General features: G+C 43.5%; 1 protein-coding gene across 17 annotated transcripts; it reads left to right on the forward strand.

The window, feature by feature from the left end:
- The first annotated feature begins 1,952 nt into the window (after positions 1–1,952).
- On the forward strand, positions 1,953–26,513 carry LOC127478806 (uncharacterized). 17 transcript variants are annotated; one of them, XR_007907351.1, is made up of 9 exons: positions 17,518–19,121; positions 19,591–19,853; positions 21,367–21,498; positions 22,013–22,124; positions 22,446–22,575; positions 24,353–24,490; positions 24,582–24,885; positions 25,387–25,511; positions 25,833–26,507. XR_007907351.1 is itself a non-coding variant. In XM_051804974.1 (7 exons), the coding sequence occupies exons 3-7, from the start codon at positions 21,435–21,437 to the stop codon at positions 24,624–24,626; spliced, it is 489 nt and encodes a 162-aa protein (XP_051660934.1). In that variant the 5' UTR covers positions 17,518–19,121; positions 19,591–19,869; positions 21,367–21,434; the 3' UTR covers positions 24,627–25,377. The 17 variants fall into 17 exon arrangements, 11 of the variants coding, with proteins under 11 accessions (XP_051660932.1, XP_051660934.1, XP_051660923.1 ...); XR_007907352.1 differs by having other exon boundaries at positions 25,400–25,511; XR_007907353.1 differs by lacking the exon at positions 24,353–24,490 and having other exon boundaries at positions 24,754–24,885; positions 25,833–26,513.
- The last annotated feature ends 42,037 nt before the right edge of the window (positions 26,514–68,550 follow it).

Genomic DNA, 68,550 nt, shown 5'->3' on the forward strand with positions numbered 1-68,550 from the left:
TAATTAAGGTGTCTTTTACTCCGTGTTCCCAGGCTGCCTCTTTCCCTTCGGTCGCCGTGGGTGTGCCGGACGCCTCTGGCAGGACTAACCCTGTGGCTTTTCTGTCCAGCGTGCTGTGCTGTGTGTGCCTGCAGGTAAGAAAAGCTGGGAGTGCAGTCCCTCTGCTTTGGTTGCTGTGTCTCTTTGGGAGTGATTTTGGAGGGGAATCCCAGAGCGATTTGGTTTGAAGGGGACCTTCAAAGGCCAGCCTGTCTTGCGTGGGCAGGGACACCTTCCACTGTCCCCGGTTGCTGCGAGTCCCGTCCAGCCTGGCCTGGAACACTTGCAGGGATGGGGCAGGCTCAGCTTCCCTGTGCAGTGTGCTCTGATAGCTCTCCACTGGCATCGTGAAAAATGTTGTCAGCGTGTTTTGTTGGACGACGGTAAGCAGGACCTGGGTGAAAAGGACATTCTCTGAGGTGCTGGGAGAAGGAGGACTCGTGCGGGCACCTCCAGAGACAGCGGGAACGGGAGCGTGCTGCGGAGGAGGGAAATTCCAGGGGGTGGGTGCCGAGAAATTTGTCCTTCCCTCGCCCTGTGCTCTGCACTTAGCAGTGGGTCAAGTGCAGAAGTTTCCTGGGGACCCTGGGAAATGATGCCGGGTCTGCCAAGAAAAGTGGGGCCAAAGGAGCAGGACCTGGGTCTGCCAGCGTGGGAGAAACAAGGGACGGGTCATCCTCTGCCTCCAGGAGGGAGGGCAGCAGGAAAGGCCACGGACTAAAGCACTGAAGTGCCGTTCCCCAGGGAGCCCCTGCCCAGACCTGAACTTGCTTCTGCACTTGCTGTCCCTTTCCCAGCGGAGCCGAAGCGTCGGGTGCGGCTGCCGGGGGGATGGAGCTGCCAAGGACAAGCTGGGAGGGTGTTTGCGAGGGAAGGGGGTAGAAGGAGCTCTTGATGTGCTTTGTTTACTTCTTCATCCCACAGAATTGCCACGAGAGGAAATACTTCAGAGGGGCTTCCCTCCAGATAAGGCCTGAAGATGCCAGGAGGTTTCAGCCGGGAGGAAAGGAGCTGTGGAAGAAAAGCAGCCTAAAAACAGCCAGTGGGGATCATCAGGTTTTCCAGCCAAGAAGAACAAGGAGAGAGATGAGGGAATCGGGTTCCAATTCCTAATGCTTTGGTGGGTGCAGGAATGATTTCTGTGTGTTTTCCAGTCCCTTTGGATTCCTGAGATGATTTTAAAATGATGGCTTTAGCAATCAACTAAATCGCAGATGTTGTTTTTGAGAGGAAATGATGCCAAAGAAATGCAGAGTTTTGGGTCAGTTTTGGGGATGATTTGGGTCAGTTTTTGGGGTCAGTTTGGGGTCATTGTTTGGGGTGATTTGGGTCAGCTTTTGGGATGATTGGGGTCAGTTTTGGGTCAGCTTTTGGGATGATTGGGGTCAGTTTTGGGTCAGCTTTTGGGATGATTGGGGTCAGGTTTTGGGGTCAGTTTTGGGTCAGCTTTTGGGGTGATTTGGGTCGGTTTTGGGTCAATTTTTGGGGAGCACTGGGTGTTACTGGGGGTTGTTGAGGAGCACTGGGTGTTACTGGGGTGTACTGGGGAGCACTGGGTGTTACTGAGGGTTGTTGGGGAGCACTGGGTGTTACTGGGGAGCACTGGGAGAGAAAATGAAAAATAAAGAGAATAAAAAATAAACGAAGTAAAGAAGGAAATATAAAAAAGAAAATTTAAAAAAAAAGGCAAAAAAACTAAAAAGGAAATAAAATGAAAATGAAATAAAAGAGAGAAAAAAAAAAAAGAAACCCCTTCTTGGGCACCCCGTTTCCTCTCCTCCCCCCCCCCGAACCGTAAATTGCGGGGTCATCACCCCTAAAATGTGAGAAGGGGACCCCGAAATGTGGGTGAGGGAACCCCAGGGAGCCGGAAAAGTGGAGGGGGAGCCGCAGTAAGAAAGCGAAGCCGGGCGGTCGGGCGGCGGGGTGGGGGGGTGGGGTGGGGGGGGCGCATGCGCAGTCGTTGGCAAGACGCCGGCGATCACGTGGTAAGTAAGGGCAGGCAGGAGAGGGACCGGCGACGCATGCGCAGTGGCTCTCGTGCCGGTGCAGCACTCCCTGCTCGAGTTAAGGGCCGGTTCCGGCGGCAGGGCGGGACTCGCGGCCTCCCGTCTGTCCCGGGGTGTGCGGGGGGGGAATAACGTGAATTTCTCCTGATTTTAATTCTCTTGGGCTCTTGTCCTCATTTTAATTTTTTTAAGGCTCTTGTCCTGATTTTAATTTTTTGAAGGCTCTTGTCCTGATTTTAATTTTTTGAAGGCTCTTCTCCTAAATTTAATTTTTTTAAGGCTCTTGTCCTGATTTTAATTCTCTTGGTTCAAACCATTTCCTAATAAGTCAGTTTTAATGAAGTGTTTTCCAGTCCCTTTGGATTCCTGAGATGATTTTAAAATGATGGCTTTAGCAATCAACTAAATCGCAGATGTTGTTTTTGAGAGGAAATGATGCCAAAGAAATGCAGAGAGAGAGCATGGAATCATCCTGGGATCCTGGAGTGGTTTGGGTTGGAAAGGATCTCAGGGATCATCTCCTTCCACCCCCTGCCACAGGCAGGGACACCTTCTAATAGACCTCCAGCCTGGCCTTGGCCACTTGCAGGGATGGGGCAGCCACAACTTCTCTGTGCCAGGCCACCTCCCCACCCTCCCAGGGAAGAATGTCTCCCTTCTGTGCAATCTTTCCCTTTCTTCTCTGCAGGAAGTGGGCTGGGACAAGGGAATTGGCTCCCACGAGGCCGAGGATCAGAGCGGGCTGTGCACAGGGGACAACTTCCACTTCCGAACGGGGAAGGGCCCCTTCGTGCCCACCCCTGGCAAACTGGGACAGAGTAACATCTGCCTGCAGCTGGCTGGAGTTCCCGTTGGCTCTGGGCTTTCAGCCCGCCGGGGCTGCGGCGGGAGCCGCGCGGAGGGAACGGGGGGCGGGGCCGCGCCGAGGGCCGGGGCCGGGCTGAGCGGGCGGGGCGGGGCCGCAGGGCCAGGCGGGCTGGGATTGGGCGGAGGCGCTCGAGTGCTGATTGGGCAGCGCTGCCGGCCCGCGGTATAAAGGGCCGGCGGGGCAGGTGGGGGCGGTTGTGTGTGGGGGCTGAGGGTGCGGCCCCGCTGCTGCCCGGGCTGCGGAGGGGAGAGCGCCTTGGCCGCTGGGTTTGTGCACCGGGGCAGCCGGGGGCGTTTAGGGGCGCCTTGTGCTGGGCGGCGGGGCCCGGGTAAGCCCCTTACCTGCCGGGTGCCCCCGGGGGGAGCCGTGGCATGGCTGTGGGTCCTGTGCTCTCTGGGTGTCTGAGGGTTTGCTTTGGGATCCCAAACCCTTTCCCCGTGCAGGGTTATGAGGCAAAGACTGCTTTAACTTGGTTTTTTGGTGCTGCGTTAATGCTTTTTGCTCGTTCTGTGTCCATTTGCAGCCTCGCTCGTGGTTTCCCCTGGTGTGGAGGCGAGTTGTGCTTCCTGCTGGGAGAGAGAACGGCCTTGGGAAGCTGCTCCATGAGCCACAGCTGTGCCGAGCCCGGCAGTCTGTCCAGGTAAGAGCAGGGCTTCTACTGCCCGTGAGGAGCTGGGTTTGCTGTTGGAAGATAGAATGTGCCTATGCCTTTAAATGCAAGGACAGGCAGAAGCTGGGAGGGACCCTGAGCAGGTTTGGTGGCACGACAGCAGTTTGAAAAGACCTTGACTGTGGGAGAAATGTCCAGGAAAACGATTCCTTTTTTGCAGGGAGGCAGTTTGTGAGGACAGGGGGGTTGCTGTGCTCTCTAGCAAAACTACTGACCTTGGGATGTCTAGGGTGGGAAGATGTTGGCCACGTGTGGGCTGGTGCAAAAGTGTGTGGGTGCCTGTGTGTGACAGCCGTGGGTGTGCAGGAAGGGGGGTTCTGGTGCCATTGGAGCTGCCAGGGAGCCAAAAGGGGCACGGTTGTCTGAAAAAGGCAAAAAGTCTCAGTCTCTGTTGACACGTGTACCAAAGGAGATGCAAATTTTCCCTTTCTCGTTGCAGACTTCGCAAAGCTCCCCAGGAAAGGAAGCTTTATATTCCTCCCCAGCTTTATGCTAAAGGTTTCCTTCCTCCTGTCTCAGCACCCTTTCTGCTGTTGGGAGAGCACGAGGTGGATGGAGAGGATCCCCAGGCATCTGCAGGCACAAGGGACTCATACAACTGCGATTTTCCTCCAGCCCTCGTGAAAGGGACTTCCAGGATACTCTTGGGAATGTACCAGCTCTCCTGCTGGAGCTTTTCTATGGAATATTTGAACACAAAGGGTAAAACTAAAGTCAGGTCTGTTCTGGAGTATGTTACACTTGTGCAAAACTCCGTTCTTCTGTTTATTTTCTGTTCTGGAAAGCACAGTCTGGGGTTCCTGGGCACTTCCTATTGAGTGATTCCATGAAAATAATTTTGTACTGAAAGGGGAAAGGAGCTGTCTGTGGGAGGTCAGGTGTCCATGATAAAAGCTTTATGCTTTTCAGTCAGATAAGCCTTAAAATATCTCACAGTGTATAGGAATGCCTGGCTTCTAAAAGTCACCAGCTGAGTCTTAGAGGCTCCTTTGAAGAGCTGTTTTCAGGCAGGCAAATTGCCCCCCAGGAGGGACTCTGTGCCTGCTCTCCCGTGGCTCCAAGGGATCTCTGGCCCTTCACGCCGGCACCGAGATTTTCTCGGGAAGGGCCTCAGATCCCCGGACCAGTCTGGGACACAGGCAAGATCCCCCTGCATTTTGGGACCAAATTGGCCCCCTGGAGGGACAGTGCTGTTGGTGCCCCCCGGGTTGGGGCACCCCGAGGACTCCAGCGCGCACCGAAAGGATTATTCGGGGAGATCCTCGGGGTGCCCGGCCCTGGGGAGCTCAAAGCAAGGTCCCTGCCATGGATTCAGGCATTGCTGAGAGTATCCCAGGGGTCCCTGTCCCTGCTAGACAGGGAGCTCTCTAATGGGCTGTAATTGGGTTCTAAAAGCGGTGCTCCAAGTGCCAAACAAGTGTGGGATTGGGATTAAGAAATGAGCAGTGAGGGTGCAATTGGCTGTTTTCTCTGGAATGTGACTGTGAGAGCTGCAGGAGTGCCAGGTGTGTGTTCCAGTCCCCAGCATTTGGTTTGCACATGTCCTGGTCAGACACAAGTACAATTTCCTCAGTCCTGAACACAGCAGAATGAGAATTATGGACTGGCAGTGTTAAGGTGATTGGTGTGACAGGGGTCAAACTGGGAAAACATTGGGGAATTCCTCAGTTTGTGTTTTTGCCAAACTCACCCAAACCTCTGCTAGGAAGTGATGGGCTGGAAAAGTTGAGGCAGAAATGGAATTGAAAACTGGGGCTCTTGACACTGTAATTGCTGAAACTAAATGTGTCCAAGCAGCAGCTCTTGTTGTGCAGGGAATAACTCCTGTCAGCAGCAAGGCCCTGACTGAAGTGGCAGCTGCAGTTGTTCCTGTGGTGTGGGCCAGTGGAGCTGCAGGAGAGTGGAAGAGGGCAGAACCTGTAGGTATTACCCCTGATGTGGGATCTCTATGGGTAAGGCCAACCCAGTATCCTTTAAAATCAGAATGCCAGACTGGATTGGTTGCAGGAACAGCTAAATTGGCTCCTCCTGGTTTGCTTGTAGGACGTGAACGCAAGAACCTGCCAAGAAAACCAGTGGACAAGATGATTGATTAGTGCAGGACCTGAGAGAAGCACCTTGAATGACAACCTGGAGGAGTTTCCAGTATTGGATTTAAAAGATGGCCTTTGCATCTCCTTGAGCAAGGAAAGCCAAGAAAGCTTTGCTTTTGCAGGAGAAAATGGGGCAAGCAGGCAGGAAGAAGAGAAGCCCCGTGACTCCTCCCTGAGCCCCAGACAGCCCATGAACTGCCTTGCTGGGAATGGTGGGACGGGCTGGACTCTGCATTGCTCCCTCGGGATGTGTGGTAAGACTGTTATGGCGACTTTTTGAATAGATGGTGCAAGGGCAGCCTTTAAGCAGCTGAAGCATTCCCTGAGGAGAGCTCTGGGTCTGCCAGATGTGTCAGAACTGTTGGAAGCATCTTTGGTGGGGAGGGCAAACAAAGGCCAAGGTGTGCAGTGACCCCCCTGAGAAGGGACTTTCAGTTAATGGCATCCCTGATGGTGAACTTTGTGGGCTGTTCCCCCTGTAGGGCAGGTGATAGTCCCAGCTCCAGTTATGGGAAAAATGGTTAAAAGGGAGCCCCAAAAGCTGGAAGTCCTCCTGGAGGCTCCTGGCAAAGAGAGTTTGCTGCGTTCCCCCTGACAGAAGGACAGTGATAGCTTTTGAGTGCTGGTAGATCCTTTTAATAGATAGCCTTGAGTGTGTCCTTGTTGCACCAGTAGGACTTATCAAAGTCCCCATATTCCAGGAGATAGACACATTAAAGTTTAAAATATTCTTCCTAATCCTTTGTTGGCTTGAGGCTCTCCCCTCAGGAACTGCAGGAACTCCTGGTGCCGCCTGGGCCGATGGATTGGACGCCCCAGCCCCTCCGTTCCTGCCCAGCCACTGGGGCCGTGTCCAGTGGTGGCACTGCCAGCCCTGCAGGTGAAGTGGGAAGGGCCTTTGCAGGTCTTGTGGGTCACATTTATAGCAGGTAAAGTTGCAGAAAAAGGACCTGGGGTCTGTTATTCTTGAGTTCAGAAAGCTCCTTTTGATTGGTGAGCAGGACAAAGTGGATCCTTAAGAGTTCCCATCCGTGTTTGTGTCTCAGCCTGTGTTAGGATTCAGGGCTGTAGCTGTTGTTGTCACTGAGGAGTCAAACTGTGCTTTAAATAATGAGACCCTGGCCTGATGGCCCAGTGTTAAGAAAAAAGGGGGAATGCTCTCTGAGTGTTGAGATGTAACAAGGGCTAATCCTTTTTGCAGTGGGATGGAGCCTGGAAAGTGCACAGAGCTGAGCCCAGGGATTGAAAGGGACCAAGCAAGGGAGGTGAAGAAAGAAGGAAGAAGGGAAGTGAGGCAGCAGGCAAGCAGCACCAAGTTGCTGTGTAAGCAGGTGAGTTGTGTTGAGGTTCCTCAGGCAGGCACTGAGGACTTGGAGGGCTCCAGACAGAGCAGACCTGGGAAGGCCCTCGGTGAAGCCCCTTGGAAACCTTCTAAGGGTAGTTGTGTATGGTGATAAGTGTTGGGAAATGTCCTGAATGTGGAACAGGAATGCAGGGAAGGAAAATGAGCCCTCCTGTAATGCTGACCCCTCCCATCAGCTGCAGTGGAGACACCTCCGTGTGCCCTTTGGGAGCGGATTGCCAGGACCCCCGTGGGGCTGGGATCATGGCAGGGTGTTGTAAGCAAGGAATGCCTGGCTTCTAAAAGTCACCAGCTGAGTCTTAGAGGCTCCTTTGAAGAGCTGTTTTCAGGCAGGCAAATTGCCCCCCAGGAGGGACTCTGTGCCTGCTCTCCCGTGGCTCCAAGGGATCTCTGGCCCTTCACGCCGGCACCGAGATTTTCTCGGGAAGGGCCTCAGATCTCCGGACCAGTCTGGGACACAGGCAAGATCCCCCTGCAGTTTAGGACCAAATTGGCCCCCTGGAGGGACAGTGCTGTTGGTGCCCCCCGGGTTGGGGCACCCCGAGGACTCCAGCGCGCACCGAAAGGATTATTCGGGGAGATCCTCGGGGTGCCCGGCCCTGGGGAGCTCAAAGCAAGGTCCCTGCCATGGATTCAGGCATTGCTGAGAGTATCCCAGGGGTCCCTGTCCCTGCTAGACAGGGAGCTCTCTAATGGGCTGTAATTGGGTTCTAAAAGCGGTGCTCCAAGTGCCAAACAAGTGTGGGATTGGGATTAAGAAATGAGCAGTGAGGGTGCAATTGGCTGTTTTCTCTGGAATGTGACTGTGAGAGCTGCAGGAGTGCCAGGTGTGTGTTCCAGTCCCCAGCATTTGGTTTGCACATGTCCTGCTCAGACACAGGTCCAACTTGCTCAGTCCTTAACCCAAGAGAGGGAGAATTATGGACTGGCAGTGTTAAGGTGATTGGTGTGACAGGGGTCAAACTGGGAAAACATTGGGGAATTCCTCAGTTGGTCTGCTTGCCAAACTAACCCAAACCTGTGCTAGGAAGAGATGGACTGGGGTCTCTGATCTCCTGGGCAGTTGTTTTGCATGACCCTGGGAGCCTCTGGGATTAGACTGGCCTGGGCAGACAGGGAGCAGTTTGTCCTGTGGAGCTGGGCTGGGTTTGTTGAGGATGCCTTGGGAGGCAGGGCTGGAGAGGCTCCTCTGTTGGCTGTAGTGGTGGAAGGTTTGTAGCAGCAGGGCTGGAGCCTTCGCCCTCCTGCTCCCCCCGTGAGCCCCGACGGGCCCGTGCCCTTGGCAATGGAGGGCCCCCCATTGCTGAGTCAGCGGTTCCGGGGGCCAGGAGGGATGGGATCAGGATGCCGAGCTCCGCCCAGGGCCAGGGCTGCCAGTGTTCAACCATGGAGGGAACTGAAAGCACAGTGAGATGGAGGCCAAGCTGCAGCACAGGGATGGGTGAGAAAAGACCCTAGTCCTCAGGTGGAGCTTTGAATTCCCTGGAAAAATGGATCCTGTCAGATGGATCAGGCCCTTGTGGGTGCTGGAGCAGAGGCCTCTCTCATTTTTGGTCACCCTGAAAGGTTGCAAGGACAGCAAGTTCTGACTGCAGGATGAGGTGGCAAACAAAGTGAAGTGGTCCAGAGAAAAGCTGAGGCTAAAATTGGCCCTGTGCCAGAGCAGCCTCGTGCAGTGCTTGTTGCTGTCCCTGAGTGTCCCATTGCAGTGGATATTTCCAAGGGTGCCTTGTGCTGGGGAGCACTGGGGCAGTTCCCTTTCCCTGGGCAGGGCAGGCAGGGCACGTTTCCCCCCTCGAGGGTGGCTCCACAGTCCCCCCCCTGTGCCCTGGGAGCGTGGCAGAACACCTGGACCCACTGTCCTTGCCAGAGAGGGCACAAGGGATGGTTGGATGGGGGAGGGAATGGCTCAGGGAGTACAAGCACCATTACAATGAGTAGGGCAGCACCTGGAAAGGAAGAAGGGGAGTTAATCCAGACAAAATCCAAGCACCTGCCCAACCTGTGATATTTTTAGGAACTCAGTGGTGCTGTGGTCCCCAGGAAGTATTGCCCAGGACTAGGCAGGAGACTTCAGGCTCTGTCACCCCCAGAGCAAGTGTCCAGGGGCAGGCAGTGGGGAGGCAGCTCTGTTGTTGAGGATGGGGTTATTTTCTCTGCTTTATTTTGTCTCCAGAGATGTTCTTCCCGTTAATCCAAACTGACTCCATCTCCTAACTCTCTGAAGAGGTTTTCTGCTTTTTGTAGGAGGGTAAGGTTTGGGTTCTAACTATAGAAGAGCCAACAAAATAAAGGCTTTGTGGCAAACAAATGGTGTCTCCCAAACTCTTTGTACTTCAAATAGATGCCTTTATTCTTAGTTTTTTCTTATTGGTATTCTCAAGGTACTTGATACCCTGTCTACAGTTATTTATTTTGGCTTCTCTTTTTTATTTGTTACAGAGTTGATGTGACTGACTTCTTTTTGAAATGCAGCAGTGCTCTCAAGGATATTTCCCCCCCACTCCTGGGCTTGTGCAGGGCTGTTGAGTCCGTGTGTGCCACTGTTCTTGTCCCAGGGGGACCGAGTGACATTTGGAACCAAACCTGGGGACTTGAACTCTAGGAATGTTTCTGTGTCTTTGAATTTTAAATTGCACATGAAGCAGAAATATGTTTGTGTTTTCCAGGTTATATTGTCATGAAAATAGAAATGCATCATTGGATCTTACTCCTCTGAGGGCAAACCACCAGACTGATCATTTCTTAGTCCATCAGACCCAGTGCCAGGAACTCAGAGGGGTGTTTGTGTGCAAATGTGCTGAGTGGTGGTGGCCCCCGTGAGACTGTGACCAGCTGGAAATGTGTGTGTGTGTGTGTGCAGAGCTGGGCTGGATCCCTTGGGATTTGGCTCCCAGATCCCCCCCAGCCTTCAGGAAAACCAGAGGCCACCGAACCCTGAGGGAAGGGAGTCCCATTTGCAGAAGGGTTTGTAGATTGGGGAAAAGCTCTCCAGCACAAAGCCTGTGTTCCAAACCCCTTCAGGCCAAAGTCAAGGAGCACAAACCCTGGAGTCATCAAGTTATGAAGTTTGGTTCAAACCATTTCCTAATAAGTCAGTTTTAATGAAGTGTTAAAAGGAGAACTTAAATAAGGGTAATTTCTGATGGAGAATAATGGGAAGAAGTGGTTTAAGTTCCCTAAACATGTTTTATATCAGTCCATGGTTATTTAATTGAGCATTGTTTGGAATTTTTCTTTTTGCATTCGTTCCTGGTGTGCTTTTCTCTATCTAAGGGATGTTTGGAGGCCTTTTTGATTGCTTGAAGGTTTTTAATGTCAGTGCTGGATTGGGGTGGACAGTCATTGTAACATGATTTAGAGTTGGATGCATTTTATTCTGTGTGCCCTGTTTGATGTCTCGTGTTCAGCGAGTGACTGGTCAGAGTTTGGCCCAAGCCTTTGTTTTTCAGGTGAAAAACCCGAAGGGGGAATTGTAGTTGCAGCTTTGCCCTTGAGCTGCAGCTGGAGCCTGGCCAAAGAACAAGGCAAAGCTCCCTGGGGAAGGAAGGGGGAGCCAGAGAAGAAAAGCAGCTGCAGCCAGAAAGGTGGGTTTGGACGGGAGAAGAGGGGCTGTGACCCAGCAAGGGGCTCTGGAGGGCTCTGGGGTCCCTGTAATGGCTCTGGGGTCCCTGTAATGGCTCTGGGGTCTCTATAGGGGCTCTGGGGTCTCTATAGGGGCTCTGGAGGGCTCTGGGGTCCCTATAATGGCTCTGGGGTCTCTGTAGGGACTCTGGGGTTTCTATCGTGGCTCTGGGGTCCCTATAATGGCTCTGGGGTCCCTGTAATGGCTCTGGGGTCCCTGTAATGGCTCTGGGGTCCCTCTCCTGGTTCTGGGGTCCCTCTCCTGGTTCTGGGGTCCCTCTCCTGGCTCGGGGTCCCTCTCCCTGCCGGCACAGGAGCTGCTGCCGCCCCAGCAAGAGGCAGAGGAGTCGCTGCCCAGAAGCAAGAACTCACTGAGAGCTGAACTGGGGCCGTGTGGGCAGGGCCAGAGGGGAGCAAAGGAAGGGATTTGTTGCTAAGAAAAGAAATAAAGTTTGGGTCATTTGTTGGGGAGATTTGTGTCAGTTTCTGATCATTTTTGGGGGTTATTTTTAGTGAGTTTCTGGTCATTTTTGGGGGAGATTTGGGTCAGTTTCTGGTCATTTTTCGGGATGATTTGGGCGAGTTTTGGGTTTATTTTTGTGGTAATTTTGGGTCAGTTTCTGGTCATTTTTTGGGGTGATTGGGCTGACTTTTGGGTCATTTTTTTGGGGAGATTTGGGTGAGTCTTGGTATCAGTGTTTTGGGATTTTGGGGTCAGTTTCTGGTCATATTTGGGGCTGATTTTGTATCATTTTGGGTCAGTTTTGGGGGGGGTTTTTTGCATTTTTAGGTCAGGTTTTGGGCCAATTTGGAGTTAGTTTTTGAGGTGATTTGGGCCAGTTTTGGGTCAGTTCTGGATCAATTTTTGGAGTGAATTGGATCAGTTTTTGTGTCACTTTTTGGGGAGATTTGGGTGAGTTCTGGGTCATTTTTGGGGAGATTTGAATCAGTTTCTGGTAGTTTTTTGGGGAGACTTGGGTGAGTTCTGGGTCTCTCCTGATTGTAATTCCTTCAGGCTCCTCTCCTGATTTTAATTTTTTTAGGCTCTTCTCCTCATTTTAATTTTTTAGACTCCTCTCCTGATTTTAATTTTTTTAGTCCCCTATCCTGATTTTAATTTTTTTAGTCCCCTCTCCTGATTGTTATTGTATTAGTCCCCTGTCCTGATTTTAATTTTTTCAGGCTCCTCTTCTGATTTTAATTTTTTTAGGCTCCTCTCCTGATTTTTATTGTATTAGTCCCGTGTCCTGATTTTAATTTTTTCAGGCTCCTCTCCTGTTTTTAATTTTTTTAGGCTCTTCTCCTGATTGTAATTTTTTTAGGCTCTTCTCTTGATTTTAATTCTCTTAGGTTCTTCTCCTGATTTTAATTCTCTTGGGCTCTCCTCCTGATTTTTATATTTTTAGACTCTTCTCCTGATTTTCATTTTTTTTAGGCTCTTCCCCTGATTTTCATTTTTTTTTTAGGCTCTTCTCCTGATTTTAATTCTCTTAGGAGAAGAGCCTAGAGAATTAAAACCAGGAGAAGAGCCTAATTACACAAGTAAATTTTCAAACCACCAGCAATCACAAGCCAATTATCCGATTTCCCAAAAGAACTACACGAACAAATACGGTTATAAAACAACAAAAAAAATGCCATAAGTAAAAAATCGCATAGCAACAGTGCCCCCTGGTGACAGAGAAAAGGAATTGCACATAAATTTGAGATGAAATACTGCCACCTGCTGACGGAAAACAGGAACTGCATTGAAAAAATTTTGAACAGCGCATGCGCAGTCGTTGGCAAAACGCCGGCGATCACGTGGTAAGTAAGGGCAGGCAGGAGAGGGACCGGCGACGCATGCGCAGTGGCTCTCGTGCCGGTGCAGCGCTCCCTGCTCGAGTTAAGGGCCGGTTTCGGCGGCAGGGCGGGACTCGCGGTCTCCCGTCTGTCCCGGGGTGTGTGTGGGGGGAATAACGTGAAGATTTCTTGGGGTGAAAGCGCAGAAATTAGCGAGGAGGGACGCTAATTTGGGTAAACTCGGTCACCGGAAGTAGTGAGCGACCGGAAGTCCTCCAAGGCCCCGGCCCGGAAGTCCGCCAAGCCCATAGCAAAGATGGCGCCGCCAGGACCGGAACGACCACACTAAAGATGGCGACCCCTGCCCGGAAGTTCGCCAAGCCCACAGTAAAGATGGCGCCGCCAGGACCGGAACGACCACACTAAAGATGGCGGCGAGAGGCTTCCGCCGCGACCCGGACCCCCACCCCGCGCCCGCAGCGCCGTCTCGCCGCGCTGCTTCCCGCTGCGGGGACAGGGCGGGCGCGGGCGGCAGGTTCGTGGGCGGCGGCAGGCACCGGCGCCGGCAGCCCCCGTCTCGGGGCCGCGGCGCGCGAGGACCGCATGGCGCGCACGTCGCGCCGCCCTCTCGCCCCGCTCCGCTCCCGCCCCTGCCCCCGCTTCTGCCCCCGCTTCTGCCCCGCTCGCTCCCGCCGTGCCCTGGAGATGCTATCGGGGCTGCGCCGCCGCCTTCCCCCCCCGGAAGCGACCCACGGCGGCAGATTCGACGGAGATCGACCCCGGGGTAAGCTGGGCGCGTCCAAAGGCGCCGCGGGTCTCGCCAAGGAGGGGAGGGGGGGGGGGAGGCGCGCGGCTGCAGTGCCGCTCCCGGCCGTGTCCGCCAGGCGGCGACTGTGAGGCAGGGCCCGGCGCTCGGCGGCGCTCTTGCAAGCGACGCCCCTGGCAAAGCGGCGCTGCTTGGGCACTGCCGGCCTTCCCCCGGAGTGCCCGGGCTGGCCCAGCACCTGGCCGAACCTCTTAGGGAAGAGGCAAGGAACAACTGCGCTTCTTCTGCCCTTTCTTTAGCCCGGGACTGGAACACAGACAAAATCAAGGGGCTCTTGGACCTGTGCAGGCTCCGAGCAGTTTTCAGCCTTCCTTAGCAGAGCATTCTCACCCTCCGAAAAGCTGAAAGGCTTTAACAGCTGGAGACGCGCCTGCAGCTGTGCAGATTAATGTAGTTTCTTTTAGGAAATGAAGGGGAAGTTTTCCTGTTGGGAGCCTAAATACCGAGTCTACTCTGCTTTTTCAATCAGGTGACGAAGCTTATGGAAGAAAAGAACAAAGGCCTCGAGGTGAGTACATTCTACCGAGTTCTGCTTTTCTGGCATCGGTTTGGGAAAATCACGTGAAATTCTAAAAAGCTTCTCTCCGTGTTTTCTAGTTGTTTTTTCAGCCTTGCTCTAAGTTTCATGTAGAAAAGGGCATAGAATTATTAGAACAGACAAACTAGACTTCCTCGGGAGAGATGGAAGAAAAGTCTGCTGATTCCAGTTCTGCTTTTCTTGTCTTCCCTTCGACTGTCGTTTTCTCTCCCCTGCTGTTCAAATAGGCTGCAGTTAATTGCTCTGCTGAAGAGTTTGCTGTCCTAAGTGTCTGTCAAATTGATGCCTTCAACTCAAGACAGCACCTGCTCCTTAGTTACAAAAAGTTCCTCACAGGAAATTTTCAGGCGTGCCCATAAATCTCCTCGCTGTTTGTTTGGGAGAACAGGCTTTTCTCGTCTGTAACAGAACAGTCGTGTCATCTGCTCTGGAATGCTGGTGGCAATCTAGTCAGAAGAGGACCCCGTGCTTCACTAATTTTCCCTTTTTGTTGTTGGGGGTGACTTCTTCCCAGGCATGTTATTCTTGACCCCCCGGGGCAAACGGAGGTGTCAGCGTCAGGAGCCATCCTAACTGAGGCCCTGGGAGGTCAGTGCTTTTTGTGTGACTGGACGGTGAAGCTGTCTGTGGGAATGACCTGGCTATGGCTCAGTGTAGTCCTAATTAAGGTGTCTTTTACTCCGTGTTCCCAGGCTGCCTCTTTCCCTTCGGTCGCCGTGGGTGTGCCGGACGCCTCTGGCAGGACTAACCCTGTGGCTTTTCTGTCCAACGTGCTGTGCTGTGTGTGCCTGCAGGTAAGAAAAGCTGGGAGTGCAGTCCCTCTGCTTTGGTTGCTGTGTCTCTTTGGGAGTGATTTTGGAGGGGAATGCCAGAGCGATTTGGTTTGAAGGGGACCTTCAAAGGCCAGCCTGTCTTCCGTGGGCAGGGACACCTTCCACTGTCCCCGGTTGCTGCGAGTCCCGTCCAGCCTGGCCTGGAACACTTGCAGGGATGGGGCAGGCTCAGCTTCCCTGTGCAGTGTGCTCTGATATCTCTCCACTGGCATCCTGAAAAATTTTGTCAGCACGTTTTGTGTGACAATGGTAAGCGGGACCTGGGTGAAAATTGGGGTTCTCTGAGGTGCAGAGGGAAAGAATTCTCCTTTGAAGTCCAATGTAATTCAGTTTTGCACGAGTCTTGTCTGACTTATGTTTGAATTGCTTTCTATTCTAGGCAGTTCTTTTAAATTAAACTTTTGTGTCTCCCCCCCAGTATCTTGTACAAGACAAAGCTACCTTTCCTCGTGGGAACGGACTGGCCGGGCTTTGGCAATCTGGCCCCTCGAAAGACTAAGTGACCTCTTCCAACAGGGGAAGACTTTCTGGCAAGCGGTGCCAGGAAGAACTGGAGTTTCTGGAGAATAAAAGCTGGAAGCGTGCCCCTGAAAATCCCCAGCCCTGGGTGGTCAGTGGTCTGACTTGCACGGACCGGTGGCCTTGGCCAGGAGCGGTCCTGCGGGAAGCGCCTTTGCCCAGGCTGTAATTTTAATTTCCCTTGGATGCTTGGCAAAGCCCCTCTGGGTGAGCCCCAGTGCCTGGCAGGAGCAGAGCGGGCTTCCAGGGAGGTATTCACCTGGTCAGCGTCAGGAACCATCCTACCTGAGGCCTCGGTGAGTGCTTTTTGGACGACTGGACGGTGAAGCTGTCTGTGGGAATGACCTGGCTATGGCTCAGTGTAGTCCTAATTAAGGTGTCTTTTACTCCGTGTTCCCAGGCTGCCTCTTTCCCTTCGGTCGCCGTGGGTGTGCCGGACGCCTCTGGCAGGACTAACCCTGTGGCTTTTCTGTCCAGCGTGCTGTGCTGTGTGTGCCTGCAGGTAAGAAAAGCTGGGAGTGCAGTCCCTCTGCTTTGGTTGCTGTGTCTCTTTGGGAGTGATTTTGGAGGGGAATCCCAGAGCGATTTGGTTTGAAGGGGACCTTCAAAGGCCAGCCTGTCTTGCGTGGGCAGGGACACCTTCCACTGTCCCCGGTTGCTGCGAGTCCCGTCCAGCCTGGCCTGGAACACTTGCAGGGATGGGGCAGGCTCAGCTTCCCTGTGCAGTGTGCTCTGATAGCTCTCCACTGGCATCGTGAAAAATGTTGTCAGCGTGTTTTGTTGGACGACGGTAAGCAGGACCTGGGTGAAAAGGACATTCTCTGAGGTGCTGGGAGAAGGAGGACTCGTGCGGGCACCTCCAGAGACAGCGGGAACGGGAGCGTGCTGCGGAGGAGGGAAATTCCAGGGGGTGGGTGCCGAGAAATTTGTCCTTCCCTCGCCCTGTGCTCTGCACTTAGCAGTGGGTCAAGTGCAGAAGTTTCCTGGGGACCCTGGGAAATGATGCCGGGTCTGCCAAGAAAAGTGGGGCCAAAGGAGCAGGACCTGGGTCTGCCAGCGTGGGAGAAACAAGGGACGGGTCATCCTCTGCCTCCAGGAGGGAGGGCAGCAGGAAAGGCCACGGACTAAAGCACTGAAGTGCCGTTCCCCAGGGAGCCCCTGCCCAGACCTGAACTTGCTTCTGCACTTGCTGTCCCTTTCCCAGCGGAGCCGAAGCGTCGGGTGCGGCTGCCGGGGGGATGGAGCTGCCAAGGACAAGCTGGGAGGGTGTTTGCGAGGGAAGGGGGTAGAAGGAGCTCTTGATGTGCTTTGTTTACTTCTTCATCCCACAGAATTGCCACGAGAGGAAATACTTCAGAGGGGCTTCCCTCCAGATAAGGCCTGAAGATGCCAGGAGGTTTCAGCCGGGAGGAAAGGAGCTGTGGAAGAAAAGCAGCCTAAAAACAGCCAGTGGGGATCATCAGGTTTTCCAGCCAAGAAGAACAAGGAGAGAGATGAGGGAATCGGGTTCCAATTCCTAATGCTTTGGTGGGTGCAGGAATGATTTCTGTGTGTTTTCCAGTCCCTTTGGATTCCTGAGATGATTTTAAAATGATGGCTTTAGCAATCAACTAAATCGCAGATGTTGTTTTTGAGAGGAAATGATGCCAAAGAAATGCAGAGTTTTGGGTCAGTTTTGGGGATGATTTGGGTCAGTTTTTGGGGTCAGTTTGGGGTCATTGTTTGGGGTGATTTGGGTCAGCTTTTGGGATGATTGGGGTCAGTTTTGGGTCAGCTTTTGGGATGATTGGGGTCAGTTTTGGGTCAGCTTTTGGGATGATTGGGGTCAGTTTTGGGTCAGCTTTTGGGATGATTGGGGTCAGGTTTTGGGGTCAGTTTTGGGTCAGCTTTTGGGGTGATTTGGGTCGGTTTTGGGTCAATTTTTGGGGAGCACTGGGTGTTACTGGGGGTTGTTGAGGAGCACTGGGTGTTACTGGGGTGTACTGGGGAGCACTGGGTGTTACTGAGGGTTGTTGGGGAGCACTGGGTGTTACTGGGGAGCACTGGGAGAGAAAATGAAAAATAAAGAGAATAAAAAATAAACGAAGTAAAGAAGGAAATATAAAAAAGAAAATTTAAAAAAAAAGGCAAAAAAACTAAAAAGGAAATAAAATGAAAATGAAATAAAAGAGAGAAAAAAAAAAAAGAAACCCCTTCTTGGGCACCCCGTTTCCTCTCCTCCCCCCCCCCGAACCGTAAATTGCGGGGTCATCACCCCTAAAATGTGAGAAGGGGACCCCGAAATGTGGGTGAGGGAACCCCAGGGAGCCGGAAAAGTGGAGGGGGAGCCGCAGTAAGAAAGCGAAGCCGGGCGGTCGGGCGGCGGGGTGGGGGGGTGGGGTGGGGGGGGCGCATGCGCAGTCGTTGGCAAGACGCCGGCGATCACGTGGTAAGTAAGGGCAGGCAGGAGAGGGACCGGCGACGCATGCGCAGTGGCTCTCGTGCCGGTGCAGCACTCCCTGCTCGAGTTAAGGGCCGGTTCCGGCGGCAGGGCGGGACTCGCGGCCTCCCGTCTGTCCCGGGGTGTGTGTGGGGGGAATAACGTGAATTTCTCCTGATTTTAATTCTCTTGGGCTCTTGTCCTCATTTTAATTTTTTTAAGGCTCTTGTCCTGATTTTAATTTTTTGAAGGCTCTTGTCCTGATTTTAATTTTTTGAAGGCTCTTCTCCTAAATTTAATTTTTTTAAGGCTCTTGTCCTGATTTTAATTCTCTTGGTTCAAACCATTTCCTAATAAGTCAGTTTTAATGAAGTGTTTTCCAGTCCCTTTGGATTCCTGAGATGATTTTAAAATGATGGCTTTAGCAATCAACTAAATCGCAGATGTTGTTTTTGAGAGGAAATGATGCCAAAGAAATGCAGAGAGAGAGCATGGAATCATCCTGGGATCCTGGAGTGGTTTGGGTTGGAAAGGATCTCAGGGATCATCTCCTTCCACCCCCTGCCACAGGCAGGGACACCTTCTAATAGACCTCCAGCCTGGCCTTGGCCACTTGCAGGGATGGGGCAGCCACAACTTCTCTGTGCCAGGCCACCTCCCCACCCTCCCAGGGAAGAATGTCTCCCTTCTGTGCAATCTTTCCCTTTCTTCTCTGCAGGAAGTGGGCTGGGACAAGGGAATTGGCTCCCACGAGGCCGAGGATCAGAGCGGGCTGTGCACAGGGGACAACTTCCACTTCCGAACGGGGAAGGGCCCCTTCGTGCCCACCCCTGGCAAACTGGGACAGAGTAACATCTGCCTGCAGCTGGCTGGAGTTCCCGTTGGCTCTGGGCTTTCAGCCCGCCGGGGCTGCGGCGGGAGCCGCGCGGAGGGAACGGGGGGCGGGGCCGCGCCGAGGGCCGGGGCCGGGCTGAGCGGGCGGGGCGGGGCCGCAGGGCCAGGCGGGCTGGGATTGGGCGGAGGCGCTCGAGTGCTGATTGGGCAGCGCTGCCGGCCCGCGGTATAAAGGGCCGGCGGGGCAGGTGGGGGCGGTTGTGTGTGGGGGCTGAGGGTGCGGCCCCGCTGCTGCCCGGGCTGCGGAGGGGAGAGCGCCTTGGCCGCTGGGTTTGTGCACCGGGGCAGCCGGGGGCGTTTAGGGGCGCCTTGTGCTGGGCGGCGGGGCCCGGGTAAGCCCCTTACCTGCCGGGTGCCCCCGGGGGGAGCCGTGGCATGGCTGTGGGTCCTGTGCTCTCTGGGTGTCTGAGGGTTTGCTTTGGGATCCCAAACCCTTTCCCCGTGCAGGGTTATGAGGCAAAGACTGCTTTAACTTGGTTTTTTGGTGCTGCGTTAATGCTTTTTGCTCGTTCTGTGTCCATTTGCAGCCTCGCTCGTGGTTTCCCCTGGTGTGGAGGCGAGTTGTGCTTCCTGCTGGGAGAGAGAACGGCCTTGGGAAGCTGCTCCATGAGCCACAGCTGTGCCGAGCCCGGCAGTCTGTCCAGGTAAGAGCAGGGCTTCTACTGCCCGTGAGGAGCTGGGTTTGCTGTTGGAAGATAGAATGTGCCTATGCCTTTAAATGCAAGGACAGGCAGAAGCTGGGAGGGACCCTGAGCAGGTTTGGTGGCACGACAGCAGTTTGAAAAGACCTTGACTGTGGGAGAAATGTCCAGGAAAACGATTCCTTTTTTGCAGGGAGGCAGTTTGTGAGGACAGGGGGGTTGCTGTGCTCTCTAGCAAAACTACTGACCTTGGGATGTCTAGGGTGGGAAGATGTTGGCCACGTGTGGGCTGGTGCAAAAGTGTGTGGGTGCCTGTGTGTGACAGCCGTGGGTGTGCAGGAAGGGGGGTTCTGGTGCCATTGGAGCTGCCAGGGAGCCAAAAGGGGCACGGTTGTCTGAAAAAGGCAAAAAGTCTCAGTCTCTGTTGACACGTGTACCAAAGGAGATGCAAATTTTCCCTTTCTCGTTGCAGACTTCGCAAAGCTCCCCAGGAAAGGAAGCTTTATATTCCTCCCCAGCTTTATGCTAAAGGTTTCCTTCCTCCTGTCTCAGCACCCTTTCTGCTGTTGGGAGAGCACGAGGTGGATGGAGAGGATCCCCAGGCATCTGCAGGCACAAGGGACTCATACAACTGCGATTTTCCTCCAGCCCTCGTGAAAGGGACTTCCAGGATACTCTTGGGAATGTACCAGCTCTCCTGCTGGAGCTTTTCTATGGAATATTTGAACACAAAGGGTAAAACTAAAGTCAGGTCTGTTCTGGAGTATGTTACACTTGTGCAAAACTCCGTTCTTCTGTTTATTTTCTGTTCTGGAAAGCACAGTCTGGGGTTCCTGGGCACTTCCTATTGAGTGATTCCATGAAAATAATTTTGTACTGAAAGGGGAAAGGAGCTGTCTGTGGGAGGTCAGGTGTCCATGATAAAAGCTTTATGCTTTTCAGTCAGATAAGCCTTAAAATATCTCACAGTGTATAGGAATGCCTGGCTTCTAAAAGTCACCAGCTGAGTCTTAGAGGCTCCTTTGAAGAGCTGTTTTCAGGCAGGCAAATTGCCCCCCAGGAGGGACTCTGTGCCTGCTCTCCCGTGGCTCCAAGGGATCTCTGGCCCTTCACGCCGGCACCGAGATTTTCTCGGGAAGGGCCTCAGATCCCCGGACCAGTCTGGGACACAGGCAAGATCCCCCTGCATTTTGGGACCAAATTGGCCCCCTGGAGGGACAGTGCTGTTGGTGCCCCCCGGGTTGGGGCACCCCGAGGACTCCAGCGCGCACCGAAAGGATTATTCGGGGAGATCCTCGGGGTACCCGGCCCTGGGGAGCTCAAAGCAAGGTCCCTGCCATGGATTCAGGCATTGCTGAGAGTATCCCAGGGGTCCCTGTCCCTGCTAGACAGGGAGCTCTCTAATGGGCTGTAATTGGGTTCTAAAAGCGGTGCTCCAAGTGCCAAAGAAGTGTGGGATTGGGATTAAGAAATGAGCAGTGAGGGTGCAATTGGCTGTTTTCTCTGGAATGTGACTGTGAGAGCTGCAGGAGTGCCAGGTGTGTGTTCCAGTCCCCAGCATTTGGTTTGCACATGTCCTGGTCAGACACAAGTACAATTTCCTCAGTCCTGAACACAGCAGAATGAGAATTATGGACTGGCAGTGTTAAGGTGATTGGTGTGACAGGGGTCAAACTGGGAAAACATTGGGGAATTTCTCAGTTTGTGTTTTTGCCAAACTCACCCAAACCTCTGCTAGGAAGTGATGGGCTGGAAAAGTTGAGGCAGAAATGGAATTGAAAATTGGGGCTCTTGACACTGTAATTGCTGAAACTAAATGTGTCCAAGCAGCAGCTCTTGTTGTGCAGGGAATAACTCCTGTCAGCAGCAAGGCCCTGACTGAAGTGGCAGCTGCAGTTGTTCCTGTGGTGTGGGCCAGTGGAGCTGCAGGAGAGTGGAAGAGGGCAGAACCTGTAGGTATTACCCCTGATGTGGGATCTCTATGGGTAAGGCCAACCCAGTATCCTTTAAAATCAGAATGCCAGACTGGATTGGTTGCAGGAACAGCTAAATTGGCTCCTCCTGGTTTGCTTGTAGGACGTGAACGCAAGAACCTGCCAAGAAAACCAGTGGACAAGATGATTGATTAGTGCAGGACCTGAGAGAAGCACCTTGAATGACAACCTGGAGGAGTTTCCAGTATTGGATTTAAAAGATGGCCTTTGCATCTCCTTGAGCAAGGAAAGCCAAGAAAGCTTTGCTTTTGCAGGAGAAAATGGGGCAAGCAGGCAGGAAGAAGAGAAGCCCCGTGACTCCTCCCTGAGCCCCAGACAGCCCATGAACTGCCTTGCTGGGAATGGTGGGACGGGCTGGACTCTGCATTGCTCCCTCGGGATGTGTGGTAAGACTGTTATGGCGACTTTTTGAATAGATGGTGCAAGGGCAGCCTTTAAGCAGCTGAAGCATTCCCTGAGGAGAGCTCTGGGTCTGCCAGATGTGTCAGAACTGTTGGAAGCATCTTTGGTGGGGAGGGCAAACAAAGGCCAAGGTGTGCAGTGACCCCCCTGAGAAGGGACATTCAGTTAATGGCATCCCTGATGGTGAACTTTGTGGGCTGTTCCCCCTGTAGGGCAGGTGATAGTCCCAGCTCCAGTTATGGGAAAAATGGTTAAAAGGGAGCCCCAAAAGCTGGAAGTCCTCCTGGAGGCTCCTGGCAAAGAGAGTTTGCTGCGTTCCCCCTGACAGAAGGACAGTGATAGCTTTTGAGTGCTGGTAGATCCTTTTAATAGATAGCCTTGAGCGTGTCCTTGTTGCACCAGTAGGACTTATCAAAGTCCCCATATTCCAGGAGATAGACACATTGAAGTTTAAAATATTCTTCCTAATCCTTTGTTGGCTTGAGGCTCTCCCCTCAGGAACTGCAGGAACTCCTGGTGCCGCCTGGGCCGATGGATTGGACGCCCCAGCCCCTCCGTTCCTGCCCAGCCACTGGGGCCGTGTCCAGTGGTGGCACTGCCAGCCCTGCAGGTGAAGTGGGAAGGGCCTTTGCAGGTCTTGTGGGTCACATTTATAGCAGGTAAAGTTGCAGTAAAAGGACCTGGGGTCTGTTATTCTTGAGTTCAGAAAGCTCCTTTTGATTGGTGAGCAGGACAAAGTGGATCCTTAAGAGTTCCCATCCGTGTTTGTGTCTCAGCCTGTGTTAGGATTCAGGGCTGTAGCTGTTGTTGTCACTGAGGAGTCAAACTGTGCTTTAAATAATGAGACCCTGGCCTGATGGCCCAGTGTCAAGGCAAAAGGTGGAATGCTCTCTGAGTGTTGAGATGTAACAAGGGCTAATCCTTTTTGCAGTGGGATGGAGCCTGGAAAGTGCACAGAGCTGAGCCCAGGGATTGAAAGGGACCAAGCAAGGGAGGTGAAGAAAGAAGGAAGAAGGGAAGTGAGGCAGCAGGCAAGCAGCACCAAGTTGCTGTGTAAGCAGGTGAGTTGTGTTGAGGTTCCTCAGGCAGGCACTGAGGACTTGGAGGGCTCCAGACAGAGCAGACCTGGGAAGGCCCTCGGTGAAGCCCCTCAGAAACCTGAAGCCCCTGGGCCTTTTGGGGAGCCTGAGCTATTGCAGCCCTGGGGATGGCTTTGGTTTCCTTCTCTCCTCAGAGTAAAACTCTGTGGGGGAATCTGTGATCTCCCTGACTTTTGTGTCATAACTGAAACTTGGAAGGAAGTTGACCTTGTGTAGTTTCCCAACTGACTTGGCCGGGTTGAACCAGCAGTGCCAGATTGTTGTAGTGTGCAGGGTGTTGTTTGTGTCTGAGCAGTTTGGGGTTGATTTGCCAAGGGGAGCCATGGAATGTTATGGTGTTTTTGTCCCAATATTTGGAGGCAGTGCCCTGGATGAGTTGATTTCTGCCTCACTCCCTGATATCTGAGTTAGGAGATGTACCAAGAACTGGTAGTTTTTGCAGTGGGATGTTCCCTAGAAAGTGCATGGAGCTGAGCCAAGGAACTTAAAGGGACTGAGCAAGCAAAGTCAAGAAAGAATGAAGAAGGGAACTGAGGCAGCAGCCAAGCAGCACCAAGCTCCTCTACAACCAGGTGAGTTGTCTTGAAGTTGATAAGGTGGTCACTGAGAACTTTGGGGTCTGCAGGCACAGGTGACCACCAGAGACCCCCAATGGAGCCCCTCAGAGAACTTATAAGGGTTTGTGTAGATGGGAACAGGTGTTGGGAGTGTCCTGAATGTGCAACAGGAATGCAGGGAAGGAAAATGAACCCTCCTGTCATGCTGACCCCTCCCATCAGCTGCAGTGGAGACCCCTCCGTGTGCCCTTTGGGAGCGGATTGCCAGGACCCCCGTGGGGCTGGGATCATGGCAGGGTGTTGTAAGCAAGGAATGCCTGGCTTCTAATAGTCACCAGCTGAGTCTTAGAGGCTCCTTTGAAGAGCTGAGTTCAGGCAGGCAAATTGCCCCCCAGGAGGGACTCTGTGCCTGCTCTCCCGTGGCTCCAAGGGATCTCTGGCCCTTCACGCCGGCACCGAGATTTTCTCGGGAAGGGCCTCAGATCTCCGGACCAGTCTGGGACACAGGCAAGATCCCCCTGCATTTTGGGACCAAATTGGCCCCTGGAGGGACAGTGCTGTTGGTGCCCCCCGGGTTGGGGCACCCCGAGGACTCCAGCGCGCACCGAAAGGATTATTCGGGGAGATCCTCGGGGTGCCCGGCCCTGGGGAGCTCAAAGCAAGGTCCCTGCCATGGATTCAGGCATTGCTGAGAGTATCCCAGGGGTCCCTGTCCCTGCTAGACAGGGAGCTCTCTAATGGGCTGTAATTGGGTTCTAAAAGTGGTGCTCCAAGTGCCAAAGAAGTGTGGGATTGGGATTAAGAAATGAGCAGTGAGGGTGCAATTGGCTGTTTTCTCTGGAATGTGACTGTGAGAGCTGCAGGAGTGCCAGGTGTGTGTTCCAGTCCCCAGCATTTGGTTTGCACATGTCCTGGTCAGACACAAGTACAATTTCCTCAGTCCTGAACACAGCAGAATGAGAATTATGGACTGGCAGTGTTAAGGTGATTGGTGTGACAGGGGTCAAACTGGGAAAACATTGGGGAATTCCTCAGTTTGTGTTTTTGCCAAACTCACCCAAACCTCTGCTAGGAAGTGATGGGCTGGAAAAGTTGAGGCAGAAATGGAATTGAAAACTGGGGCTCTTGACACTGTAATTGCTGAAACTAAATGTGTCCAAGCAGCAGCTCTTGTTGTGCAGGGAATAACTCCTGTCAGCAGCAAGGCCCTGACTGAAGTGGCAGCTGCAGTTGTTCCTGTGGTGTGGGCCAGTGGAGCTGCAGGAGAGTGGAAGAGGGCAGAACCTGTAGGTATTACCCCTGATGTGGGATCTCTATGGGTAAGGCCAACCCAGTATCCTTTAAAATCAGAATGCCAGACTGGATTGGTTGCAGGAACAGCTAAATTGGCTCCTCCTGGTTTGCTTGTAGGACGTGAATGCAAGAACCTGCCAAGAAAACCAGTGGACAAGATGATTGATTAGTGCAGGACCTGAGAGAAGCACCTTGAATGACAACCTGGAGGAGTTTCCAGTATTGGATTTAAAAGATGGCCTTTGCATCTCCTTGAGCAAGGAAAGCCAAGAAAGCTTTGCTTTTGCAGGAGAAAATGGGGCAAGCAGGCAGGAAGAAGAGAAGCCCCGTGACTCCTCCCTGAGCCCCAGACAGCCCATGAACTGCCTTGCTGGGAATGGTGGGACGGGCTGGACTCTGCATTGCTCCCTCGGGATGTGTGGTAAGACTGTTATGGCGACTTTTTGAATAGATGGTGCAAGGGCAGCCTTTAAGCAGCTGAAGCATTCCCTGAGGAGAGCTCTGGGTCTGCCAGATGTGTCAGAACTGTTGGAAGCATCTTTGGTGGGGAGGGCAAACAAAGGCCAAGGTGTGCAGTGACCCCCCTGAGAAGGGACTTTCAGTTAATGGCATCCCTGATGGTGAACTTTGTGGGCTGTTCCCCCTGTAGGGCAGGTGATAGTCCCAGCTCCAGTTATGGGAAAAATGGTTAAAAGGGAGCCCCAAAAGCTGGAAGTCCTCCTGGAGGCTCCTGGCAAAGAGAGTTTGCTGCGTTCCCCCTGACAGAAGGACAGTGATAGCTTTTGAGTGCTGGTAGATCCTTTTAATAGATAGCCTTGAGTGTGTCCTTGTTGCACCAGTAGGACTTATCAAAGTCCCCATATTCCAGGAGATAGACACATTGAAGTTTAAAATATTCTTCCTAATCCTTTGTTGGCTTGAGGCTCTCCCCTCAGGAACTGCAGGAACTCCTGGTGCCGCCTGGGCCGATGGATTGGACGCCCCAGCCCCTCCGTTCCTGCCCAGCCACTGGGGCCGTGTCCAGTGGTGGCACTGCCAGCCCTGCAGGTGAAGTGGGAAGGGCCTTTGCAGGTCTTGTGGGTCACATTTATAGCAGGTAAAGTTGCAGAAAAAGGACCTGGGGTCTGTTATTCTTGAGTTCAGAAAGCTCCTTTTGATTGGTGAGCAGGACAAAGTGGATCCTTAAGAGTTCCCATCCGTGTTTGTGTCTCAGCCTGTGTTAGGATTCAGGGCTGTAGCTGTTGTTGTCACTGAGGAGTCAAACTGTGCTTTAAATAATGAGACCCTGGCCTGATGGCCCAGTGTTAAGAAAAAAGGGGGAATGCTCTCTGAGTGTTGAGATGTAACAAGGGCTAATCCTTTTTGCAGTGGGATGGAGCCTGGAAAGTGCACAGAGCTGAGCCCAGGGATTGAAAGGGACCAAGCAAGGGAGGTGAAGAAAGAAGGAAGAAGGGAAGTGAGGCAGCAGGCAAGCAGCACCAAGTTGCTGTGTAAGCAGGTGAGTTGTGTTGAGGTTCCTCAGGCAGGCACTGAGGACTTGGAGGGCTCCAGACAGAGCAGACCTGGGAAGGCCCTCGGTGAAGCCCCTTGGAAACCTTCTAAGGGTAGTTGTGTATGGTGATAAGTGTTGGGAAATGTCCTGAATGTGGAACAGGAATGCAGGGAAGGAAAATGAGCCCTCCTGTAATGCTGACCCCTCCCATCAGCTGCAGTGGAGACCCCTCCGTGTGCCCTTTGGGAGCGGATTGCCAGGACCCCCGTGGGGCTGGGATCATGGCAGGGTGTTGTAAGCAAGGAATGCCTGGCTTCTAAAAGTCACCAGCTGAGTCTTAGAGGCTCCTTTGAAGAGCTGTTTTCAGGCAGGCAAATTGCCCCCCAGGAGGGACTCTGTGCCTGCTCTCCCGTGGCTCCAAGGGATCTCTGGCCCTTCACGCCGGCACCGAGATTTTCTCGGGAAGGGCCTCAGATCTCCGGACCAGTCTGGGACACAGGCAAGATCCCCCTGCAGTTTAGGACCAAATTGGCCCCCTGGAGGGACAGTGCTGTTGGTGCCCCCCGGGTTGGGGCACCCCGAGGACTCCAGCGCGCACCGAAAGGATTATTCGGGGAGATCCTCGGGGTGCCCGGCCCTGGGGAGCTCAAAGCAAGGTCCCTGCCATGGATTCAGGCATTGCTGAGAGTATCCCAGGGGTCCCTGTCCCTGCTAGACAGGGAGCTCTCTAATGGGCTGTAATTGGGTTCTAAAAGCGGTGCTCCAAGTGCCAAACAAGTGTGGGATTGGGATTAAGAAATGAGCAGTGAGGGTGCAATTGGCTGTTTTCTCTGGAATGTGACTGTGAGAGCTGCAGGAGTGCCAGGTGTGTGTTCCAGTCCCCAGTATTTGGTTTGCACATGTCCTGCTCAGACACAGGTCCAACTTGCTCAGTCCTTAACCCAAGAGAGGGAGAATTATGGACTGGCAGTGTTAAGGTGATTGGTGTGACAGGGGTCAAACTGGGAAAACATTGGGGAATTCCTCAGTTGGTCTGCTTGCCAAACTAACCCAAACCTGTGCTAGGAAGAGATGGACTGGGGTCTCTGATCTCCTGGGCAGTTGTTTTGCATGACCCTGGGAGCCTCTGGGATTAGACTGGCCTGGGCAGACAGGGAGCAGTTTGTCCTGTGGAGCTGGGCTGGGTTTGTTGAGGATGCCTTGGGAGGCAGGGCTGGAGAGGCTCCTCTGTTGGCTGTAGTGGTGGAAGGTTGTAGCAGCAGGGCTGGAGCCTTCGCCCTCCTGCTCCCCCCGTGAGCCCCGACGGGCCCGTGCCCTTGGCAATGGAGGGCCCCCCATTGCTGAGTCAGCGGTTCCGGGGGCCAGGAGGGATGGGATCAGGATGCCGAGCTCCGCCCAGGGCCAGGGCTGCCAGTGTTCAACCATGGAGGGAACTGAAAGCACAGTGAGATGGAGGCCAAGCTGCAGCACAGGGATGGGTGAGAAAAGACCCTAGTCCTCAGGTGGAGCTTTGAATTCCCTGGAAAAATGGATCCTGTCAGATGGATCAGGCCCTTGTGGGTGCTGGAGCAGAGGCCTCTCTCATTTTTGGTCACCCTGAAAGGTTGCAAGGACAGCAAGTTCTGACTGCAGGATGAGGTGGCAAACAAAGTGAAGTGGTCCAGAGAAAAGCTGAGGCTAAAATTGGCCCTGTGCCAGAGCAGCCTCGTGCAGTGCTTGTTGCTGTCCCTGAGTGTCCCATTGCAGTGGATATTTCCAAGGGTGCCTTGTGCTGGGGAGCACTGGGGCAGTTCCCTTTCCCTGGGCAGGGCAGGCAGGGCACGTTTCCCCCCTCGAGGGTGGCTCCACAGTCCCCCCCTGTGCCCTGGGAGCGTGGCAGAACACCTGGACCCACTGTCCTTGTCAGAGAGGGCACAAGGGATGGTTGGATGGGGGAGGGAATGGCTCAGGGAGTACAAGCACCATTACAATGAGTAGGGCAGCACCTGGAAAGGAAGAAGGGGAGTTAATCCAGACAAAATCCAAGCACCTGCCCAACCTGTGATATTTTTAGGAACTCAGTGGTGCTGTGGTCCCCAGGAAGTATTGCCCAGGACTAGGCAGGAGACTTCAGGCTCTGTCACCCCCAGAGCAAGTGTCCAGGGGCAGGCAGTGGGGAGGCAGCTCTGTTGTTGAGGATGGGGTTATTTTCTCTGCTTTATTTTGTCTCCAGAGATGTTCTTCCCGTTAATCCAAACTGACTCCATCTCCTAACTCTCTGAAGAGGTTTTCTGCTTTTTGTGGGAGGGTAAGGTTTGGGTTCTAACTATAGAAGAGCCAACAAAATAAAGGCTTTGTGGCAAACAAATGGTGTCTCCCAAACTCTTTGTACTTCAAATAGATGCCTTTATTCTTAGTTTTTTCTTATTGGTATTCTCAAGGTACTTGATACCCTGTCTACAGTTATTTATTTTGGCTTCTCTTTTTTATTTGTTACAGAGTTGATGTGACTGACTTTTTGAAATGCAGCAGTGCTCTCAAGGATATTTCCCCCCCACTCCTGAGCTTGTGCAGGGCTGTTGAGTCCGTGTGTGCCACTGTTCTTGTCCCAGGGGGACCGAGTGACATTTGGAACCAAACCTGGGGACTTGAACTCTAGGAATGTTTCTGTGTCTTTGAATTTTAAATTGCACATGAAGCAGAAATATGTTTGTGTTTTCCAGGTTATATTGTCATGAAAATAGAAATGCATCATTGGATCTTACTCCTCTGAGGGCAAACCACCAGACTGATCATTTCTTAGTCCATCAGACCCAGTGCCAGGAACTCAGAGGGGTGTTTGTGTGCAAATGTGCTGAGTGGTGGTGGCCCCCGTGAGACTGTGACCAGCTGGAAATGTGTGTGTGTGTGTGTGTGCAGAGCTGGGCTGGATCCCTTGGGATTTGGCTCCCAGATCCCCCCCAGCCTTCAGGAAAACCAGAGGCCACCGAACCCTGAGGGAAGGGAGTCCCATTTGCAGAAGGGTTTGTAGATTGGGGAAAAGCTCTCCAGCACAAAGCCTGTGTTCCAAACCCCTTCAGGCCAAAGTCAAGGAGCACAAACCCTGGAGTCATCAAGTTATGAAGTTTGGTTCAAACCATTTCCTAATAAGTCAGTTTTAATGAAGTGTTAAAAGGAGAACTTAAATAAGGGTAATTTCTGATGGAGAATAATGGGAAGAAGTGGTTTAAGTTCCCTAAACATGTTTTATATCAGTCCATGGTTATTTAATTGAGCATTGTTTGGAATTTTTCTTTTTGCATTGTTCCTGGTGTGCTTTTCTCTATCTAAGGGATGTTTGGAGGCCTTTTTGATTGCTTGAAGGTTTTTAATGTCAGTGCTGGATTGGGGTGGACAGTCATTGTAACATGATTTAGAGTTCGATGCATTTTATTCTGTGTGCCCTGTTTGATGTCTCGTGTTCAGCGAGTGACTGGTCAGAGTTTGGCCCAAGCCTTTGTTTTTCAGGTGAAAAACCCGAAGGGGGAATTGTAGTTGCAGCTTTGCCCTTGAGCTGTAGCTGGAGCCTGGCCAAAGAACAAGGCAAAGCTCCCTGGGGAAGGAAGGGGGAGCCAGAGAAGAAAAGCAGCTGCAGCCAGAAAGGTGGGTTTGGGTGGGAGAAGAGCTGCTGTGACCCAGCAAGGGGCTCTGGAGGGCTCTGGGGTCCCTATAATGGCTCTGGGGTCCCTATAATGGCTCTGGGGTCCCTGTAGGGGCTCTGGGGTTCCTATAATGGCTCTGGGGTCTCTATGGGAGCTCTGGGGTCCCTCTCCTGGCTCTGGGGTCCCTCTCCTGGCTCTGGGGTCCCTCTCCTGGCTCTGGGGTCTCTGTAGGGGCTCTGGGGTCCCTCTCCTGGCTCGGGGTCCCTCTCCTGGCTCGGGGTCCCTCTCCTGGCTCGGGGTCCCTCTCCCTGCCGGCACAGGAGCTGCTGCCGCCCCAGCAAGAGGCAGAGGAGTCGCTGCCCAGAAGCAAGAACTCACTGAGAGCTGAACTGGGGCCGTGTGGGCAGGGCCAGAGGGGAGCAAAGGAAGGGATTTGTTGCTAAGAAAAGAAATAAAGTTTGGGTCATTTGTTGGGGAGATTTGTGTCAGTTTCTGATCATTTTTGGGGGTTATTTTTTGTGAGTTTCTGGTCATTTTTGGGGGAGATTTGGGTCAGTTTCTGGTCATTTTTTGGGGAGATTTGGGTGACGGATCATTTTTTAGGGGAGATTTGGGTCAGTTTTGGGTCATTTATTGGGGTTTTTTTTGCTAAGTTTCTGGTCATTCTTTGGGGAGATTTGGGTGAGTTCTGGGTCATTTTGGGGGGTGATTTGGGTCAGTTTCTGGTAATTTTATGGGGTGATTTGGCTGACTTGTGGGTGATTTTTTGGGGAGATTTGGGTGAGTTCTGGGTCATTTTATGGGGTGATTTGGCTGACTTTCTGGTCGCTTTTTGGGGTGATTTGGGTGAGTTTTGGGTCTATTTTTGCGGTAATTTTGGGTCAATTTCTGGTCATTTTTTGGGGTGATTGGGCTGACTTTTGTGTTATTTTTTGGGGAGATTTGGGTGAGTCTTGGTATCAGTGTTTTGGGGTTTTGGGGTCAGTTTCTGGTCATATTTGGGGCTGATTTTGTATCATTTTGGGTCAGTTTTGGGGGGGGGTTTTTGCATTTTTAGGTCAGGTTTTGGGCCAATTTGGAGTTAGTTTTTGAGGTGATTTGGGCCAGTTTTGTGTCAGTTCTGGATCAATTTTAGGGGTGAATTGGATCAATTTTTGTGTCTTTTTTGGGGAGATTTGAATCAGTTTCTGGTCATTTTTTAGGGAGATTTGGGTGAGCTCTGGGTCATTTTTGGTGAGATTTAAATCAGTTTCTGGTAGTTTTCTGGGGAGACTTGGGTGAGTTCTGGGTCTCTCCTGATAGTAATTTTTTCAGGCTCCTCTCCTGATTTTAAATTTCTCAGGCTCCTCTCCTGATTTTTATTGTATTAGTCCTCTGTCCTGATTTTACTGTTTTCAGGCTCCTCTCCTCATTTTAATTTTTTCAGGCTCCTCTCCTCATTTTAATTTTTTCAGGCTCCTCTCCTCATTTTAATTTTTTCAGGCTCCTCTCTTGATTTTAATTTTTTTAGGCTGCTCCCCTGATTTTTATTGTATTAGTCTCCTGTCCTGATTTTAATTTTTTCAGGCTCCTCTCCTGATTTTAAGGTTTTTAGTCTCCTCTCCTGATTTTTATTTTCTTAGGCTCCTCTCCTGATTTTAGATTTTTTTAGGTTCCTCTCCTGATATTAATTTTTTAAGGCTCCTCTCCTGATTTTTAGATTTTTAGTCTCCTCTCCTGATTTTTATTCTCTTAGGCTCCTCTCCTGCTTGTAATTTTTTTAGGCTCCTCTGCTGGTTTTAATTTTTTTAGGCTCCTCTCATGATTCTAGTTTTTGTAGGCTCCTGTCCTGATTTTAATTTTTGTAAGCGCCTGTCCTGATTTTAATTTTTTTAGGCTCCTCTCCTGATTTTTGTTTTTTTTAGGCTCGTCTCCTGATTTTTAGATTTTTAGGCTCTTCTCCTGATTTTAAGATTTTTATACTCCTCTCCTGATTTTAATTTTTTTAGGCTCCTCTCCTGATTTTAATTTTTTTAGGCTCCTCTCCTGATTTTTGTTTTTTTTAGGCTCCTGTCCTGATTTTTAGATTTTTAGGCTCGTCTCCTGATTTTAAGATTTTTATACTCCTCTCCTGATTTTAATTTTTTTAGGCTCCTCTCCTGATTTTAATTTTTTTAGGCTGCTCTCCTTATTTTTATTCTCTTAGGCTCTTCTCCTGATTTTAAGATTATTAGGCTCATTTCCTGATTTGAAATTTTTAAGGCTCCTCTCCTGATTTTAATTTCTTTAGGCTCCTCTCCTGATTTTTAGGATTTTAGGCTCGTCTCCTGATTTTAAGATTTTTAGGCTCGTCTTCTGATTTTAAGATTTTTAGGCTCATCTCCTGATTTTTCTTTTTTTAGGCTCCTCTCCTGATTTTCAGATTTTTAGGCTCCTCTCCTGATTTTAGTTTTTTCAGGCTTCTCTCCTGATTTTAGTTTTTTCAGGCTCCTCTCCGGATTTTAATTTTTTTAGACTCTTCTCCTGATTTTAAGATTTTTAGGCTACTCTCCTGGTTTTAATTTTTTTAGACTCCTCTCCTGATTTTAATTTGTTTAGTGTCCTCTCCTGATTTTAATTTTTTTGGGCTCCTCGTCTGATTTTGATTATTTTAGGCTCCTCTCCTGATTTTAATTTTTTTAGGCTGCTCTCTTGATTTTTATTCTCTTAGGCTCTTCTCCTGATTTTAATATTTTTAAGCTCCTTTCCTGATTTAAAGTTTTTTTGGGCTCCTGTCCTGATTTTAAATTTTTTAAGCTCCTCTCCTGATTTTTAGGACTTTAGGCTCCTCTCCTGATTTTCAGATTTTTAGGCTCCTCTCCTGATTTTAGTTTTTTCAGGCTCCTCTCCTGATTATAATTTTTTAAGGCTCCTCTCCTGATTTTAATTTTTTTAGACTCTTCTCCTGATTTTATTTTATTAGGCCCCTCTCCTGTTTTTTAGATTTTTAGGCTCCTCTCCTGATTTTAATTTTTTTAGGCTCCTCTCCTGATTTTAATTTTTTTACGCTCCTCTCCTGATTTTTAAATTTTCAGTCTCCTCTCCAGATTTTGATTCTCTTAGCCTCCTCTGCTGATTTTAATTTTTTTAGGCTCCTCTCCTGATTTTTAGATATTTGGCTTCTCTCCTGATTTTAATTTTTTTAGGCTCGTCTCCTGATATTAATTTTTTTAGGCTCCTCTCCTGATTTTTAGATTTTTAGTCTCCTCTCCTGATTTTTATTCTCTTAGGCTCCCCTCCTGATTTTAATTTTTTTAGGCTCCTCTCCTGATTTTTATTTTCTTAGGCTCCTCTCCTGATTTTAATTTTTTTAGACTCCTCTCCTGATTTTAATTTGTTTAGTCTCCTCTCCAGATTTTAATTTTTTTAGTCTCCTCTCCTGATTTTAATTTTTTTAGGCTCCTCTCCTGATTTTTAGTGTTTTAGGCTCGTCTCCAGATTTTAAGATTTTTATACTCCTTTCCTGATTTTAATTTTTTTAGGCTCCTCTCCTGATTTTAGTTTTTATAGTTTCCTCTCCTGATATTAATTTTTTTAGGCTCCTCTCATGATTCTAGTTTTTTTAGGCTCCTGTCCTGATTTTAATTTTTGTAGGCTCCTCTCTTGATTTTAATTTTTTTGGGCTCCTCGTCTGATTTTAATTTTTTTGGGCTCCTCGTCTGATTTTAATTTTTTTAGGCTCCTCTCCTGGTTTTAATTTTTTTAGTCTCCTCTCCTGATTTTATATTTTTTTTGGCTGCTCTCTTGATTTTTATTCTCTTAGGCTCTTCTCCTGATTTTAATATTTTTAGGCTCCTTTCCTGATTTAAAATTTTTTTGGGCTCCTCTCCTGATTTTTATTTTTTTAGGCTCCTCTCCTGATTTTAGTTTTTTTAGTTTCCTCTCCTGATATTAATTTTTTTTTGGCTCCTCTCATGATTCTAGTTTTTGTAGGCTCCTCTCCTGATTTTAATTTTTTTAGGCTCCTCTCCTGATTTTAATTTTTTTAGGCTCCTCTCCTGATTTTAATTTTTTTAGGCTCCTCTCCTGATTTTAATTTTTTTAGGCTCCTCTCCTGATTTTAATTTTTTTAGGCTCCTCTCCTGATTTTAATTTTTTTAGGCTCCTCTCCTGATTTTAATTTTTTTAGGCTCCTCTCCTGATTTTAATTTTTTTAGGCTCCTCTCCTGATTTTAATTTTTTTAGGCTCCTCTCCTGATTTTAATTTTTTTAGGCTCCTCTCCTGATTTTAATTTTTTTAGGCTCCTCTCCTGATTTTAAGTTTTTTAGGCTCTTCTCCTGATTTTAATTTTTTTAGGTTCCTCTCCTGATTTTAATTTTTTTAGGCTGCTCTCCTGATTCTTATTCTCTTATGCTCTTCTCCTGATTTTAATTTTTTTAGGCTCCTCTCCTGATTTTTAGGATTTTAGGCTCGTCTCCTGATTTTAAGATTTTTAGGCTCCTCTCCTGGTTTTCACATTTTTACGCTCCTCTCCTGGTTTTCAGATTTTTAGGCTCCTCTCCTGATTTTAATTTTTTTAGGCTCCTCTCCAGATTTTTGTTTTTTTTTGGCTCCTCTCCCGATTTTCAGATTTTTAGGCTCCTCTCATGATTTTTGGATTTTTATGCTCTTCTCCTGATTTTAAGATTTTTAGGTTCCTCTCCTGATTTTAATTTTTTTAGGCTGCTCTCTTGATTTTTATTCTCTTAGGCTCCTCTCCTGATTTCAATATTTTTAGGCTCCTATCCTGATTTAAAATTTATTTGGGCTTCTGTCCTGATTTTTATTTTTTTAGGCTCCTCTGCTGGTTTTAATTTTTTTTGGCTCCTCTCCCGATTTTTAGATTTTTAGGCTCCTCTCCTGATTTTTCTTTTTTTAGGCTCCTCTGCTGGTTTTAATTTTTTTTGGCTCCTCTCCCGATTTTTAGATTTTTAGGCTCCTCTCCTGATTTTTCTTTTTTTAGGCTCCTCTCCTGATTTTTAGATTTTTAGATTTTTAGACTCCTCTCCTGATTTTTCTTTTTTTAGGCTCCTCTCCTGATTTTAGTTTCTTTAGTTTCCTCTCCTGATATAAATTTTTTTAGGCTCCTCTCATGATTCTAGTTTTTGTAGGCTCCTCTCCTGATTTTATTTTTTTAGGCTCCTCTCCTGATTTTAATTTTCTTAGGCTCCTCTCCTGATTTTAATTTTTTTAGACTCCTCTCCTGATTTTAATTTGTTTAGTCTCCTCTCCTGATTTTAATTTGTTTAGTCTCCTCTCCTGATTTTAATTTTTTTAGGCTCCTCTCCTGATTTTTAGGATTTTAGGCTCGTCTCCAGAGTTTAAGATTTTTATACTCCTTTCCTGATTTTAATTTTTTTAGGCTCCTCTCCTGATTTTAATTTTTTTAGGCTGCTCTCCTTATTTTTATTCTCTTAGGCTCTTCTCCTGATATTAAGATTTTTAGGCTCATTTCGTGATTTAAAATTTTTTTAGGCTCTTCTCCTGATTTTTAATTTTTTTAGGCTCCTCTCCGGATTTTAATTTTTTTAGGCTCCTTTCCTGATTTAAAATTTTTTTCGGCTCCTCTCCTGGTTTTAATTTTTTTAGGCTCCTCTCCTGATTTTGGTTTTTTTAGGCTCCTCTCCTGGTTTTTAGATATTTGTCTTCTCTCCTGATTTTAATTTTCTTAGGCTCCTCTCCGGATTTAAATTTTTTTTAGGCCCCTCTCCTGATTTTAGTTTTTTTTAGGTTCCTCTCCTGATATTAATTTTTTTAGGCTCCTCTCCTGATTTTAGTTTTTTTTAGGTTCCTCTCCTGATATTAATTTTTTTAGGCTCCTCTCCTGATTTTTAGATGTTTGGCTTCTCTCCTGATTTTAATTTTTGTAGGCTCCTCTCCTGATTTTAATTTTTTTAGGCTCCTCTCCTGATTTTAATTTTTTTAGGCTCCTCTCCTGATTTTAATTTTTTTAGGCTCCTCTCCTGATTTTAGTTTTTTTAGGTTCCTCTCCTGATTTTAATTTTTTTAGGCTCCTCTCCTGATTTTAGTTTTTTTAGGTTCCTCTCCTGATTTTAATTTTTTTAGGCTCCTCTCCTGATTTTAGTTTTTTTAGGCTCCTCTCCGGATTTTAATTTTTTTAGGCTCCTCTCCTGATTTTTAGATTTTTAGTCTCGTCTCCTGATTTTTATTCTCTTAAGCTCCTCTCCTGATTTTAATTTTTTTAGGCTCCTCTGCTGGTTTTAATTTTTTTAGGCTCCTCTCCTGATTTTAATTTTTTTAGGCTCCTCTCCTCATTTTAGTTTTTTTAGGCTCCTCTCCTGATTTTCATTTTTTTAGGCACCTCTTCTGATTTTAATTTTTTTAGGCTCCTCTCCTGATTTTAATTTTTTTAGGCTGCTCTCCTTATTTTTATTCTCTTAGGCTCTTCTCCTGATTTTAAGATTTTTAGGCTCCTCTCCTGATTTTTAGATTTTTAGGCTCCTCTCCTGATTTTTAGATTTTTAGGCTCCTCTCCTGATTTTTAGATTTTAATGCTCTTCTCCTGATTTTAAGATTTTTAGGCTCCTCTCCTGATTTTAATTTTTTTAGACTCCTCTCCTGATTTTAATTTGTTTAGTGTCCTCTCCTGATTTTAATTTTTTTAGGCTCCTCTCCTGATTTTAATTTGTTTAGTGTCCTCTCCTGATTTTAATTTTTTTAGGCTCCTCTCCTGATTTTAATTTTTTTAGGCTGCTCTCTTGATTTTTATTCTCTTAGGCTCTTCTCCTGCTTTTAATATTTTTAGGCTCCTATCCTGATTTAAAATTTTTTTGGGCTCCTGTCCTGATTTTAATTTTTTTAGGCTCCTCTGCTGGTTTTAATTTTTTTTTGGCTCCTCTCCTTATTTTTAAATTTTTAGGCTCCTCTCCTGATTTTTCTTTTTTTAGGCTCCTCTGCTGCTTTTAATTTTTTTAGGCTCCTCTGCTGGTTTTAATTTTTTTAGGCTCCTCTCCTGATATTAATTCTTTTAGGCTCCTCTCATGATTCTAGTTTTTGTAGGCTCCTGTCCTGATTTTAATTTTTGTATGCTCTTGTCCTGATTTTAATTTTTTTAAGCTCTTCTCCTGATTTTATGATTTTTAGGCTCCTCTCCTGATTTTAGTTTTTTTAGGCTCCTCTCCTGATTTTTGTTTTTTTTTAGGCTCTTCTCCTGATTTTTAGATTTTTAGGCTCGTCTCCAGATTTTAAGATTTTTATACTCCTTTCCTGATTTTAATTTTTTTTGGCTCCTCTCCTGATTTTAATTTTTTTAGGCTGCTCTCCTTATTTTTATTCTCTTAGGCTCTTCTCCTGATTTTAAGATTTTTAGGCTCATTTCCTAATTTAAAATTTTTTTGGCTTTTCTCCTGATTTTAATTTTTTTAGGCTCCTCTCCTGATTTTTAAGATTTTAGGCTCGTCTCCTGATTTTTAGATTTTTAGGCTCCTCTCCTGATTTTCAGATTTTTAGGCTCCTCTCCTGATTTTCAGATTTTTAGGCTCCTCTCCTGATTTTCAGATTTTTAGGCTCCTCTTCTGATTTTCAGATTTTTCAGGCTCCTCTCCTGATTATAATTTTTTAAGGCTCCTCTCCTGATTATAATTTTTTAAGGCTCCTCTCCTGATTATAATTTTTTAAGGCTCCTCTCCTGATTTCAATTTTTTTAGACTCTTCTCCTGATTTTTAATTTTTTTTAGGCTCCTCTCTTGATTTTCAGATTTTTATACTCCTCTCCTGATTTTAGTTTTTCAGGCTCCTCTCCTGCTTTTAATATTTTTAGACTCCTCTCCTGATTATAATTTTTGTAGGCTCCTCTCCTGATTTTAATTTTTTTAGGCTCCTCTCCTTAATTTTGTTTTTTTTTAGGCTCCTCTCCTGATTTTTAGATTTTTAGGCTCGTCTCCTGATTTTAAGATTTTTATACTCCTCTCCTTATTTTAATTTTTTTAGGCTCCTCTCCTGATTTTAATTTTTTTAGGCTCCTCTCCTTATTTTTATTCTCTTAGGCTCTTCTCCTGATTTTAAGATTTTTAGGCTCCTCTCCTGATTTAATTTTTTCAGGCTCCTCTCCTGATTATAATTTTTTTAGTCTCCTCTCCTGATTTTTAGACTTTTAGACTCTTCTCCTGATTTTATTTTATTAAGCCCCTCTCCTGATTTTTAGATTTTTAGGCTCCTCTCCTGATTTTAATTTTTTTAGGCACCTTTCCTGATTTAAAATTTTTTTGGGCTCCTCTCCTGATTTTAATTGTTTTAGGCTCCTCTCCTGATTTTAATTGTTTTAGGCTCCTCTCCTGATTTTAATTTTATTTGGGCTCCTCTCCTGATTTTAATTTTTTTAGGCTCCTTTCCTGATTTTTAAATTTTCGGTCTCCTCTCCTTATTTTTATTCTCTTAGGCTCCTCTCCTGATTTTAATTGTTTTAGGCTCCTCTCCTGATTTTAATTGTTTTAGGCTCCTCTCCTGATTTTAATTTTTTTAGGCTGCTTTCCTGATTTTAATTTTTTTGTGCTCCTCTCCTGGTTTTAATTTTTTTAGACTCCTCTCCTGATTTTAATTTTTTTAGTCTCCTCTCCTAATTTGATATTTTTTTTGGCATCTCTCTTGATTTTTATTCTCTTAGGCTCTTCTTCTGATTTTAATATTTTTAGGCTCCTTTCCTGATTTAAAATTTTTTTGAGCTCCTCTCCTGATTTTAATTTTTTTTAGGCTCCTCTCCTGATTTTAATTTTTTTAGGCTGCTCTCTTGATTTTTATTCTCTTAGGCTCTTCTCCTGCTTTTAATATTTTTAGGCTCCTTTCCTGATTTAAAATTTTTCTGGGCTCCTGTCCTGATTTTTGTTTTTTTATGCTCCTCTCCTGATTTTAGTTTTTTTAGTTTCCTCTCCTGATATTAATTTTTTTAGACTTATCTCATGATTCTAGTTTTTGTAGGCTCCTGTCCTGATTTTAATTTTTTTAGGCTCCTCTCCTGATTTTAATTTTTTTAGGCTCCTCTCCTGATTTTAATTTTTTTAGGCTCCTCTCCTGATTTTAATTTTTTTAGGCTCCTCTCCTGATTTTAATTTTTTTAGGCTCCTCTCCTGATTTTTGTTTTTTTAGGCTCCTCTCCTGATTTTTGTTTTTTTAGGCTCCTCTCCTGATTTTTAGATTTTTAGGCTCCTCTCCTGATTTTTAGATTTTTATGCTCTTCTCCTGATTTTAAGATTTTTAGGCTCCTCTCCTGATTTTATATTTTTTAGACTCCTCTCCTGATTTTAATTTGTTTAGTGTCCTCTCCTGATTTTAATTTTTTTAGGCTGCTCTCTTCATTTTTATTCTCTTAGGATCTTCTCCTGATTTTAATTTTTTTATGCTCCTCTCCTGATTTTTTTTTTTAGGCTCCTCTCCTGATTTTTAGATTTTTAGGCTCGTCTCCAGATTTTAAGATTTTTATACTCCTTTCCTGATTTTAATTTTTTTAGGCTCCTCTCCTGATTTTAATTTTTTTTAGGCTGCTCTCCTTATTTTTATTCTCTTTAGCTCTTCTCCTGATTTTAAGATTTTTAGGCTCATTTCCTGATTTAAAATTTTTTTGGCTCCTCTCCTGATTTTAATTTTTTTAGACTCCCCTCCTGATTTTTAGGATTTTAGGCTCGTCTCCTGATTTTTAGATTTTTAGGCTCCTCTCCTGATTTTTAGATTTTTAGGCTCCTCTCCTGATTTTCAGATTTTTAGGCTCCTCTCCTGATTTTCAGATTTTTAGGCTCCTCTCCTGATTTTCAGATTTTTAGGCTCCTCTCCTGATTTTCAGATTTTTAGGCTCCTCTCCTGATTTTCAGATTTTTCAGGCTCCTCTCCTGATTATAATTTTTTAAGGCTCCTCTTCTGATTTCAATTTTTTTAGACTCTTCTCTTGATTTTTAATTTTTTTAGGCTCCTGTCCTGATTTTAATTTTTTTAGGCTCCTCTCCTGATTTTTTTTTTTTTAGGCTCCTCTCCTGCTTTTTTTTTTTTTTAGGCTCCTCTCCTGCTTTTGGTTTTTTTTAGGCTCCTCTCCTGATTTTGGTTTTTTTTAGGCTCCTCTCCTGATTTTTAGATTTTTATACTCCCCTCCTGATTTTAATTTTTTTATGCTCCTCTCCTGATTTTAATTTTTTTAGGCTCCTCTCCTGATTTTAATTTTTTTAGGCTCCTTTCCTTATTTTTATTCTCTTAGGCTCTTCTCCTGATTTTAAGGTTTTTAGGCTCATTTCTTGATTTAAATTTTTTTGGCTACTCTCCTGATTTTAATTGTTCAGGCTCCTCTCCTGATTATAATTTTTTAAGGCTCCTCTCCTGATTTGAATTTTTTTAGACCCTTCTCCGGATTTTAATTTTTTTAAACTCCTCTCCTGATTTTAATTTTTTTAGGCTGCTATCTTGATTTTTATTCTCCTAGGCTCTTCTCCTGATTTTAATATTTTTAGGCTCCTTTCCTGATTTTTATTTTTTTAGGCTCCTCTGCTGGTTTTAATTTTTCTTTGGCTCCTCTCCTGATTTTTAGATTTTTAGGCTCCTCTCCTGATTTCAATTTTTTTAGGCTCCTCTCCTGATTTTTGTTTTTTTATGCTCCTCTCCTGATTTTAGTTTTTTTAGTTTCCTCTCCTGATATTAATTTTTTTAGGCTCCTCTCATGATTCTAGTTTTTGTAGGCTCCTGTCCTGATTTTAATTTTTGTAGGCTCCTGTCCTGATTTTAATTTTTGTAGGCTCCTGTCCTGATTTTAATTTTTTTAAGCTTTTCTCCTTTTTTTAATTTTTTTAGGCTCCTCTCCTGATTTTAATTTTTTTAGGCTCTTCTCCTGATTTTTGTTTTTTTTAGGCTCCTCTCCTGATTTTTAGATTTTTAGGCTCCTGATTTTTAGATTTTTATGCTCTTCTCCTGATTTTAATTTTTTTAGGCTCCTCTCCTGATTTTATTTTTTTTAGACTCCTCTCCTGATTTTAATTTGTTTAGTGTCCTCTTCTGATTTTAATTTTTTTTAGGCTGCTCTCTTGATTATTATTCTCTTAGGATCTTCTCCTGATTTTAATTTTTTTAGGCTCCTCTCCTGATTTTTGTTTTTTTTTTAGGCTCCTCTCCTGATTCTTAGATTTTTAGGCTCGTCTCCAGATTTTTAGATTTTTATACTCCTTTCCTGATTTTAATTTTTTTTGGCTCCTCTCCTGATTTTAATTTTTTTAGGCTGCTCTTCTTATTTTAATTCTCTTAGGCTCTTCTCCTGATTTTAAGATTTTTAGGCTCATTTCCTGATTTAAAATTTTTTTGGCTCCTCTCCTGATTTTAATTTTTTTAGACTCCTCTCCTGATTTTTAGGATTTTATGCTCGTCTCCTGATTTTTAGATTTTTAGGCTCCTCTCCTGATTTTCAGATTTTTAGGCTCCTCTCCTGATTTTCAGATTTTTCAGGCTCCTCTCCTGATTACAATTATTTAAGGCTCCTCTCCTGATTGCAATTTTTTTAGACTCTTCTCCTGATTTTTAATTTTTTTAGGCTCCTCTCCTGATTTTTGTTTTTTCTAGGCTCCTCTCCTGATTTTGGTTTTTTTTTAGGCTCCTCTCCTGATTTTGTTTTTTTTTTAGGCTCCTCTCCTGATTTTTAGATTTTTAGGCTCCTCTCCTGATTTTTAGATTTTTAGGCTCCTCTCCTGATTTTCATTTTTTTATACTCCTCTCCTGATTTTAATTTTTTTTGACTCCTCTCCTGATTTTAATTTATTAGCCCCCTCTCCTGATTTTAAGATTTTTAGGCTCCTCTCCTGATTTTCAGATTTTTATACTCCTCTCCTGATTTTAGTTTTTCAGGCTCCTCTCCTGATTTTAATTTTTTTAGGCTCCTCTCCTGATTTTAATTTTTTTAGGCTCCTCTCCTTTTTTTTTATTCTCTTAGGCTCTTCTCCTGATTTTAAGATTTTTAGGCTCATTTCCTGATTTAAAATTTTTTTGGCTCCTCTCCTGATTTTAATTTTTTCAGGCTCCTCTCCTGATTATAATTTTTTAAGGCTCCTCTCCTGATTTTAAGATTTTTAGGTTCCTCTCCTGATTTTCAGATTTTTATACTCCTCTCCTGATTTTAGTTTTTCAGGCTCCTCTCCTGCTTTTAATATTTTTAGACTCCTCTCCTGATTATAATTTTTGTAGGCTCCTCTCCTGATTTTAATTTTTTTAGGCTCCTCTCCTTATTTTTGTTTTTTTTTAGGCTCCTCTCCTGATTTTTAGATTTTTAGGCTCGTCTCCTGATTTTAAGATTTTTATAGTCCTCTCCTTATTTTAATTTTTTTAGGCTCCTCTCCTGATTTTAATTTTTTTAGGCTCCTCTCCTTATTTTTATTCTCTTAGGCTCTTCTCCTGATTTTAAGATTTTTAGGCTCCTCTCCTGATTTAATTTTTTCAGGCTCCTCTCCTGATTATAATTTTTTTAGTCTCCTCTCCTGATTTTTAGACTTTTAGACTCTTCTCTTGATTTTATTTTATTAAGCCCCTCTCCTGATTTTTAGATTTTTAGGCTCCTCTCCTGATTTTAATTTTTTTAGGCACCTTTCCTGATTTAAAATTTTTTTGGGCTCCTCTCCTGATTTTAATTGTTTTAGGCTCCTCTCCTGATTTTAATTGTTTTAGGCTCCTCTCCTGATTTTAATTGTTTTAGGCTCCTCTCCTGATTTTAATTGTTTTAGGCTCCTCTCCTGATTTTAATTTTATTTGGGCTCCTCTCCTGATTTTAATTTTTTTAGGCTCCTTTCCTGATTTTTAAATTTTCGGTCTCCTCTCCTTATTTTTATTCTCTTAGGCTCCTCTCCTGATTTTAATTGTTTTAGGCTCCTCTCCTGATTTTAATTGTTTTAGGCTCCTCTCCTGATTTTAATTGTTTTAGGCTCCTCTCCTGATTTTAATTTTTTTAGGCTGCTTTCCTGATTTTAATTTTTTTGTGCTCCTCTCCTGGTTTTAATTTTTTTAGACTCCTCTCCTGATTTTAATTTTTTTAGGCTCCTCTCCTGATTTTAATTTTTTTAGGCTCCTTTCCTTATTTTTATTCTCTTAGGCTCTTCTCCTGATTTTAATTTTTTTAGGCTCATTTCTTGATTTAAATTTTTTTGGCTACTCTCCTGATTTTAATTTTTCAGGCTCCTCTCCTGATTATAATTTTTTAAGGCTCCTCTCCTGATTTTAATTTTTTTAGACCCTTCTCCTGATTTTAATTTTTTTAAACTCCTCTCCTGATTTTAATTTTTTTAGGCTGCTATCTTGATTTTTATTCTCCTAGGCTCTTCTCCTGATTTTAATATTTTTAGGCTCCTTTCCTGATTTTTATTTTTTTAGGCTCCTCTGCTGGTTTTAATTTTTCTTTGGCTCCTCTCCTGATTTTTAGATTTTTAGGCTCCTCTCCTGATTTCAATTTTTTTAGGCTCCTCTCCTGATTTTTGTTTTTTTATGCTCCTCTCCTGATTTTAGTTTTTTTAGTTTCCTCTCCTGATATTAATTTTTTTAGGCTCCTCTCATGATTCTAGTTTTTGTAGTCTCCTGTCCTGATTTTAATTTTTGTAGGCTCCTGTCCTGATTTTAATTTTTGTAGGCTCCTGTCCTGATTTTAATTTTTTTAAGCTTTTCTCCTTTTTTTAATTTTTTTAGGCTCCTCTCCTGATTTTAATTTTTTTAGGCTCTTCTCCTGATTTTTGTTTTTTTTAGGCTCCTCTCCTGATTTTTAGATTTTTAGGCTCCTCTCCTGATTTTTAGATTTTTATGCTCTTCTCCTGATTTTAATTTTTTTAGGCTCCTCTCCTGATTTTATTTTTTTTAGACTCCTCTCCTGATTTTAATTTGTTTAGTGTCCTCTTCTGATTTTAATTTTTTTTAGGCTGCTCTCTTGATTATTATTCTCTTAGGATCTTCTCCTGATTTTAATTTTTTTAGGCTCCTCTCCTGATTTTTGTTTTTTTTTTAGGCTCCTCTCCTGATTCTTAGATTTTTAGGCTCGTCTCCAGATTTTTAGATTTTTATACTCCTTTCCTGATTTTAATTTTTTTAGGCTGCTCTTCTTATTTTAATTCTCTTAGGCTCTTCTCCTGATTTTAAGATTTTTAGGCTCATTTCCTGATTTAAAATTTTTTTGGCTCCTCTCCTGATTTTAATTTTTTTAGACTCCTCTCCTGATTTTTAGGATTTTATGCTCGTCTCCTGATTTTTAGATTTTTAGGCTCCTCTCCTGATTTTCAGATTTTTAGGCTCCTCTCCTGATTTTCAGATTTTTCAGGCTCCTCTCCTGATTATAATTTTTTAAGGCTCCTCTCCTGATTGCAATTTTTTTAGACTCTTCTCCTGATTTTAAATTTTTTTAGGCTCCTCTCCTGATTTTGGTTTTTTTTAGGCTCCTCTCCTGATTTTGGTTTTTTTTTAGGCTCCTCTCCTGATTTTGGTTTTTTTTTAGGCTCCTCTCCTGATTTTTAGATTTTTAGGCTCCTCTCCTGATTTTCATTTTTTTATACTCCTCTCCTGATTTTAATTTTTTTAGACTCCTCTCCTGATTTTAATTTATTAGCCCCCTCTCCTGATTTTAAGATTTTTAGGCTCCTCTCCTGATTTTCAGATTTTTATACTCCTCTCCTGATTTTAGTTTTTCAGGCTCCTCTCCTGATTTTAATTTTTTTAGGCTCCTCTCCTGATTTTAATTTTTTTAGGCTCCTCTCCTTTTTTTTTATTCTCTTAGGCTCTTCTCCTGATTTTAAGATTTTTAGGCTCATTTCCTGATTTAAAATTTTTTTGGCTCCTCTCCTGATTTTAATTTTTTCAGGCTCCTCTCCTGATTATAATTTTTTCAGGCTCCTCTCCTGATTATAATTTTTTAAGGCTCCTCTCCTGATTTTAAGATTTTTAGGTTCCTCTCCTGATTTTCAGATTTTTATACTCCTCTCCTGATTTTAGTTTTTCAGGCTCCTCTCCTGCTTTTAATATTTTTAGGCTCCTCTCCTGATTTTGGTTTTTTTTAGGCTCCTCTCCTGATTTTTGTTTTTTTTTTTAGGCTCCTCTCCTGATTTTTAGATTTTTATACTCCTCCCCTGATTTTAATTTTTTTATGCTCCTTTCCTGATTTTAATTTTTTTAGGCTCCTCTCCTGATTTTAATTTTTTTAGGCTCCTCTCCTGATTTTTGTTTTTTTTAGGCTCCTGTCCTGATTTTTAGATTTTTAGGCTCGTCTCCTGATTTTAAGATTTTTATACTCCTCTCCTGATTTTAATTTTTTTAGGCTCCTCTCCTGATTTTAATTTTTTTAGGCTGCTCTCCTTATTTTTATTCTCTTAGGCTCTTCTCCTGATTTTAAGATTATTAGGCTCATTTCCTGATTTGAAATTTTTAAGGCTCCTCTCCTGATTTTAATTTCTTTAGGCTCCTCTCCTGATTTTTAGGATTTTAGGCTCGTCTCCTGATTTTAAGATTTTTAGGCTCGTCTTCTGATTTTAAGATTTTTAGGCTCATCTCCTGATTTTTCTTTTTTTAGGCTCCTCTCCTGATTTTCAGATTTTTAGGCTCCTCTCCTGATTTTAGTTTTTTCAGGCTTCTCTCCTGATTTTAGTTTTTTCAGGCTCCTCTCCGGATTTTAATTTTTTTAGACTCTTCTCCTGATTTTAAGATTTTTAGGCTACTCTCCTGGTTTTAATTTTTTTAGACTCCTCTCCTGATTTTAATTTGTTTAGTGTCCTCTCCTGATTTTAATTTTTTTGGGCTCCTCGTCTGATTTTGATTATTTTAGGCTCCTCTCCTGATTTTAATTTTTTTAGGCTGCTCTCTTGATTTTTATTCTCTTAGGCTCTTCTCCTGATTTTAATATTTTTAAGCTCCTTTCCTGATTTAAAGTTTTTTTGGGCTCCTGTCCTGATTTTAAATTTTTTAAGCTCCTCTCCTGATTTTTAGGACTTTAGGCTCCTCTCCTGATTTTCAGATTTTTAGGCTCCTCTCCTGATTTTAGTTTTTTCAGGCTCCTCTCCTGATTATAATTTTTTAAGGCTCCTCTCCTGATTTTAATTTTTTTAGACTCTTCTCCTGATTTTATTTTATTAGGCCCCTCTCCTGTTTTTTAGATTTTTAGGCTCCTCTCCTGATTTTAATTTTTTTAGGCTCCTCTCCTGATTTTAATTTTTTTACGCTCCTCTCCTGATTTTTAAATTTTCAGTCTCCTCTCCAGATTTTGATTCTCTTAGCCTCCTCTGCTGATTTTAATTTTTTTAGGCTCCTCTCCTGATTTTTAGATATTTGGCTTCTCTCCTGATTTTAATTTTTTTAGGCTCGTCTCCTGATATTAATTTTTTTAGGCTCCTCTCCTGATTTTTAGATTTTTAGTCTCCTCTCCTGATTTTTATTCTCTTAGGCTCCCCTCCTGATTTTAATTTTTTTAGGCTCCTCTCCTGATTTTTATTTTCTTAGGCTCCTCTCCTGATTTTAATTTTTTTAGACTCCTCTCCTGATTTTAATTTGTTTAGTCTCCTCTCCAGATTTTAATTTTTTTAGTCTCCTCTCCTGATTTTAATTTTTTTAGGCTCCTCTCCTGATTTTTAGTGTTTTAGGCTCGTCTCCAGATTTTAAGATTTTTATACTCCTTTCCTGATTTTAATTTTTTTAGGCTCCTCTCCTGATTTTAGTTTTTATAGTTTCCTCTCCTGATATTAATTTTTTTAGGCTCCTCTCATGATTCTAGTTTTTTTAGGCTCCTGTCCTGATTTTAATTTTTGTAGGCTCCTCTCTTGATTTTAATTTTTTTGGGCTCCTCGTCTGATTTTAATTTTTTTGGGCTCCTCGTCTGATTTTAATTTTTTTAGGCTCCTCTCCTGGTTTTAATTTTTTTAGTCTCCTCTCCTGATTTTATATTTTTTTTGGCTGCTCTCTTGATTTTTATTCTCTTAGGCTCTTCTCCTGATTTTAATATTTTTAGGCTCCTTTCCTGATTTAAAATTTTTTTGGGCTCCTCTCCTGATTTTTATTTTTTTAGGCTCCTCTCCTGATTTTAGTTTTTTTAGTTTCCTCTCCTGATATTAATTTTTTTTTGGCTCCTCTCATGATTCTAGTTTTTGTAGGCTCCTCTCCTGATTTTAATTTTTTTAGGCTCCTCTCCTGATTTTAATTTTTTTAGGCTCCTCTCCTGATTTTAATTTTTTTAGGCTCCTCTCCTGATTTTAATTTTTTTAGGCTCCTCTCCTGATTTTAATTTTTTTAGGCTCCTCTCCTGATTTTAATTTTTTTAGGCTCCTCTCCTGATTTTAATTTTTTTAGGCTCCTCTCCTGATTTTAATTTTTTTAGGCTCCTCTCCTGATTTTAATTTTTTTAGGCTCCTCTCCTGATTTTAAGTTTTTTAGGCTCTTCTCCTGATTTTAATTTTTTTAGGTTCCTCTCCTGATTTTAATTTTTTTAGGCTGCTCTCCTGATTCTTATTCTCTTATGCTCTTCTCCTGATTTTAATTTTTTTAGGCTCCTCTCCTGATTTTTAGGATTTTAGGCTCGTCTCCTGATTTTAAGATTTTTAGGCTCCTCTCCTGGTTTTCACATTTTTACGCTCCTCTCCTGGTTTTCAGATTTTTAGGCTCCTCTCCTGATTTTAATTTTTTTAGGCTCCTCTCCAGATTTTTGGTTTTTTTTGGCTCCTCTCCCGATTTTCAGATTTTTAGGCTCCTCTCATGATTTTTGGATTTTTATGCTCTTCTCCTGATTTTAAGATTTTTAGGTTCCTCTCCTGATTTTAATTTTTTTAGGCTGCTCTCTTGATTTTTATTCTCTTAGGCTCCTCTCCTGATTTCAATATTTTTAGGCTCCTATCCTGATTTAAAATTTATTTGGGCTTCTGTCCTGATTTTTATTTTTTTAGGCTCCTCTGCTGGTTTTAATTTTTTTTGGCTCCTCTCCCGATTTTTAGATTTTTAGGCTCCTCTCCTGATTTTTCTTTTTTTAGGCTCCTCTGCTGGTTTTAATTTTTTTTGGCTCCTCTCCCGATTTTTAGATTTTTAGGCTCCTCTCCTGATTTTTCTTTTTTTAGGCTCCTCTCCTGATTTTTAGATTTTTAGATTTTTAGACTCCTCTCCTGATTTTTCTTTTTTTAGGCTCCTCTCCTGATTTTAGTTTCTTTAGTTTCCTCTCCTGATATAAATTTTTTTAGGCTCCTCTCATGATTCTAGTTTTTGTAGGCTCCTCTCCTGATTTTATTTTTTTAGGCTCCTCTCCTGATTTTAATTTTCTTAGGCTCCTCTCCTGATTTTAATTTTTTTAGACTCCTCTCCTGATTTTAATTTGTTTAGTCTCCTCTCCTGATTTTAATTTGTTTAGTCTCCTCTCCTGATTTTAATTTTTTTAGGCTCCTCTCCTGATTTTTAGGATTTTAGGCTCGTCTCCAGAGTTTAAGATTTTTATACTCCTTTCCTGATTTTAATTTTTTTAGGCTCCTCTCCTGATTTTAATTTTTTTAGGCTGCTCTCCTTATTTTTATTCTCTTAGGCTCTTCTCCTGATATTAAGATTTTTAGGCTCATTTCGTGATTTAAAATTTTTTTAGGCTCTTCTCCTGATTTTTAATTTTTTTAGGCTCCTCTCCGGATTTTAATTTTTTTAGGCTCCTTTCCTGATTTAAAATTTTTTTCGGCTCCTCTCCTGGTTTTAATTTTTTTAGGCTCCTCTCCTGATTTTGGTTTTTTTAGGCTCCTCTCCTGGTTTTTAGATATTTGTCTTCTCTCCTGATTTTAATTTTCTTAGGCTCCTCTCCGGATTTAAATTTTTTTTAGGCCCCTCTCCTGATTTTAGTTTTTTTTAGGTTCCTCTCCTGATATTAATTTTTTTAGGCTCCTCTCCTGATTTTAGTTTTTTTTAGGTTCCTCTCCTGATATTAATTTTTTTAGGCTCCTCTCCTGATTTTTAGATGTTTGGCTTCTCTCCTGATTTTAATTTTTGTAGGCTCCTCTCCTGATTTTAATTTTTTTAGGCTCCTCTCCTGATTTTAATTTTTTTAGGCTCCTCTCCTGATTTTAATTTTTTTAGGCTCCTCTCCTGATTTTAGTTTTTTTAGGTTCCTCTCCTGATTTTAATTTTTTTAGGCTCCTCTCCTGATTTTAGTTTTTTTAGGTTCCTCTCCTGATTTTAATTTTTTTAGGCTCCTCTCCTGATTTTAGTTTTTTTAGGCTCCTCTCCGGATTTTAATTTTTTTAGGCTCCTCTCCTGATTTTTAGATTTTTAGTCTCGTCTCCTGATTTTTATTCTCTTAAGCTCCTCTCCTGATTTTAATTTTTTTAGGCTCCTCTGCTGGTTTTAATTTTTTTAGGCTCCTCTCCTGATTTTAATTTTTTTAGGCTCCTCTCCTCATTTTAGTTTTTTTAGGCTCCTCTCCTGATTTTCATTTTTTTAGGCACCTCTTCTGATTTTAATTTTTTTAGGCTCCTCTCCTGATTTTAATTTTTTTAGGCTGCTCTCCTTATTTTTATTCTCTTAGGCTCTTCTCCTGATTTTAAGATTTTTAGGCTCCTCTCCTGATTTTTAGATTTTTAGGCTCCTCTCCTGATTTTTAGATTTTTAGGCTCCTCTCCTGATTTTTAGATTTTAATGCTCTTCTCCTGATTTTAAGATTTTTAGGCTCCTCTCCTGATTTTAATTTTTTTAGACTCCTCTCCTGATTTTAATTTGTTTAGTGTCCTCTCCTGATTTTAATTTTTTTAGGCTCCTCTCCTGATTTTAATTTGTTTAGTGTCCTCTCCTGATTTTAATTTTTTTAGGCTCCTCTCCTGATTTTAATTTTTTTAGGCTGCTCTCTTGATTTTTATTCTCTTAGGCTCTTCTCCTGCTTTTAATATTTTTAGGCTCCTATCCTGATTTAAAATTTTTTTGGGCTCCTGTCCTGATTTTAATTTTTTTAGGCTCCTCTGCTGGTTTTAATTTTTTTTTGGCTCCTCTCCTTATTTTTAAATTTTTAGGCTCCTCTCCTGATTTTTCTTTTTTTAGGCTCCTCTGCTGCTTTTAATTTTTTTAGGCTCCTCTGCTGGTTTTAATTTTTTTAGGCTCCTCTCCTGATATTAATTCTTTTAGGCTCCTCTCATGATTCTAGTTTTTGTAGGCTCCTGTCCTGATTTTAATTTTTGTATGCTCTTGTCCTGATTTTAATTTTTTTAAGCTCTTCTCCTGATTTTATGATTTTTAGGCTCCTCTCCTGATTTTAGTTTTTTTAGGCTCCTCTCCTGATTTTTGTTTTTTTTTAGGCTCTTCTCCTGATTTTTAGATTTTTAGGCTCGTCTCCAGATTTTAAGATTTTTATACTCCTTTCCTGATTTTAATTTTTTTTGGCTCCTCTCCTGATTTTAATTTTTTTAGGCTGCTCTCCTTATTTTTATTCTCTTAGGCTCTTCTCCTGATTTTAAGATTTTTAGGCTCATTTCCTAATTTAAAATTTTTTTGGCTTTTCTCCTGATTTTAATTTTTTTAGGCTCCTCTCCTGATTTTTAAGATTTTAGGCTCGTCTCCTGATTTTTAGATTTTTAGGCTCCTCTCCTGATTTTCAGATTTTTAGGCTCCTCTCCTGATTTTCAGATTTTTAGGCTCCTCTCCTGATTTTCAGATTTTTAGGCTCCTCTTCTGATTTTCAGATTTTTCAGGCTCCTCTCCTGATTATAATTTTTTAAGGCTCCTCTCCTGATTATAATTTTTTAAGGCTCCTCTCCTGATTATAATTTTTTAAGGCTCCTCTCCTGATTTCAATTTTTTTAGACTCTTCTCCTGATTTTTAATTTTTTTTAGGCTCCTCTCTTGATTTTCAGATTTTTATACTCCTCTCCTGATTTTAGTTTTTCAGGCTCCTCTCCTGCTTTTAATATTTTTAGACTCCTCTCCTGATTATAATTTTTGTAGGCTCCTCTCCTGATTTTAATTTTTTTAGGCTCCTCTCCTTAATTTTGTTTTTTTTTAGGCTCCTCTCCTGATTTTTAGATTTTTAGGCTCGTCTCCTGATTTTAAGATTTTTATACTCCTCTCCTTATTTTAATTTTTTTAGGCTCCTCTCCTGATTTTAATTTTTTTAGGCTCCTCTCCTTATTTTTATTCTCTTAGGCTCTTCTCCTGATTTTAAGATTTTTAGGCTCCTCTCCTGATTTAATTTTTTCAGGCTCCTCTCCTGATTATAATTTTTTTAGTCTCCTCTCCTGATTTTTAGACTTTTAGACTCTTCTCCTGATTTTATTTTATTAAGCCCCTCTCCTGATTTTTAGATTTTTAGGCTCCTCTCCTGATTTTAATTTTTTTAGGCACCTTTCCTGATTTAAAATTTTTTTGGGCTCCTCTCCTGATTTTAATTGTTTTAGGCTCCTCTCCTGATTTTAATTGTTTTAGGCTCCTCTCCTGATTTTAATTTTATTTGGGCTCCTCTCCTGATTTTAATTTTTTTAGGCTCCTTTCCTGATTTTTAAATTTTCGGTCTCCTCTCCTTATTTTTATTCTCTTAGGCTCCTCTCCTGATTTTAATTGTTTTAGGCTCCTCTCCTGATTTTAATTGTTTTAGGCTCCTCTCCTGATTTTAATTTTTTTAGGCTGCTTTCCTGATTTTAATTTTTTTGTGCTCCTCTCCTGGTTTTAATTTTTTTAGACTCCTCTCCTGATTTTAATTTTTTTAGTCTCCTCTCCTAATTTGATATTTTTTTTGGCATCTCTCTTGATTTTTATTCTCTTAGGCTCTTCTCCTGATTTTAATATTTTTAGGCTCCTTTCCTGATTTAAAATTTTTTTGAGCTCCTCTCCTGATTTTAATTTTTTTTAGGCTCCTCTCCTGATTTTAATTTTTTTAGGCTGCTCTCTTGATTTTTATTCTCTTAGGCTCTTCTCCTGCTTTTAATATTTTTAGGCTCCTTTCCTGATTTAAAATTTTTCTGGGCTCCTGTCCTGATTTTTGTTTTTTTATGCTCCTCTCCTGATTTTAGTTTTTTTAGTTTCCTCTCCTGATATTAATTTTTTTAGACTTATCTCATGATTCTAGTTTTTGTAGGCTCCTGTCCTGATTTTAATTTTTTTAGGCTCCTCTCCTGATTTTAATTTTTTTAGGCTCCTCTCCTGATTTTAATTTTTTTAGGCTCCTCTCCTGATTTTAATTTTTTTAGGCTCCTCTCCTGATTTTAATTTTTTTAGGCTCCTCTCCTGATTTTAATTTTTTTAGGCTCCTCTCCTGATTTTAATTTTTTTAGGCTCCTCTCCTGATTTTTGTTTTTTTAGGCTCCTCTCCTGATTTTTGTTTTTTTAGGCTCCTCTCCTGATTTTTAGATTTTTAGGCTCCTCTCCTGATTTTTAGATTTTTATGCTCTTCTCCTGATTTTAAGATTTTTAGGCTCCTCTCCTGATTTTATATTTTTTAGACTCCTCTCCTGATTTTAATTTGTTTAGTGTCCTCTCCTGATTTTAATTTTTTTAGGCTGCTCTCTTCATTTTTATTCTCTTAGGATCTTCTCCTGATTTTAATTTTTTTATGCTCCTCTCCTGATTTTTTTTTTTAGGCTCCTCTCCTGATTTTTAGATTTTTAGGCTCGTCTCCAGATTTTAAGATTTTTATACTCCTTTCCTGATTTTAATTTTTTTAGGCTCCTCTCCTGATTTTAATTTTTTTTAGGCTGCTCTCCTTATTTTTATTCTCTTTAGCTCTTCTCCTGATTTTAAGATTTTTAGGCTCATTTCCTGATTTAAAATTTTTTTGGCTCCTCTCCTGATTTTAATTTTTTTAGACTCCCCTCCTGATTTTTAGGATTTTAGGCTCGTCTCCTGATTTTTAGATTTTTAGGCTCCTCTCCTGATTTTTAGATTTTTAGGCTCCTCTCCTGATTTTCAGATTTTTAGGCTCCTCTCCTGATTTTCAGATTTTTAGGCTCCTCTCCTGATTTTCAGATTTTTAGGCTCCTCTCCTGATTTTCAGATTTTTAGGCTCCTCTCCTGATTTTCAGATTTTTCAGGCTCCTCTCCTGATTATAATTTTTTAAGGCTCCTCTTCTGATTTCAATTTTTTTAGACTCCTCTCTTGATTTTTAATTTTTTTAGGCTCCTGTCCTGATTTTAATTTTTTTAGGCTCCTCTCCTGATTTTTTTTTTTTTAGGCTCCTCTCCTGCTTTTTTTTTTTTTTAGGCTCCTCTCCTGCTTTTGGTTTTTTTTAGGCTCCTCTCCTGATTTTGGTTTTTTTTAGGCTCCTCTCCTGATTTTTAGATTTTTATACTCCCCTCCTGATTTTAATTTTTTTATGCTCCTCTCCTGATTTTAATTTTTTTAGGCTCCTCTCCTGATTTTAATTTTTTTAGGCTCCTTTCCTTATTTTTATTCTCTTAGGCTCTTCTCCTGATTTTAAGGTTTTTAGGCTCATTTCTTGATTTAAATTTTTTTGGCTACTCTCCTGATTTTAATTGTTCAGGCTCCTCTCCTGATTATAATTTTTTAAGGCTCCTCTCCTGATTTGAATTTTTTTAGACCCTTCTCCGGATTTTAATTTTTTTAAACTCCTCTCCTGATTTTAATTTTTTTAGGCTGCTATCTTGATTTTTATTCTCCTAGGCTCTTCTCCTGATTTTAATATTTTTAGGCTCCTTTCCTGATTTTTATTTTTTTAGGCTCCTCTGCTGGTTTTAATTTTTCTTTGGCTCCTCTCCTGATTTTTAGATTTTTAGGCTCCTCTCCTGATTTCAATTTTTTTAGGCTCCTCTCCTGATTTTTGTTTTTTTAAGCTCCTCTCCTGATTTTAGTTTTTTTAGTTTCCTCTCCTGATATTAATTTTTTTAGGCTCCTCTCATGATTCTAGTTTTTGTAGGCTCCTGTCCTGATTTTAATTTTTGTAGGCTCCTGTCCTGATTTTAATTTTTGTAGGCTCCTGTCCTGATTTTAATTTTTTTAAGCTTTTCTCCTTTTTTTAATTTTTTTAGGCTCCTCTCCTGATTTTAATTTTTTTAGGCTCTTCTCCTGATTTTTGTTTTTTTTAGGCTCCTCTCCTGATTTTTAGATTTTTAGGCTCCTCTCCTGATTTTTAGATTTTTATGCTCTTCTCCTGATTTTAATTTTTTTAGGCTCCTCTCCTGATTTTATTTTTTTTAGACTCCTCTCCTGATTTTAATTTGTTTAGTGTCCTCTTCTGATTTTAATTTTTTTTAGGCTGCTCTCTTGATTATTATTCTCTTAGGATCTTCTCCTGATTTTAATTTTTTTAGGCTCCTCTCCTGATTTTTGTTTTTTTTTTAGGCTCCTCTCCTGATTCTTAGATTTTTAGGCTCGTCTCCAGATTTTTAGATTTTTATACTCCTTTCCTGATTTTAATTTTTTTTGGCTCCTCTCCTGATTTTAATTTTTTTAGGCTGCTCTTCTTATTTTAATTCTCTTAGGCTCTTCTCCTGATTTTAAGATTTTTAGGCTCATTTCCTGATTTAAAATTTTTTTGGCTCCTCTCCTGATTTTAATTTTTTTAGACTCCTCTCCTGATTTTTAGGATTTTATGCTCGTCTCCTGATTTTTAGATTTTTAGGCTCCTCTCCTGATTTTCAGATTTTTAGGCTCCTCTCCTGATTTTCAGATTTTTCAGGCTCCTCTCCTGATTACAATTATTTAAGGCTCCTCTCCTGATTGCAATTTTTTTAGACTCTTCTCCTGATTTTTAATTTTTTTAGGCTCCTCTCCTGATTTTTGTTTTTTCTAGGCTCCTCTCCTGATTTTGGTTTTTTTTTAGGCTCCTCTCCTGATTTTGTTTTTTTTTTAGGCTCCTCTCCTGATTTTTAGATTTTTAGGCTCCTCTCCTGATTTTTAGATTTTTAGGCTCCTCTCCTGATTTTCATTTTTTTATACTCCTCTCCTGATTTTAATTTTTTTTGACTCCTCTCCTGATTTTAATTTATTAGCCCCCTCTCCTGATTTTAAGATTTTTAGGCTCCTCTCCTGATTTTCAGATTTTTATACTCCTCTCCTGATTTTAGTTTTTCAGGCTCCTCTCCTGATTTTAATTTTTTTAGGCTCCTCTCCTGATTTTAATTTTTTTAGGCTCCTCTCCTTTTTTTTTATTCTCTTAGGCTCTTCTCCTGATTTTAAGATTTTTAGGCTCATTTCCTGATTTAAAATTTTTTTGGCTCCTCTCCTGATTTTAATTTTTTCAGGCTCCTCTCCTGATTATAATTTTTTAAGGCTCCTCTCCTGATTTTAAGATTTTTAGGTTCCTCTCCTGATTTTCAGATTTTTATACTCCTCTCCTGATTTTAGTTTTTCAGGCTCCTCTCCTGCTTTTAATATTTTTAGACTCCTCTCCTGATTATAATTTTTGTAGGCTCCTCTCCTGATTTTAATTTTTTTAGGCTCCTCTCCTTATTTTTGTTTTTTTTTAGGCTCCTCTCCTGATTTTTAGATTTTTAGGCTCGTCTCCTGATTTTAAGATTTTTATAGTCCTCTCCTTATTTTAATTTTTTTAGGCTCCTCTCCTGATTTTAATTTTTTTAGGCTCCTCTCCTTATTTTTATTCTCTTAGGCTCTTCTCCTGATTTTAAGATTTTTAGGCTCCTCTCCTGATTTAATTTTTTCAGGCTCCTCTCCTGATTATAATTTTTTTAGTCTCCTCTCCTGATTTTTAGACTTTTAGACTCTTCTCTTGATTTTATTTTATTAAGCCCCTCTCCTGATTTTTAGATTTTTAGGCTCCTCTCCTGATTTTAATTTTTTTAGGCACCTTTCCTGATTTAAAATTTTTTTGGGCTCCTCTCCTGATTTTAATTGTTTTAGGCTCCTCTCCTGATTTTAATTGTTTTAGGCTCCTCTCCTGATTTTAATTGTTTTAGGCTCCTCTCCTGATTTTAATTGTTTTAGGCTCCTCTCCTGATTTTAATTTTATTTGGGCTCCTCTCCTGATTTTAATTTTTTTAGGCTCCTTTCCTGATTTTTAAATTTTCGGTCTCCTCTCCTTATTTTTATTCTCTTAGGCTCCTCTCCTGATTTTAATTGTTTTAGGCTCCTCTCCTGATTTTAATTGTTTTAGGCTCCTCTCCTGATTTTAATTGTTTTAGGCTCCTCTCCTGATTTTAATTTTTTTAGGCTGCTTTCCTGATTTTAATTTTTTTGTGCTCCTCTCCTGGTTTTAATTTTTTTAGACTCCTCTCCTGATTTTAATTTTTTTAGGCTCCTCTCCTGATTTTAATTTTTTTAGGCTCCTTTCCTTATTTTTATTCTCTTAGGCTCTTCTCCTGATTTTAAGGTTTTTAGGCTCATTTCTTGATTTAAATTTTTTTGGCTACTCTCCTGATTTTAATTTTTCAGGCTCCTCTCCTGATTATAATTTTTTAAGGCTCCTCTCCTGATTTTAATTTTTTTAGACCCTTCTCCTGATTTTAATTTTTTTAAACTCCTCTCCTGATTTTAATTTTTTTAGGCTGCTATCTTGATTTTTATTCTCCTAGGCTCTTCTCCTGATTTTAATATTTTTAGGCTCCTTTCCTGATTTTTATTTTTTTAGGCTCCTCTGCTGGTTTTAATTTTTCTTTGGCTCCTCTCCTGATTTTTAGATTTTTAGGCTCCTCTCCTGATTTCAATTTTTTTAGGCTCCTCTCCTGATTTTTGTTTTTTTATGCTCCTCTCCTGATTTTAGTTTTTTTAGTTTCCTCTCCTGATATTAATTTTTTTAGGCTCCTCTCATGATTCTAGTTTTTGTAGTCTCCTGTCCTGATTTTAATTTTTGTAGGCTCCTGTCCTGATTTTAATTTTTGTAGGCTCCTGTCCTGATTTTAATTTTTTTAAGCTTTTCTCCTTTTTTTAATTTTTTTAGGCTCCTCTCCTGATTTTAATTTTTTTAGGCTCTTCTCCTGATTTTTGTTTTTTTTAGGCTCCTCTCCTGATTTTTAGATTTTTAGGCTCCTCTCCTGATTTTTAGATTTTTATGCTCTTCTCCTGATTTTAATTTTTTTAGGCTCCTCTCCTGATTTTATTTTTTTTAGACTCCTCTCCTGATTTTAATTTGTTTAGTGTCCTCTTCTGATTTTAATTTTTTTTAGGCTGCTCTCTTGATTATTATTCTCTTAGGATCTTCTCCTGATTTTAATTTTTTTAGGCTCCTCTCCTGATTCTTAGATTTTTAGGCTCGTCTCCAGATTTTTAGATTTTTATACTCCTTTCCTGATTTTAATTTTTTTAGGCTCCTCTCCTGATTTTAATTTTTTTAGGCTGCTCTTCTTATTTTAATTCTCTTAGGCTCTTCTCCTGATTTTAAGATTTTTAGGCTCATTTCCTGATTTAAAATTTTTTTGGCTCCTCTCCTGATTTTAATTTTTTTAGACTCCTCTCCTGATTTTTAGGATTTTATGCTCGTCTCCTGATTTTTAGATTTTTAGGCTCCTCTCCTGATTTTCAGATTTTTAGGCTCCTCTCCTGATTTTCAGATTTTTCAGGCTCCTCTCCTGATTATAATTTTTTAAGGCTCCTCTCCTGATTGCAATTTTTTTAGACTCTTCTCCTGATTTTAAATTTTTTTAGGCTCCTCTCCTGATTTTGGTTTTTTTTAGGCTCCTCTCCTGATTTTGGTTTTTTTTTAGGCTCCTCTCCTGATTTTGGTTTTTTTTTAGGCTCCTCTCCTGATTTTTAGATTTTTAGGCTCCTCTCCTGATTTTCATTTTTTTATACTCCTCTCCTGATTTTAATTTTTTTAGACTCCTCTCCTGATTTTAATTTATTAGCCCCCTCTCCTGATTTTAAGATTTTTAGGCTCCTCTCCTGATTTTCAGATTTTTATACTCCTCTCCTGATTTTAGTTTTTCAGGCTCCTCTCCTGATTTTAATTTTTTTAGGCTCCTCTCCTGATTTTAATTTTTTTAGGCTCCTCTCCTTTTTTTTTATTCTCTTAGGCTCTTCTCCTGATTTTAAGATTTTTAGGCTCATTTCCTGATTTAAAATTTTTTTGGCTCCTCTCCTGATTTTAATTTTTTCAGGCTCCTCTCCTGATTATAATTTTTTCAGGCTCCTCTCCTGATTATAATTTTTTAAGGCTCCTCTCCTGATTTTAAGATTTTTAGGTTCCTCTCCTGATTTTCAGATTTTTATACTCCTCTCCTGATTTTAGTTTTTCAGGCTCCTCTCCTGCTTTTAATATTTTTAGGCTCCTCTCCTGATTTTAATTTTTTTAGGCTGCTCTCCTTTTTTTTTATTCTCTTAGGCTCTTCTCCTGATTTTAAGATTTTTAGGCTCATTTCCTGATTTAAAATTTTTTGGGCTCGTCTCCTGATTTTAATTTTTTCAGGCTCCTCTCCTGATTATAATTTTTTAAGGCTCCTCTCCTGATTTTAATTTTTTTAGACTTATCTCCTTATTTTAATTTTTTTAGGCTCCTCTCCTGATTTTTGGTTTTTTTTAGGCTCCTCTCCTGATTTTTAGATTTTTTGGCTCCTCTCCTGATTTTAATTTTTTTAGACTCCTCTCCTGATTTTTGTTTTTTTTAGGCTCCTCTCCTGATTTTAAATTTTTATACTCCTCTCCTGATTTTAATTTTTTTAGGCTCCTTTCCTGATTTCAAGATTTTTAGGCTCCTCTCCTGATTTCCGATTTTTAGGCTCCTCTCCTGATTTTAGTTTTTTCAGGCTCCTCTCCTGATTATAATTTTTTTACTCTCCTCTCCTGATTTAGATTTTTAGACCCTTCTCCTGATTTTATTTTATTAGGCCCCTCTCCTGATTTTTAGATTTTTAGGCTCCTCTCCTGATTTTAATTGTTTTAGGCTCCTCTCCTGATTTTAATTTTTTTAGGCTGCCCTCCTGATTTTAATTTTTTTGTGCTCCTCTCCTGGTTTTAATTTTTTTAGACTCCTCTCCTGATTTTAAGATTTTTAGTCTCCTCTCCTGATTTGAATTTTTTTTGGCAGCTCTCTTGATTTTTATTCTCTTAGGCTCTTCTCCTGATTTTAATATTTTTAGGCTCCTTTCCTGATTTAAAATTTTTTTGAGCTCCTGTCCTGATTTTAATTTTTTTTAGGCTCCTCTCCTGATTTTAATTTTTTTAGGCTGCTCTCTTGATTTTTATTCTCTTAGGCTCTACTCCTGATTTTAATATTTTTAGGCTCTTTTCCTGATTTTAATTTTTTTTGGCTCCTCTCCTGATTTTTAGATTTTTAGGCTCCTCTCCTGATTTCAATTTTTTTAGGCTCCTCTCCTGATATTAATTTTTTTAGGTTCCTCTCCTGATATTAATTTTTTTAGGCTCCTCTCCTGATTTTTGTTTTATTTAGGCTCCTCTCCTGATTTTAATTTTTTTAGGTTCCTCTCCTGATATTAATTTTTTTAGGCTCCTCTCCTGATTTTTGTTTTTTTTAGGCTCCTCTCCTGATTTTAATTTTTTTAGGTTCCTCTCCTGATATTAATTTTTTTAGGCTCCTCTCCTGATTTTTAGATTTTTAGTCTCCTCTCCTGATTTTTATTCTCTTAGGCTCCTCTCCTGCTTTGAATTTTTTTAGGCTCCTCTGCTGGTTTTAATTTTTTTAGGCTCCTCTCCTTATTTTTATTCTCTTAGGCTCTTCTCCTGATTTTAAGATTTTTAGGCTCCTCTCCTGATTTAATTTTTTCAGGCTCCTCTCCTGATTATAATTTTTTTAGTCTCCTCTCCTGATTTTTAGACTTTTAGACTCTTCTCTTGATTTTATTTTATTAAGCCCCTCTCCTGATTTTTAGATTTTTAGGCTCCTCTCCTGATTTTAATTTTTTTAGGCACCTTTCCTGATTTAAAATTTTTTTGGGCTCCTCTCCTGATTTTAATTGTTTTAGGCTCCTCTCCTGATTTTAATTGTTTTAGGCTCCTCTCCTGATTTTAATTGTTTTAGGCTCCTCTCCTGATTTTAATTGTTTTAGGCTCCTCTCCTGATTTTAATTTTATTTGGGCTCCTCTCCTGATTTTAATTTTTTTAGGCTCCTTTCCTGATTTTTAAATTTTCGGTCTCCTCTCCTTATTTTTATTCTCTTAGGCTCCTCTCCTGATTTTAATTGTTTTAGGCTCCTCTCCTGATTTTAATTGTTTTAGGCTCCTCTCCTGATTTTAATTGTTTTAGGCTCCTCTCCTGATTTTAATTTTTTTAGGCTGCTTTCCTGATTTTAATTTTTTTGTGCTCCTCTCCTGGTTTTAATTTTTTTAGACTCCTCTCCTGATTTTAATTTTTTTAGGCTCCTCTCCTGATTTTAATTTTTTTAGGCTCCTTTCCTTATTTTTATTCTCTTAGGCTCTTCTCCTGATTTTAAGGTTTTTAGGCTCATTTCTTGATTTAAATTTTTTTGGCTACTCTCCTGATTTTAATTTTTCAGGCTCCTCTCCTGATTATAATTTTTTAAGGCTCCTCTCCTGATTTTAATTTTTTTAGACCCTTCTCCTGATTTTAATTTTTTTAAACTCCTCTCCTGATTTTAATTTTTTTAGGCTGCTATCTTGATTTTTATTCTCCTAGGCTCTTCTCCTGATTTTAATATTTTTAGGCTCCTTTCCTGATTTTTATTTTTTTAGGCTCCTCTGCTGGTTTTAATTTTTCTTTGGCTCCTCTCCTGATTTTTAGATTTTTAGGCTCCTCTCCTGATTTCAATTTTTTTAGGCTCCTCTCCTGATTTTTGTTTTTTTATGCTCCTCTCCTGATTTTAGTTTTTTTAGTTTCCTCTCCTGATATTAATTTTTTTAGGCTCCTCTCATGATTCTAGTTTTTGTAGTCTCCTGTCCTGATTTTAATTTTTGTAGGCTCCTGTCCTGATTTTAATTTTTGTAGGCTCCTGTCCTGATTTTAATTTTTTTAAGCTTTTCTCCTTTTTTTAATTTTTTTAGGCTCCTCTCCTGATTTTAATTTTTTTAGGCTCTTCTCCTGATTTTTGTTTTTTTTAGGCTCCTCTCCTGATTTTTAGATTTTTAGGCTCCTCTCCTGATTTTTAGATTTTTATGCTCTTCTCCTGATTTTAATTTTTTTAGGCTCCTCTCCTGATTTTATTTTTTTTAGACTCCTCTCCTGATTTTAATTTGTTTAGTGTCCTCTTCTGATTTTAATTTTTTTTAGGCTGCTCTCTTGATTATTATTCTCTTAGGATCTTCTCCTGATTTTAATTTTTTTAGGCTCCTCTCCTGATTTTTGTTTTTTTTTTAGGCTCCTCTCCTGATTCTTAGATTTTTAGGCTCGTCTCCAGATTTTTAGATTTTTATACTCCTTTCCTGATTTTAATTTTTTTTGGCTCCTCTCCTGATTTTAATTTTTTTAGGCTGCTCTTCTTATTTTAATTCTCTTAGGCTCTTCTCCTGATTTTAAGATTTTTAGGCTCATTTCCTGATTTAAAATTTTTTTGGCTCCTCTCCTGATTTTAATTTTTTTAGACTCCTCTCCTGATTTTTAGGATTTTATGCTCGTCTCCTGATTTTTAGATTTTTAGGCTCCTCTCCTGATTTTCAGATTTTTAGGCTCCTCTCCTGATTTTCAGATTTTTCAGGCTCCTCTCCTGATTATAATTTTTTAAGGCTCCTCTCCTGATTGCAATTTTTTTAGACTCTTCTCCTGATTTTAAATTTTTTTAGGCTCCTCTCCTGATTTTGGTTTTTTTTAGGCTCCTCTCCTGATTTTGGTTTTTTTTTAGGCTCCTCTCCTGATTTTGGTTTTTTTTTAGGCTCCTCTCCTGATTTTTAGATTTTTAGGCTCCTCTCCTGATTTTCATTTTTTTATACTCCTCTCCTGATTTTAATTTTTTTAGACTCCTCTCCTGATTTTAATTTATTAGCCCCCTCTCCTGATTTTAAGATTTTTAGGCTCCTCTCCTGATTTTCAGATTTTTATACTCCTCTCCTGATTTTAGTTTTTCAGGCTCCTCTCCTGATTTTAATTTTTTTAGGCTCCTCTCCTGATTTTAATTTTTTTAGGCTCCTCTCCTTTTTTTTTATTCTCTTAGGCTCTTCTCCTGATTTTAAGATTTTTAGGCTCATTTCCTGATTTAAAATTTTTTTGGCTCCTCTCCTGATTTTAATTTTTTCAGGCTCCTCTCCTGATTATAATTTTTTCAGGCTCCTCTCCTGATTATAATTTTTTAAGGCTCCTCTCCTGATTTTAAGATTTTTAGGTTCCTCTCCTGATTTTCAGATTTTTATACTCCTCTCCTGATTTTAGTTTTTCAGGCTCCTCTCCTGCTTTTAATATTTTTAGGCTCCTCTCCTGATTTTGGTTTTTTTTAGGCTCCTCTCCTGATTTTTGTTTTTTTTTTTAGGCTCCTCTCCTGATTTTTAGATTTTTATACTCCTCCCCTGATTTTAATTTTTTTATGCTCCTTTCCTGATTTTAATTTTTTTAGGCTCCTCTCCTGATTTTAATTTTTTTAGGCTGCTCTCCTTATTTTTATTCTCTTAGGCTCTTCTCCTGATTTTAAGATTTTTAGGCCGGCCCAAGAACTGCACCTGAAACCAAGAAGGTAAGGGCTTTCCTTCCAGGGGAAAAGGATTGATGTTGACCTTGCAGGACTCCTCGAGCCGAAAAGGGCAGTCCAGCTCCCTAAATTGAATACGGATGAGGATTCCTCCCAGACAAAAGATAGCACACCAGAAAGCTCTTGCTGCTTAAGGAGTGCCCAGGCTGGCCCACCACCGGCACCTGAAATTAAAAGGGTCGGTGCTCGCTTTGCTGTGGAAAAGGGCTGTTGTTAGGAATCCTGCACTGAAACTGGCAGTCCGACTCCCAAAATTGCATCCGGATGAAGATTGTTGCAAGACAAAAGGTGCCAGGACAGAGAGATGTTGCTGCCCACAGAGTGCCTAGGCTAGCCCACCAACTGCACCTGAGACCCTGAGGGTAAGCACTTTCTTGCCTGGGAGAAAGGGCTGTTGTTCGCTTGCAGGAGTCCTGCACTGAAATTGCCAGTCCAAGTCCCAGAATTGAATACAGACGAGGATTCCTCCCAGACAAAAGGTGCCAGCACAGAGAGCTCTTGCTGCCCATGGACTGCCCTGGCTGGCCCACCAACTGCACCTGAGACCCCAAAGGTAAGGACCTTTATTCTTGGGGAAAAGGGCTGTAGTTCACGTGCAGGAGTCCTGCACTGAAATTGCCAGTCCGACTCCCAGAATTGAATACGGATGAGGATTCCACCAAGATAAAAGGTGCCACCACAGAAAGCTCTTGCTGCCCATGGAGTGCCTAGGCTGGCCCACCAACTGCACCTGAGACCCTGAGGGTAAGCACTTTCTTGCCTGGGAGAAAGGGCTGTTGTTCGCCTGCAGGAGTCCTGCACTGAAATTGCCAGTCCAAGTCCCAGAATTGAATACAGACGAGGATTCCTCCCAGACAAAAGGTGCCAGCACAGAGAGCTCTTGCTGCTCATGGACTGCCCTGGCTGGTCCACCAACTGCACCTGAGACCCCAAAGGTAAGGACCTTTTTTCTTGGGGAAAAGGGCTGTAGTTCACATGCAGGAGTCCTGTGCTGCAACTGCCAGTCCGACTCCCAGAATTGAATACGGAGGAGGATTCCACCAAGATAAAAGGTGCCACCACAGAAAGCTCTTGCTGCCCATGGAGTGCCTAGGCTGGCCCACCAACTGCACCTGAAACCCAAAGGTTTCAGGCTTTCTGTCCTGGCCATAAGGGCTGTTGTTACCTTGCAGCGATCCTACTGCCGAAATGGGCAGTCCAGCTCCCAAAATTCCATACGGACGAAGATTCCTCCCAGACTAAAGGTGACACCACACAAAGCTCTTGCTGCCCAGCGAGTGTCCAGGCCGGCCCACCAACTGCACCTGAAACCAAGAAGGTAAGGGCTTTCCCTCCAGGGGAAAAGGGTTGATGTGACCCTGCAGGACTCCTCGAGCCGAAAGGGGCAGTCCAGCTCCCAAAATTGAATACGGATGAGGATTCCTCCCAGACAAAAGGTAGCACACCAGAAAGCTCTTGCTGCTTAAGGAGTGCCCAGGCTGGCCCACCACCGGCACCTGAAATTAAAAGGGTCGGTGCTCGCTTTGCTGTGGAAAAGGGCTGTTGTTAGGAATCCTGCACTGAAACTGGCAGTCCGACTCCCAAAATTGCATCCGGATGAAGATTGTTGCAAGACAAAAGGTGCCAGGACAGAGAGATGTTGCTGCCCACCTAGGCTAGTGCCTAGGCTAGCCCACCAACTGCACCTGAGACCCTGAGGGTAAGCACTTTCTTACCTGGGAGAAAGGGCTGTTGTTCGCTTGCAGGAGTCCTGCACTGAAATTGCCAGTCCAAGTCCCAGAATTGAATACAGACGAGGATTCCTCCCAGACAAAAGGTGCCAGCACAGAGAGCTCTTGCTGCCCATGGACTGCCCTGGCTGGCCCACCAACTGCACCTGAAAGCCAGAGGTTCCACCGTTTGTTTCCTCGGGATAATGGCTGTTGTTGTCTTTTTTCAGCCCTGTCCTGAAACTGCCAGTCCAAGTCCGAACATGGCATACGGACGAAGATTCCTCCCAGACCAAAGGTGCCAGCACAGAGAGCTCTTGCTGCCCAGCGAGTGTCCAGGCTGGCCCACCAACTGCACCTGAGACCCCAAAGGTAAGGACCTTTTTTCTTGGGGAAAAGGGCTGTAGTTCACGTGCAGGAGTCCTGCGCTGCAATCGCCAGTCCGACTCCCAGAATTGAATACAGAGGAGTATTCCACCAAGATAAAAGGTGCCACCACAGAAAGCTCTTGCTGCCCATGGAGTGCCTAGGCTGGCCCACCAACTGCACCTGAAACCCTGAGGGTAAGCACTTTCTTGCCTGGGAGAAAGGGCTGTTGTTCGCTTGCAGGAGTCCTGCACTGAAATTGCCAGTCCAAGTTCCAGAATTGAATACAGACGAGGATTCCTCCCAGACAAAAGGTGCCAGTACAGAGAGCTCTTGCTGCCCATGGACTGCCCTGGCTGGCCCACCAACTGCACCTGAGACCCCAAAGGTAAGGACCTTTTTTCTTGGGGAAAAGGGCTGTAGTTCACGTGAAGGGTCCTGCGCTGCAATTGCCAGTCCAACTCCCAGAATTGAATACGGAGGAGGATTCCACCAAGATAAAAGGTGCCACCACAGAAAGCTCTTGCTGCCCATGGAGTGCCTAGGCTGGCCCACCAACTGCACCTGAAACCCAAAGGTTTCAGGCTTTCTGTCCTGGCCATAAGGGCTGTTGTTACCTTGCAGCGATCCTACTGCCGAAATGGGCAGTCCAGCTCCCAAAATTCCATACGGACGAAGATTCCTCCCAGATCAAAGGTGACACCACACAAAGCTCTTGCTGCCCAGCGAGTGTCCAGGCCGGCCCACCAACTGCACCTGAAACCAAGAAGGTAAGGGCTTTCCTTCCAGGGGAAAAGGGTTGATGTGACCTTGCAGGACTCCTCGAGCCGAAAGGGGCAGTCCAGCTCCCAAAATTGAATACGGATGAGGATTCCTCCCAGACAAAAGGTAGCACACCAGAAAGCTCTTGCTGCCTAAGGAGTGCCCAGGCTGGCCTACCAACTGCACCTGAAGTTAAAATGGTCAGTGCTTTGTTTCCTGTGTAAAAGGGCTGTTGTTCATTTTTAGGAATCCTGTGCTGAAACTGCCAGTCTGACTCCCAATATTCCATACAGGTCAAGATTCCTGCAAGACAAAAGGTGCCAGGACAGAGAGATGTTGCTGCCCATCGAGTGCCCAAACTGGCCCACCAAATGCACCTAACAGCCAAAGGTTCCAGGCTTTCTTTCCTGGGAATAAGGGCTGTTGATCGTGTTTTTAATCCTGTGCTGAAACTGTCAGTCTTTACTCCCAAAATTGCATAAGGATGAAGATTCCTCCCAGACAAAAGGTTCCAGGACAGAGAGCTCTTGTTTCCCATGGAGTTTCATAGCAGCTACCCCTGAGGCCCTGAGGGTAAGGGCTTTCTTTCCTGGGGAAACAGGCTCTTGTTCACTTACAGGTGTCCTGAACCGAGAAAGATGGTTTGACTTCTTAAAATGAAATCAGATGAGGATTCCTCCCAAACAAATGGTGACAGGACAGAAAGATCTTCCTGCACAGGGAGTGCCACACCACCTGCATGTGCAGCCCTGAGATTAAGGGCTTTATTATCTGGGGGAAAGGGCTATTATTTGGTTTCCAGAGACTTGTAGTGATAATGATGGTGCAACTCTCAAAAGTGAAAACAGGTGAACATAACTCTGAGACAAAAGATGCCAGGACAGACATCTGTGGCTTCCCATGGAGTGCCCTGGGTGTCTCATGTAGTACACCTGAGAGTCTGAGGCTACATGTTGCCTTTCATGGGGAAATGGTCTGTAATTCGCTTGCAGGAGGCTGGTGCCAAGATAGCTGGACCGACTTGCCAAAATTCAAAAGGGATGAAGATTCCTCCCAGGCAAAAGGTGCCACCACACAAACATCTTGTTGCCCATGGAGTGCCCAGGCTGGTCCATCAACTGCACCTGAATCCCCACGTTTACAGGCTTTCTCTCCTGTGGGAAAGGTCTGGTTTTTGCTTTTCAGAGCCCTCCCCTGAAAGTGAAGTCTGACTCCCTCTACTGAATGCCAACAAAGATTCCTCCCAGACAAAAGGTTCTACCACAGAAAGCTGTTGCCACCCATGAAGTGTCGCACCACCTGCACCTGAGACCGTGAGGGTAAGGGATTTCCTTCCTGAGGATTCTTTCCCTGGTTCTTTCCTGGTTTTCCTGCTCTGAAAATTCCAGTCTGAGTCCTGAAATTGAACATGAATGAGTATTCCTCTTGGACCAAAGGTGCCACCACAGGGAACTTTGCTGCTCATGGAGTGTCCAGCCTGGCCCACCAACTGCCCCTAAAATTTTAAGGCTACAAGCTGTCTTTCCTGGGGAAAAGGGCTGTAATTCATTTGCAAGAGCCTTGCAGTGAAATTGCCACTCCGTCTCCCAAAACTGAACATGGACAAAGTTTTCTCTCAGAAAAAAGGTGCCAGGACAGAAAACTCTTGTTGCCTATGGAGTTTCACACTATCTGCACCTGAAACCCTGAGGGTCAGGGCTTTGTTTCCTTGGGGATACGGCTGTCTGTTGCTTGCAAGAGTCCTGCCTCAAATACCTGATCCTCCTCTCCAAAGTGAACATGGATGAAGATTTCTCCGAAACCAAAGGTAACCGGACAGAAAAATCTTGCTGCCTGTGAAACTAATTAATTAGTAACCCATTAGGGTGCAGTGCAAGAAATAAATTACTGAATTAGGTCATTAGTGAATAATTAGCATGCCTTGTAAAAGGAGAATTAGTTAATTGGTAGCTAATTAAGGTGTGGTGGAAAAGTTAATTACTTTATTATCAAAGGGGAAAAGGGTCCTCATTCACTTTCAGGAGCCTTGCAGGGAAATTGGCCATGTCAGTCCCCAGATTGAACACAACTGAAGCTTTTTGTCAGAGAAAAGCTGCTAGAGTCAGAAGCTCTTTCTGCCTATGCAGTGCCTGGATTTCTCTTCACCTCCCAGACCATTAGGGTGAGGGCTTGCTTTCCCCCAGGGAAAAGGGTTCTTGTTCATTTCCAGGAGCCCTGCAGTGAAATTTGCTATATCAGCCCCCAGATTGAACACAACTGAAGCTTTTTGACAGAGAAAAGCTGCTAAGGTTAGAAGCTCTTGCTGCCTATGTAGTGCCCGGATTTCTCTTCACCTCCCAGACCATTAGGGTGAGGGCTTGCTTTCCCCCGGGAAAAGGGTTCTTGTTCATTTCCAGGAGCCCTGCAGTGAAATTTGCCATATCAGCCCCCAGATTGAACACAGCTAAAGCTTTTTCTCAGAGAAAAGATGCTAGGACCAGAAACTCTTGCTGCCTGTGGAATGTCCGGGTGACCCACCACCTTAACCTTTCATCTTCTTTGATAAGTTAATTTTTTGTCTGCATTTTTAGGTTGTTTATCTTGTTCTTCCTCTGTCCAACAGAAAAGTTCAGTTTCTTACCTGGTCTCTGCTGTTTCAGTGGGTATAGCTGCAGAAAGAGAGATGGTGTATTTATCCTCATTAGCAGTGTTTTCCTGCATCAGGGCCTTTACTTCTCCTGAACATGGAAAACTCAGTGCTACTCCTCCCAGAGCTTTTATACTTTGTGGCATTTGGCTCCTCCCTTTCCCTCGAGCCTCATGGGAAGGTATGTGGGTGTGGCCAGGGGTATATTAACCCCAGCCTTTGCCCAAGGAGGTCATTCAGCAGCTGGGCTTCAATGGGATAAGAGCTCTCCCTTTCTTTCAATGAATGGGATTTCTCAAGCTGTTCTTGCTTTATTGAAGCATCAGCTTTGGCATCCAAAGCAACAGAGCTATATATGGTAATGAAGAGGATTACACTCAAATGCAAGGGTTTTAAATTTATTTATTTTGTGTCCTGTGTTGGTAAGCTGCTTTTGTAATTTATTATCTTGTTTTCTTTTTCTTAGGAGCTTTGTATCTTTTGAGATCTCCTGATCATCTCAACTGTAGCTTGGCATTTTTTCACAAGTGTTATCCTATCCTGAGGTGAAGTTGCTCTGTGTTGAAAATGGTTTCAGACACCCAGGTTTGCAAGTAGGTAGTGGGGGGTTACAGCCCAGAGATGGAGTGAGGGCTCAGGTGTCAGCTTAGGAATTGCCAGGAGTGTTTTGAAGGTAGTACGGGTGGAAAGCAGTGTCCAGGAGCCCCCTAAATGCCTGTGAATGCATCCACTGACTTTTCAGATGTGCCACTTAAGTTTTCTGCTCCTTCACCCGGATATTCTGTTTGATTATAGCTGCAGTCTTTGGCTGCAGGCAGTGACCCTTGGTGGTTTGCCAAAAGAGAAGGGAGACTCTTTGAGCTCTCCCCATTTATCTGGGTTACTTTAGTTAGGGTTTCTTTACCATGTCAGAGAGACAGGGTGTAAAGCAGAGTTGAACAGAACAGAGGCCAGAGGAGCAGAGCGAGAAGGTGGGTGGTTACCTGACATCAGCACAAAGACGTGGCTTTTGGCTCCACGTTTACTCGCTGTGTTAAGGATTTTGTTGTTTGGGTTTGTTTTTTCTTTGTTTTCAGATGCAGAGCCCTG

Source organism: Manacus candei, unplaced genomic scaffold, assembly GCF_025592945.1.
Source record: "Manacus candei isolate 608988 ecotype Guabito, Panama unplaced genomic scaffold, ASM2559294v1 h1tg000062l, whole genome shotgun sequence".
Lineage (NCBI taxonomy): Eukaryota > Metazoa > Chordata > Aves > Passeriformes > Pipridae > Manacus > Manacus candei.

Excerpts from the sequence above, each read along its gene's own strand:
- LOC127478806 (XM_051804963.1), top strand. The coding sequence starts at position 18,853 with ATGGCTGTGGGTCCTGTGCTCTCTGGGTGTCTGAGGGTTTGCTTTGGG. Across the intron at positions 22,125-22,445 it reads TGGCACTGCCAGCCCTGCAG|TGGGATGGAGCCTGGAAAGT; the intron begins GTGAAGTGGGAA and ends TCCTTTTTGCAG. Across the intron at positions 22,576-24,352 it reads CCAAGTTGCTGTGTAAGCAG|GGAATAACTCCTGTCAGCAG; the intron begins GTGAGTTGTGTT and ends CTTGTTGTGCAG.